Here is a 72,089-nt window from a genome sequence, read left to right on the forward strand (position 1 = left end):
GAGACTCACCATTCCATCTTATTTATATCTCATATAAATAACTTGGGAACAAACATGAATACAATCTTTCTGGATAAGTCATGTCCTTATTATGAAGTATCCTCGATTGTGAACCTATTTATGATACTTTGTGCTAGAAATATTGTCACTCATATTCTTAACAACTGAAGAATAATATTTCTAACAAAATATCAATGGACCTTTTCTATTACACATAAATATATTATGTACACAGAAAAGTAGAAATGCCTTTTATTAATAAAAATATGTACAAGATACATACTAAATGATATGCTCTAGGGCATACTACTAACAAGTCTATCAAACAATCATAATCTTTTATCAGCTCTAACCATCTCCTCTGCCTCAAATTTAACTCCTTTTGTGTGCCCAAGTACTTCAAACTTTTATGATCTGTGTATATATAACATCTCTCCCCATACCAGTAATGTCTCCAGATCTTCAAGGCAAAGACAATGGCTGCCAGCTCCAAGTCATGCGTGGGATAATTCCTCTCATGCGGTTTAAGCTAGCGTGAAGCATAGGCAATGACATTTCTATCTTGCATCAACACACAGCCTAATCCGTTATGAGAAGTATCACTGTATATGGTATACTCCTTACCCAAAGTGGGCAAGGTTAAGACTGGAGCTTTAGTTAGACGCCTCTTTAACTCATCAAAACTTTCCTGGCATCGATCAGTCCACTGAAATTTTAAATTCTTCCTAAGTAGCTTGGTCAGTGGAGATGCTAGCATGGAGAATCCCTTCACAAACCTTCGGTAATACCCCGCTAAACCAAGGAAACTCCTAACTTCCGTGACATTTCTAGGTGGCTTCCAATTAAGAATGGCTTCTACTTTGCTAGGATCCACCTGGATACCCTCTGCAGATACAATATGCCCCAAAAATGTAATCTCCTTTAGCCAAAACTCACATTTCGACAGTTTGGCATACAACTGCTTCTCCTTTAAAGTCTGTAATACTATCCTCAAGTGCTTATCGTGTTCCTCATCATTCTTTGAGTACACTAAAATATCATCAATGAACACCACAAAAACTGGTCCAAATATGGCCTGAAGATAGTGTTCATTAGGCCCATAAAAGCAACTGGAGCATTAGTCAACCCGAATGGCATTACCAAGAACTCATAGTGGCCATACCAAGTCCTAAAGGCAGTTTTAGGAATACTTTGCTCCTGCACCCTCAACTGGTAGTAGTCCGATCTCAAGTCAATTTTAGAGAATACAGTTGCATCTTTCAACTGATCAAACAAATCATCGATTCGTGGCAGAGGATATCTATTCTTTATGGTAACCTTTTTCAACTGTCTGTAGTCTATGCATAGGTGGAGAGTACCATCCTTCTTCTTCACAAATAATACTGGTGCTCCCCAAGGTGACACGCTAGGGCGGATGAAACCCTTATCTAACAATTCCTGCAATTGCACCTTCAACTCTTTCAACTCAGCAGGTGCCATCCTATAAGGAGTGATGGAGATTGGCTCCACACCAGGCATAGTCTCAATTTCAAACTGCACCTCTCTTTTCGGAGGTAATCCCGGTAATTCTTCCAGAAAGACATCTAGAAAATCCCATATTGTAGGAATATCTTTAAGATCTGGACTCCCCACCTGGGTGTCTATCACATGAGCTAGATAAGCTTCACATCCCTTTCTAATCATCTTTCTAGCAAGTACAGCTGAAATGATGTTGGATGGCAATAACTGCCTCTCCCCGTGTATCACTACGTCTGCATACTCAGGAAGACCAAAAGTGACTAGCTTCAGTCTGCAGTCAATCATGGCGTGATGCCTAGCTAACCAATCCATGCCCAAGATGATATCATAATCTCGGAAGGGCATGTTAATTAAGTCTGATAGGAGAATGTATGTCCTTGGATCACCAAAGGACAATCCTCATACAATTTGTTTACCCTAACCTCTTGTCCTAAAGGACTAGTCACTAGCACATCATAATCCAATTTCACATAAGGAATTATACTCCCTGAACAAACAACACAAGGAGATTTCCCTCCAATAGTCCATATTTATGATGTAACGCACTATATGTATCAATAATGACAATTGAGCAGTTGTACCTATCAAAAATTTTCAAACATGCAATTTTAAAACTTGTATAAAAACCAAAGCTCTGATACCACTAAAACATGTCACACCTTATCCCTTGTAAGGCATGACATGTTCCCGTAGCATACCTAATGAATCACCGAACTCCACCTACCGATAACCCATTAGTTATGCTATAAAGGATTTTAAAACAAACCATAGCTTTTTATCTTATCAATTCTTTTAAGGAAAACTGTATGAGAATAGTTAAAATTCCATGTAAACATTCATTGGAAATAATGATAGACTAAATATTACAAAAGTTACATTTTCATAAGTCTCAAAGTAAAATACAAAATAGTTACAAACTCAAAATGTGATAGTAATGCAATGCTTTTAAATACAAACTGCTCAATGTCCGTACATCCATGCATATAGGTGCAAAATACATCAAAAGGAAATTACAGGGGTATAACTACAATATATAACCATAAACAATACCAAAATGTTGCTTCCAAGTCTCTCATTCGGCAGCCTTCTCCTTTCCCTTACCTGCGACAGCATAAAGAAGCTATCGCTGAGTATATCACTCAGTGGTGCACAACTAATAACTTTAAAACTTAAGGTAAAACACAATTTGTCAAAGCATAATAAATCACATTTTTCTTAAGCATGAAAACTTCACAATAGTTCTAAGTTCATGAAAGCCATTTATTGGAATAACATTTCAAATGAGAAATCATACTTCATAAATCACAATTCACAAAGCATTATTGTTACCAACATCAACACACAGTTTAGGCCATGACATAAAATTTTACGATCAGTGCCGTGTTGTACACCACGATAAAACAATCTCAACCTCACTAACCGTTATTAATGAGGGAAGGGCTAGCTAGCTAATGAGTACTCATGTAGTCTTACCCCACTAACCATTATTAATGGAAGACATAATCAATATTGATTATCAACCCCAAGTAGCCGTTACTATTGGGGAGTTCTGAAAGGGACTATCATGCTAACTGTGGTTTCAAAATAGTTTCTAAAAATTTTCCATTCAACAATCACATTTATAAACTAATAAACACATTTAAATTCATCATAATATCCAAATAAAAGTGGCAACATCCAAATTTCTCAAATATAAGAGAAAAACTATATTCCAGTCAAAGTAAACTTGTTCAAAGCAAACTCATTCAAATAAACACATTCCAAACAATTTACAAGTTTAAAAACGAAGAAAATGTTAGTTGTGCATAAACCTTCAATGCTCTCCTTTCTCTTTACTCACTATTCCTTGTCCGTCCCAACCTCTTTTTCTACTGAAAATACACAAATAGAATGTCTCAATATGCATCTCAATTGCTATTAAGAACCATTACATGAATGTCTAATGCATCCCAAATTAGCTTTGCAAATTTTTGAAAATTTTGGTTTTGGACAACTTGGTGCCCCAATCTATGAATCCAAGTTTTACCTAGTTTCGATCATAATTTGATGAGGTGTTCTTCATAAAAATTGTTCACCTAGGTCTTAACTTTATTTTCCTTTTTGAATCGCCTAATTCGGAGCTGTGTAGCTCAAGTTATGCCCAAAACACGATTACTGTTCACGTCACTGTTCATGCTGCAGATTTAGTTCTGCAAGATTTATCAATCCAAATTCGTTCAGCAATTTGATCAAGTTAAGTCCATAATTTAGTCTAATGTTCTTCATAAGAAATGTTCTGCTATGTCTTAGGTTTCCATCGGTTCAAGAATCGCCTAAATTGGAGTTTTCTAGAGAGAGTTATGGCCATGCAAAATTACTGTTCATATGGTAAATCTGCAATTCTGCAGATTCAGTGATTCAACTTTGCTCAGCAATTTGATTGGGTTAAGCCCACAATTTGGCCTCAAGTTCTTCATATGAAATGTTCTACTATGTCTTAGGTTTCGATCGGTTCAAGAATCGCCTAAATTGGAGTTTTCTAGAGAGAGTTATGGCCATGCAAATTTACTGTTCATATGGTTAAATTCTGCAAGTTCCAGATTTCTATCTCCAAGTTCAAGGCTCATTTCGGATAGCTTAAGATCATTTTCAGGGCAAGGTATCTTCATGAAAATTCTAGCCCTATGTCTTAAGTTTCGTTTCCAATTGGTTTCACACCAATTGGAGTTGTGTAGCTAAAGTTATGGGCTTCTAAACACACTGAATTTAGTGTGTAAAATTCTGCCCTAAGTTCAATTTTTCATTTGTTCAATTACTTCCACTAACCAACCTCAATTCACATTTAATTTACCCAAAATGACTATAATTTAATATTGATACATCAATGGCACTTCTTAGCACAAACCCCACAATTTTCAAACATCAAAGTTTGTAATTTTCCCTAATCCTACCATTTCATTACCTCCATTCATCAACCCAATATCAATTCAAACTAAATAAACCTCAAATGACCATAATTTAACACTACACACACCAATTTCACTCTTTAGCACCAAAACCCAATTTTCCCATGAATCCTAATCTTCCATAATTTAATTTATGCAACCCCATGAAATCTTACTACTCCCAATTTCTCATGAAATTTCATCATAAGTTAACTTCATTCAAGGCTTGTACAATTAATCTAACATGAAAAGAAACTTACCTCAAGTGACCACTTTTAATCTTCAATTTCTTCTAACTCTTTTGTTCTCTTAGCTTCTAATCTCTCAATGAAAGATAAATTTAATATTTTCTACCAATTAGATAGAAAACCCATGGAGAAAAAGTGGGGAAAATCAATGGTTGAGAGAGGTTGTAAGTGGAAGAATGAAGAGAGAAGAAAGAAAAGAGAAGGAGAGGAGGTGTGTGGGAGGGCAACTAAATGAGGGAGGGAGGAAGATGACTTCCTTTTATACTTATCCCAATTTTTTATTTATTTAATTAATTTTAATTGAGTTATCCAAAGCCCATTGGTCCTAAAATTTCAATTGGGTCAAAATGGACCTAAAATTCTAGATTTTTGTTTCTTTTATTTTCCTTTCACTTTATACTTGAATTCTTTTCTTTAAAAAAAAAATTATTCCATAATTCAATTCATTAATTTCACTTAAATTAATTAACATTTTGATCAAAAGTCAACTCTTGAGGTGAATTGACCAAAATGCCCCTCATCGGGTCATAATCCCTCTTTTTCAATATACCCAGTGAGTCCTTATATTTTTAGGTCATTTGAATTTTATTATGCCCATCTCAATAAATTTTCATTTTATTTTTGGTCCTCAAGGTGTCTTTGAATAGTACTAGTCACAGACAAAAAATGGTACTATTCATAACTCGGAGGTTCGGGGTGTTACACAGTTCAACATCAATTTTCCAGTATTTCTAAAAGCTGAGATAATATAAATATATCACAATATTTTTACAGGCCAAAATAATTTACAATTTTAGTTTACAACTGCTCAAGACCAAGTACAATATACATACAGAGCACATACATTACAACATAAACTACAAAATATGGTATACTCAATATACGGGCGAAATCTCAAAATGTAGCATAAGTAGCCTACTCTGCTGCTCTATCCGTCTGTCTACCTGCGACAGCAATGAAAAAGCTATCGCTGAGTAAAATTTACTCAGTGGTGCATAATGACAATTTAAAATGCGGTATATAAAACTTTTATTGACAATTTACAATTCAAACAATTCACAATTTTTCAAAGCTCACATAACGCAAATTTGATCAAACAATTGAATAACACAGTGTTGCCAATCAATAATACAACTTAGATCATGACACAAATATTTCCGAATATGCCGTGTGTACATCACGACAAGGCACACTCATCCCACTAATCGAAATCAATGAGGGAGGAAGCTAGCTAGATAATGAGAACTCATCCACACTCGCCTCAGACTGGTAAGTCAAGGAGGGAGGAATATAATCACACTCACCCCATAAATGGAGGAGGAACATAGTAATATTGTCATGCCAAGTGTGAACCAAAACAATTCCAAATCATAATATTTAAATATTTCATATAAACCACAAATCAGATTTTATATCAAAATTTCCATTTGCAAAGTAGGCAACACAATAATTTTCAAATAATATTCTCAAAGCCAAAACAATCAAAAACTATTCATAACTCATTTCTCCAAATAAATTTTCTAATAAAAGCAGTGAATATAAAAAGTATTGTGCACAAACCTCTGATATATGCCTATTGGCCCTGACTCAATGTTCCTTATGCTTATCAATATCCTTTTCAACTGAAACACACAATTTAAAGTGTTTCAATACTCAATGAATTTGTTTCTAACAATAAAATCTAATATTTAAATTTTCTTGGTACTATTCCCTTCAATTCATTTCATTAGTCAACCTATAATGTTGATTCTTGATGCACTCTAAGTGAATTAGGTTTAACGTTACCAATATGTCACATTTTATAGCCTTTTAGTGTTGGTACATGTTACCAAATTCATTTTCAAGTATATTGCATTTTATTGCAATTTGTCAGATTTCGGTATACTAATTTGACCTAGCCGGATGACTTAGTTCCCTCGATTTTCGAGTTTCGGTCCAAACTACAAACTTGTAGGTCTATGTCTTATTGCACGCGGGGCAAAATTTCAGGTCATTCTGAGTTGTATAGACCAAGATATGGTCAATTTACCAATGCTGGACAGAATGCACTAAAATGGTAGGCTTAGGTCACTTTGGTTCCACCAGTTTTGGTACCTGAACTTATGCAAGCTATTTGGCTTCATTCTGGCCATTTCTAGGCTTTGCTATCTTCATAAGTATTGTAGATTTATGTCTAAAATATTCATGGTAAAAATTTCAAGTCATTTGGACCTGTTTTGAGTAAGTTATGGTCAAAACACTAACTGCTGCCCAAATGGTCAATATCCAGGTTTTCAAGTCACTAATCCAGATTTGGTCATTTTTCAAGTTACTTTCTAGGTAGAATTTTGGCAACATTTCTACATAAAAGTTCCCCTATTTGGTATCTATTTTTACTCCCCATTGGCCTCATACCAATTGGGTCTATAATTTTACACTTATAACCTAATTTAGGTACTACCATCAATACACAACCTGCACAAGACACTTACACTTCCAATTTGACATTCCTTCTCCTCCTCCTTACTTCATTATTCATGCATAGCACTTTTACAAATATTAAACATAATTCCAGAAAGTATATTGGGCAGAACACTCAAGTGTTCAATGCACACAATACACTATTCAAGTTCAACATTCACTTCCACCAAAATTCAACATATCTCAATATCAATATCACACATACACTTCCATATACTCATTCCTCAATATCAATTACACATGCTGCTCACAATTTAACACTATCATATTTCATTAATAAACTTCATATTCACGCACCCAAATTCATGATATTATAGGCTGCCAAACATGGCAGTTTGCCAAACCATCAAGGTCCCATTTCAAACCCTTAATTCAAGCACTAACATGCACATCCTTGAATACTAACTTACTACATCTTCCATTAGAGTCAATCAACCTATTTTCCTATCATTTACATGTAAACAACAAGTTAAACAATTTAACTTTCATGGCTGCCAAAATGGTACATCACCAATGGTTTATCAAACCTCAAACTTCTTCCATAATTCAACTCACCACAACACCCACACAAACTTTAATGAAGCAAAAATGGAAAACAAGCACTTACTCAATTTGAAGCTTGTTAAAAACTCATTAAAACCTATCTTTCTTGCTCCCTAATTACTGCCCAAGGTGTGGTGATCACTTTTAGTGAAGGAACTATGGTGAAATGAAGCTTGGAATGGGAGTGCATGTGGCTTGCTCCGTGGACGGCAATGGAGCTTTAATGGTGGTTCATATGGCTGTTTGTTATGAGGTTGAAGATGAAGTGGTTTCTGCCCAAAATATGATATACTATATGTCCACTAATCCATTTAGTGGAGCACTAAGTTTAGTTAATGATTAATTAATCCAAAGTTTCCAATTTTGCAGTTTTGTCACCATTCTTCCACTATTTACATTATGTACCCTAATTTCAATTTTCATGACATTTTCAAAGTTCAATATCATTTATTTTTAATGAAAATTTAGGTCAAAAGACAACTCGGGGTGTCAAATGACCACAATGCCCCTATTTGGGTTGCATTCTCGATTTTTCGGTAACACCGAGTTTTATCGTTTTCTCGATTTCTCATTTTTCTTTGTACTAATTAATTAATTTTTCTTTGATATTTCTAATGACATTTTCACTTCAATAAGTTTTTAATTATGTCTCAAATTTAAATTTCGAGGGTTCCCTACAGTCCAGGGGTCGGCTATTGCCTACGCCGTAACTTCCCCGTGCAGTCACCCATCGCTGCGGTGCTGGCTCGTTTAACTTAGTTTCATTTCATTGCTATTATTTTTCCTTTATTTTTCTTGTATTTTCTTTTCTTGTATTTCATTATTTTATGTCTCCTCACTAACATTTAGATGTAGTTCTAGGCATTCTAACTGTCCGGACCGACACTGGTTATCAGAACAGTAGAACGCACTACCGAACATAAGGGTGTTACAATTCTCCCCCCTTTAAAATAAATTTCGTCTTTGAAATTTTACCCAATGGCCGTCTTACAATATTCACACGTTTATTTTCTCCTTTCTATATGATCATATAATCTTCTTTCCTCTGTATTTGTGTAAAACTTTTAACAATCTAATATAACATTTACTTTGTTTATATAGCACTAATCTTTTCTTACTATCGTTCCATCTAATATTTCGATTCATGTTTGCTTTTTGAATGACCATTATGGTCGTATTAGAATTACTTATTTAATCATGGGCCCTTTGACCATTCTAGTCAACAATCTTACTCACATTTATAACATTTTTGTTATATCTGAACCAACTGTTCAAATTTTTACTTCAACAACTTTTTTTATCTATTAATATTCTATAACTTACTTCCTTTTGTATTGAACTATAACCTTTCGATAATCTAATTTTTGAGTTTTAACTCCATAAGTAGGATTTCCAAACTCATTTCCAACAATAAAATTTTGTCCTGACATAACTATACCAATACAGATGCCATTAGCAACTATTCTCATCTTGGTGTACTATTGGGTAGTACGTAGCTCTATACAATAATCTCAAGTCAGTACTGTAATCTGCAGCTTGTAGTATAAACATCAAGAATATTACATAGTTACTATGATACATTCCAATAGATCAAATTTTCCTATATTTTATCCTTTTCGAATTTACTGATATTCGAATCTTATTCTGATTACAATATCCATTAACAATTACTAACAGTAACATCTCTGCCCTCATCTAGAGCAATTCTATTACCGCAACTTACTTTTACGTCCTCATGCCTTACATTAAGTTGGCTCGCCAATTAGCTTTATAATTTATGGTGTGTTAAAAAATACTTTTCGTCGATAAACTCTTCCAAAACTAATTTCACTTATTATCACAATCCTTATCTTAAAGGACTAATCACTAATGCATCAAAACTTATTCCCCTGTAAAGGAATAACAACAGAACATATAGTTCTAACACTAACATAAGAGTATGTAGACCCCAGGTCAAACAATACATATATATATATCTTAGTTACTAATTGAGAAAGTACCAGCAATAATGTCAAAAGTCTCAGCCTCTTCTCTCTGTCTCATTGCATAGACTCTGACCGGAGCACTGCCTTGCTCTGACTGATTCACTGTGCCTTGGTTGCTTGATGGACTACCTCTACCCTTGCCACTACCTCTGCTAAGTGGTTGTGAACCTCTGGTGACAGGATTTTGAACTGACCCTTTGGCAGTAGTAGGAGGTGGCCCAACTCTAAGGGCACTGGTGCAGTCCTTGGCAAAGTATCCTGTGCCTCCACAGTTATAACAGGCTCCTATGGCCTTGTAGCATACCCCACCATGATTTCTACCACAAGTTTCACATTGGTGGGGAGGGTAGGAAATTCTAGTTGTTTGACGACTGGACCTTGGTGGTCTCTGCCCTGATGATCCACCTCTGTTATATCCCTGAGCTCGGGGCTCCTCAAATTCTTTTCTCTTCCCCAAATTACTGCTCGAGCCCTGACCAATAGGTTTCTCCCTCTTTTCTATTTCACACTGCCCTTGTGGGGGTTGGGTTTGTACTTGAGCTTGAGTTGACAAAGTATCAGCCATTTGTTGAAAGAAAGTGGCCATTTGCTGGGCCATTTGTGCAGTAATTTGTACAAGTGGGGCTGGTAAAGTTGAGCTTCCGACTCTCTAAGGGGCTGGGGCATCCCCTTGTACCTCAGCCTCTATTAATTAATCGACTGAATGACCCCCTTCTTCCATAGTCAAGTAGAGGATATTACACCTCCTGAACAAATAACATAAGGAGATTTCCTCCCGTTAGTGCATATTTATAATGTAATGTACTGTATGTATCAAACAATGACATTGAGCAGTTGTACTATGAAGAAAGAATATTCAAATTATAGGTCAAAATAGAATTTAAAAACTAGCTCTGATACCACTATAATATGTTACACCCTACCCCTTCGTAAGGCATAACATGATCCAGTAGTATACCTAATGAATTACCAACTTCGTCTACTGATAACCCATTAAATACATTATAAGGGATTTTAAACCTTTTCTTATTTCTTTTTACAGTGGTGAGCACTATTGACAGGTGTTAAAATATTTTTAACTGAAGTGAAAACAATTAACAAATCTAAGTATCAGTGATTTCTATAAAAATTTTGGCAGAATACCATCTATACTTTTAATAAAGCAGTTCTTCAAAAACCTGTAAAAAACACTTCTAATAATTTGTTCAATTCCAACTCTAATAGTAGTTCAACACAATAAATTTCTCAACATTTATCAACTCAGTTCAACATCAATTTTCCACCGTTTCTAAAAACTGAGATAATATAAATATATCACAATATTTTTATAGGCTAAAATAATTTACAATTTTAGTTTACAACTGCTCAAGACCAAGTACAATATATACATACAGAGCACATACATTACAACATAAACTACAAAATATGGTATACTCAATATACCGGCAAAATCTCAAAATGTAGCACAAGCAGCCTACTCTGCTGCTCTGTCCGTCTGTCTACCTGCGACAGCAATGAAAAAGCTATCGCTGAGTAAAATTTACTCAGTGGTGTACAATAACAATTTAAAATGTGGTATATAAAACTTTTATTGACAATTTATAATTCAAACAATTCACAATTTTTCAAAGCTCACATAACACAAATTTGATCAAACAATTGAATAAAACAGTGTTGTCAATCAATAACACAACTTAGGTCATGACACAAATATTTCCGAATATGCCGTGTGTACATCACGACAAGGCACACTCACCGCACTAATCGAAATCAATGAGGGAGGAAGCTAGTTAGATAATGAGAACTCATCCACACTCACCTCAGACTGGCAAGTCAAGGAGGGAGGAATATAATCACACTCACTCCATAAATGGAGGAGGAACATAGTAATATTGTCATGCCAAGTGTGAATCAAAATAATTTCAAATTATAATATTTAAATATTTCATATAAACCACAAATCAAATTTTATCTCAAAATTTCCATTTGCAAAGTAGGCAACACAATAATTTTCAAATAATATTCCCAAAGCCAAAACAATAAAAAACTATTCATAACTCATTTTTCCAAATAAATTTTCTAGTAAAAGCAGTGAATATAAAAAGTATTGTGCACAAACCTCTGATATATGCCTCTTGGCCCTGACTCAGTGTTCCTTACGCTTCTCAATATCCTTTTCAACTGAAACACACAATTTAAAGCGTTTCAGTACTCAATGAATTTGTTTCTAACAATAAAATCTAATATTTAAATTTTCTTGATACTATTCCCTTCAATTCATTTCATTAGTCAACCTATAATATTGACCCTTGATGCACTCTAAGTGAATTAGGTTTAATGTTACCAATATGTCACATTTTATAGCCTTTTAGTGTTGGTACATGTTACCAAATTCATTTTCAAGTATATTGCATTTTATTACAATTTGTCGAATTTCGGTATACTAATTTGACCTAGCCGGATGACTTAGTTCCCTCAGTTTTCGGGTTTTAGTCCAAACTACAAACTTGTAGGTCTATGTCTTATTGCATGCGGGGTAAAATTTCAGATCATTCTAAGTTATATAGACCAAGATATGGTCAATTTATCAATGCTGGATAGAATGCACTTAGGTCATTTTTAAGTCACTTTTGGTTCCGCCAGTTTTGGTACCTGAATTTGTGCAAGCTATTTGGTTTCGTTTTGGCCATTTCTAGGCTTTGGTGTCTTCATAAGAATTGTAGATCTATGTCTAAAATATTCATGGTAAAAATTTCAGGTCATTTGGACCAGTTTTGAGTAAGTTATGGTCAAAACACTAACTACTGCCCAAATGATCAATTTCCAGGTTTTCAAGTCACTAATCCGGATTTGGTCATTTTTCAAGTTACTTTCTAGGTAGAATTTTGGCAACATTTCTACATAAAAGTTGCCCTATTTGGTATCTATTTTTACTCCCCATTGGCCTCATACCAATTGGGTCCACAATTTTGCACTTATAACCTAATTTAGGTACTGCCATCAATACACAACCTGCACAAGACACTTACACTTCCAATTTAACATTCCTTCTCCTCCTCATTACTTCATTATTCATGCATAGAACTTCTACAAATATTAAACACAATTCCAGAAAGTATATTAGGTAGAACGCTCAAGTGTTCAATGCACACAATACACCATTCAAGTTCAACATTCACTTCCACCAAAATTCAATATATCTAAATATCAATATCACACATACACTTCCATATACTCATACCTCAATATCAATTACACATGCTGCCCATAATTTAACACTATCATATTTCATTAAAATTTAAATAAAATTAAAATATTAATATTACTAATAAAATAATAAATTTAAAAATTTGGGATGTTACAAAGCGTTAATAATTTTCATATAATTATATTTAATTTAAGATAATTACAAAGGCTTAAAAAATCTCACTGATTAATCTAGGTTGTCCGATGATTATCTTTTTCAAAAGTATCTAATCGGAGTGGGTTAGTACTATTTCAAAGGTTTTGGTGTGTTGAGTTCAACGACGATATTAGAATGCCAATTTGACGACTGGATTATTGGGAAAATGGCCAGGAAGCTTGCTGCTACCCATTTCTCTCTTTTCCTGGTTTCGCGTGAATCAGGTAACCACTAGAGTTGCCATTGGTCAGGATCTCTTCCATTGGTTGAGACATGCTAATTTGGGTCGGTGACATGGCTAGAGAAATCCCAAAGTAGCTAGAATGTCTAAGGAAGCTCAAGAATTCTTTTCTCCTTATCTGTGTTTTCCGTCTACGATCTTGTCATCCAACTGTCGTTTTGGTTGGTGATGGTCCTAGTCTACCAAAAAAGGGGACAAGAGAGAGGGGTCAATGACACGCATAACTGTTAGTTGTTTATTTATTTATTTATTTATTTATTATTATTATTATTATTATTATTATTATTATTATTATTATTATATCTTGTCCTATAGGTACCATATATATTTTGATATATTAAATTTCTTCATCCCCATAAATAAAATCATAATATAACTAAATGTAATTTAATCTAACTTGTAGGCTTTTTTTTTAAAAAAAAAAAAAATCAAACTAGCTAATTTAACTTAACAATGAAACAAAATAAAATTTTATTCTCTTTCATAGGAAAACACGTTCCTCCAATAAATCAATATAATATTCTCCATTAGAATTCAAATGAACACCATATGAAACAAATGGGATAAATGCACTTCCATTGATTATGGCTTTCGTTCACATTATATAACAATTGATTTTATTGATCTTGATTAGAACACCTTGTTAAAAATTTAGATTGTAGAGCTGTAAAAATGGCAAATTCAACCTTTTTTTTTTTTCTCAAATAGATAACCCAATATTGTATTTTTCTTACCAATTTTTATATAATATTCCTGGCCTTTCTCTTTCAATTGCCCTTTGCAGCTACATGACACATGGCAGTGAGTGGCTGTGACGTTCCATTCCCATTAGATTATAAATATAGAACAAAAAATCTCCATCAGATTGCAAAACATCAGGCTAATCAAGGGCAGCTTTGCTCTTCCGTCCAGATATTGGCTTTGGTAAACCATCAAATATAGGTATATTTATTGCTGCAGATGAGAGAGCCTGCAGGTCATGTTTCAAACTCCACTTAGAAGTTGGCCAAACAGAAGAAGTATTATTGTCGTCTTGGTCAAGCAGACTTGGTGTACTTGATGATTTACGAACTCCAGTCAGTAGTCCATCAGAAATAAAAGAATCTCCCAAACCCACTGGTATAGAATTTAACCATCCCGGCTCTGATTCAGCATAGAGCACTGTTCGGCTCGCTGATTTTGGTCTCATAGCTAAACCCTTTCCTGCTACAGTTGAGAAATCACTGCTTCCACCACTGTTCTCTTCCTTCAGCAACCTTTCTGGTTTTCCAGTTCTAAAATCTGCTTCAGATTTCTGGCGTCTCCTGACAGACTTCTCATTGGACTTGTCACCTTCTGCATCTCCAGCATCTGCAAGAGGCATGTAATCTACCACAGTACCATCCTCAGGGGTTAAACCATTAGCAAAATTCTGTGATTTGAGATTGTGGTATGGAGACTCATAGATTGGTGTGGTTCTAGACGATAGCCCCTCAGTTAGGGAATCTGAGCTTCCTGTTCTGTGAACTGCCACTCCTGTGCCTCCAGCTGCACCCATATGATTTGAAGATTTGAGACCATAGTACTTCTGTAAAGTGCTCATAGCTGGAGAAACCTTCTGTTGGGCTGATTTCAATCTTAAGGACTCAAATGATTCCAACCCATTGGAGTAGCAAGGACGTGGTGGTGTTTTATCAAGGTTGTTCCCTCTGCAGAAGTTTAATTTTGACTAATGACTACAAGTTTGGTGCAGAAATCTGTGTCAAAATCTTTCATGCATTTAAATATTTGGGATTTTATGGTATCACCAAATACTTAAAAAATATTAATCTGGAACAGTATGCCATTTATGCTCAATTTTTATTTGTAGATGTCTTACAAAACCAAAGCAACTGAGTGCTAATCAAAGCATCTTCCATTGGACATTTGCAAAAGGAAATAATTAAATGGACTAATACAATTTTAAGGCTGGAAAAAGATATTTTATTAAGAGAGTAAGAACAGAGATCAAACATGGAGGATTAGATATCCTCCTATACAGCAACACACAAGATAGTGAACACAAAACAAAACCAAGAAAGTAGCATTGTCCAATCTAGTTGAATACTCATGCACAATTAGATACTTAAAGTCTGTGAAGCACAAGCCCATAAAGAAACCAATAAAACCACCTTACATCACCCAAAGTTGACTAAAGGAGAAAATATGATCTTTGAAAATATGAGTTCTTCTCCATCCAAATACTCCATAAAACAACAAAAAGCACACAAGATTCAATGAACTAGTACATTTAGCCATTTGTTAAAGGTGTTTGGTTAAGCTGTTGCAAGCAAGGATTAACTCTATAACCTCCTAATAACAGCAAATCTGTTCGGTTAACAAATGGAAGTATTAGCTGTTAATTGTATGAGATTTCAATAGCTGATTCAAAATGCTCAATTTAGATTTTTTTTCCCCATCAAATAATAGTAGCCAATAATTTTTTTAATAGTAGGCTTAAATCATTCCCACAAACTAATTATCAAGTACAAGCTTACCGTTTTATAAACGAAAAAAGAGATACAAATGCTACCTCACACCTCCAATAGAAGAATTAAGCTTTTTGCAACCATACACATCTATAAGGACTTCCACTACACCTACGAAAGCTCAAGATCTCTGTGCTTAAATAATATGACATATTATAATATATCATCAAATTGTTTATAATTGATGTCAATGATAAACCATTATCAAGTCCAATGTAAAATATTTGACTAACCATTATATTTACATTATTAAATATCATATTGAAACAAAATTTCCATTAATAACAAAATAGACCCAAAGTACATATCATGTGTCATGATTGACAAAAGAAAATCATCTAAAGCCTAATTATTGAATTCTGTGGAAAATGTATCAATTAAATGAAGTCTTAATCCTTTTAAGTTTCTAGCATGCAAAATCCATAGAATCTCTATCTTCACCATCGTACAAGCTTGCATCACTAAATTTGTGACCCTCGATTTGAATATCATTGTCGACACCATATTTTGGCCGATCCCTAGAATCAATAAAAAATCTTTTCTTTGAACAGCTAATCACGTTTCCGGTCCCTCCTTGATAGGCGGTCACATTTCCGATCTCTCCTCACAGAGAATTGAATCAATGCTAAGTCCTCACACTCATTAAAGCCTCGCCGATCTCTCAAAATCATTTTACCGACCTCTCAAACCCGATGCCGAATTTCCGGACTTGTCGGGTATATTCCTGATCTCTGTTGATGAATAAAATGAACGGGCACTAGATCTTTTCCTACCAGTTTTATTGCCGACCTCCTTTCCGAAAGTTTAAGAGCTAAAGTTTTGGTTCGATTCCGATCTTAAGTGTTCGAGTTAAATTTTCAGTCAAGTTCTGTTCAGCATTTCTTCCCTACCGATCTCATGTTCAAAGTGCTTTCCGATCTCTCATACTTAGATTAATAATCACATTTAGTTTTTGTTTTGCTGTGCTCATACAATCAAATACTCAGACAAATAATGGTTTAAAATTTTCCGATCACAATCATTCATTGAACAAAAGGCATTTCATTTCATGTCATAATTTGTACAAGTTATTCGGCTGGGGGATCACCCCCAGCCTGATCTACATTTGGATCACTCCCTCTCTCCCTCTCACCCTCGGCTTCATCCTCACTGTCTTCATCATTGTCCTCAGGAGCCACATCGGCCATCCAAGAAAAGTCTTCTTCTGGGTAACGCTCCTGGAGTGCGGCCAAGAGATCCTTGTGAGCCTTCACATAGGCCTCGGCTATTCCCGTCACCATCTCTTCATCCCTCTCCTTAAGCTCCTTATCTTTCTCCTTAAGCTCCTTATCCTTTGCCTCAAGTTCCTCTATAAGTTGAGCGACCTGAGCTAACCGTTGGCATGAAGCACTTGGACTTCCTTAGAGCACGGTCCCTCTCATCCAAAGCACGATTACATTCGCCAACCGGTCTTCATGGAGCTTTGCTCGTCCCTCGACTTGAGATATATAATCCCGAGCGGATGAGAGTTGGGATCGGAGGGAATCCACCTCCTGATTCTTCTTCCCGATCTCCTTACCCAGGCGCTGAATCCTCTCCCGGATCATGGTCTGGTTCACCAGACACTCCACGTTTAAGCTCATGGTCCGAGTCAATATGTCGTCGAGACCATTGCGGGATAGCTTTGTCGATCCTCTGAAAGAAGATGGTAGACCCGGGACTTTGGCGAAATCGAGTTCTCCTTGACGGTCGGTTATTCCTCAAGCGATCGATCGATGCTTGAGCACCCCGAGAAGAGGTCCTCCCAGAAGCTTGAGAAGGCCCCCCTTCCCTGCTTGGAACAACTGCAAGAGTCGGAGGCTGCTCCTCCGACCTAGGAGGAGATCGGGTAGCTTCAGTGGTCGGCGGGCCCGAAGGTTGGGTTGGATCACTTTGTATCTCTCCAGGTTCGTGACCGGGCGTTTGGAGTCGTTCCGAACGCTTTATCTCCTTTATCTTCCGGGAGATCTCTCTCTCCTTCTTCCGTTTCCTTGAACCCTCACCACCCGCCATACCTGCACAAAGAAAAGGTTAGTGAGATCACTAAGGTCGTGAGAATTGAGATATAGAAAATACCGATGCCGAGGTTAGAGAGCGGAAGTTCGCGGTCTTGGCCAGTGAGCAGCTGAACAGTCCAATGGTGCAGCTCGGCAGTCACCGAATCCAGACAAGAATACTTTTTAGTGGCAGCCTCACTCTTCAGATCCATAACTATCAAACTTTCCTCTTCGCTCAGGGTAATATGGTTCGGAAGCAAGGGTCCCTGGTACCACCAGCTGCGGGGGAAGTCCTCAAAGCGGCTCGGATCTTTGCTCCTCACAATGAAAAAACGATTCTTCCAGTTCTTAAGAGACGAGGCGGATCGGAAAAGAGCCGCAATTAGGCTTCGCTGAAAGAACCAATGGTCATCGTCCTTTCGGTGAGTTAGCCGGTGCGGCTTGGCGAACACTTTAGTCAGAGGTCTGATTCCCTTAGCTCGGCATAGACCTCGGAAAGCAACCAAGATCCGCCACGAGTTGGGGTGGATTTGAACAATGGATATTCGGTGAAATTTTAGGACCTCCTTATAGAAATCGGCTAGAGGGAACCTCAGACCGGCCTTTAACTGTTCTTCGTACACCATGACCATGTCATCCTCTTCAAAAGAATGATCGACACGAAGATCGCCATGGCACTTGATCAGCTCATATGAATCAGGACAAATGTTGTATTCTTGAACAAACGATTGCAGATCGGATTCCCGAAGAACCGATGGAAGCTCGTCTATGGGAAGGGTCTCTCTCCTTGAAGAAGGGCGCGTACGCCTTAATGGTACGACCCGACCCCGACCTGGAGCAGAGACCCTAAGGGGTCCAGGTTGCGCGCTTGGCCCGACTGCCTCTTCTTCATCAGACGATGACCAAGAGAACTCAATGGAAGGAGGGCTCGCCGCTCTCTGACCTTCGGCACCGCTCATTTTCAAAAGAAACAAAGAACTTAAACAAAAAAAGAAGATCAAAGTCCTTACCAGAGTCTAATCGGCGTCGGAGAAACTGGAGAAAATGAGAGAACTTCGAAGCTATGAGCAGGAGACTGAAAATGAAATGAGAGAACAACTGGCTAACCCTCCCCTATTTATACTAGTCCGAGCATTTAATGCTCGCGAGGTTCTAGGCGGCGCATCGATTGGTGAGACTCGACAGCTGTTCTGACACTTCTCTCAAATATCCGAATGTTCAGAGATCGATTAATTGGAGATCGGCATAATAAGTTAAATATTTTGAATAAAGGATTAGTCAAGTGTCATTCAAGTAAAGAACCAGATCGGATAACCACCTTAGAGATCGGAAAATAATCAATGCAAAAATAATAAGATGATAACTGCTAAATAAAGTCTTTATTTGCAAAAAGATCGGATTACATCGTTTGGGCGATCTCTAGAGATCGGATTACACTAACATTGGATCACATCATTTCTGTGATCTCTAGAGACCGGTGAAAAATCCTATCTGAAGAGGCTGATCTAAGGATCAGTTTATAACTGATCCCAAGGATACTCCCAGGAGATCCATGGATCAGTTTATAACTAATGCCAAGGATACTCCCAGGTGATCTAAGGATCAGTTTATAACTGATCCCAAGGATATTGCCGACCGGATGCTTCATCCGCTGTCGGAACACCCAATGTGGATCAGAATCGCTGTCGGAACACTCAATGTGATGAGAAGCCGAATGAACTCAGTTGAGCAACTCGAGATCGGTACAACCAAAGCCCGCAATACGGATCGGTCAAATCCAGTTCTCTCACCATCGTCAATTAGGACCATCCAATCACCGGGATCGTAAATTTTCAGTCGAGGAATAGGGAATTCCATCGGAAGAGGATCAAAACCACAGTTGTAGCCGGAACTTTCCCCGGAACAGCTAGAACCAAGAAACAAGGAGAAAGAGAGAAAAATCGAATGAAGGAAATGCCACTATCAACAGGGGTATATATAGGGGAAAATGGGCATTTAATGCTGAGCGGAAAACGAAGCGGACGTTTCGAAAATCGAGATGTAATTAATGCTTGGACCGAATCCAGACTGATCAAGGGATAAAAGAGATCGGGAGATAGGAGATCAGCATGAGAGATCGGAATAGGAGCTAGGGGAGGGATCGGAAGACAAAAAGAATAAGACAAATTCCAATAACCGTCGCCGAGGATCGAGCCGAGGTAGTTAAAGCGTGATGACGAGATCTCCACCGCACGCCTAAGAATCGCCTCGCAATCTTCGACAGTGCGGTGGTATGTCATGACAGTCCTGTACATCCCAATCTCCACCGTTGATCTCACTTGTAAGGATGAATCCGGAACCCTTGGATCAAAAGAGAAGATGACAATACCAGCGTTTTTCACTCTCAGCCCTCAGATCGTTCCGGACAAGAGGATTCAAGACCGTCGGATTAAAAGAGGAAAAGGACAAATACTTTGAGAATCGATCTCAGCCATTCGTTTTGATTCTCTTTAATTCCTGAACATCCGATCATGTACTTCAAAATCCTGACCCTCCATCTCCCTCAAAATGAATCCTGACCCTTCATGGGGAGCACCCGATTCCTATAAATACCTGCATGAAAAAACTGTTCAGGGGACGAAAAAAAACGGACAAAAATATAGACAAGAGGCTGCTATTATCGTGGAGGAACTCTGAAACTTCATTCAGTTTGTTACTCATTGTTTTGTAGTGATCAAAAGACTTTTGAAACTAGTTTTCAGGAGTGTTTTCTTGGAAAAGATTTTGAATACTGAACTCTACATTTCCGGTTTGTTCATTATCCGGTCATACTCTCGTCATCTTTGCTTTCTTTTCTTACATTTCAAGCTCAACTTCCTTCCACCTGGTTCTTACCGGTTAACTTTTAGCTAAAGCATCTCTCGGTTTCACGACAGGACATCAACTCTCAGTGGTTAATCCGCCATCTTCATCATTATTTACCACCTCATAGTTATTTCAATACATTTGGCTCCTCACAGACATCAACTCTCGGTGATCAATCCGCCATCTTCATCACTATTTACCACCTCGATTATTTCAATATATTTGGCTCCTCACGGTAAGAGTTCATATTCTTGTTTTATTAAGTATTTGCGTTTACTTTTCGCACTTTCTTTGTTCTCTCTACGACGCGGTTTACTCTAAGTTTATTCTAAGAAAAATCTCAAAGAACGTTACTCTCGAATTATCTCTTTAGTGATCGGTCCATCATTTCGTCAATTTTCGTCATTTCGAATACGAGCTTTTAGCTCCTAGTAGCGTGTAAGTGGTCGTGCAAAATACAGTATCTGCAACTTAAGGGCCTCTTTTACAAGAGAAAGCTTGAATAACACGTCGGAAAATAGCCAAACTATTAGGTGGCGTGAACGGAATTCGGCAAGATACCATGAAGAGGAATAAAACCAAAATAAACTAGACGAGCAGATCGGACATTAATAGGTATGCGTGAAATGACTACATGAAAGGTCGGTAAATCAAGTTTAGTATTACCCATTTAGTCATAGGGTATCAAGAAACCTAACCTCCAAAGATTTTTGAATGCCGAAACCTTAGTTTTAGGTTCTTGTGACATGTAGCTGAAATTGAAATTCGGAGATCGGCAAAGCCCCTTCCGTGCTCCTCGCTAATCCGAAAGAGATCGGAGGAGAGTTCTTATCCTGGTCTCACTTAAAATTTTAATAAATACTTAAAAGAGGTCGAGGAGAGTTCTTATCCGACCTCAATTCAAAATTTTTAATAAATATTTAAAAGAGATCGGAGGAGAGTTCTTATCAGGTCTCACTTAAAATTTTAATAAATCTTTGAATAGAGATTGGAGGAGAGTTCTTATCCTGGTCTCAAATTTAAAATTTTAATGAATACTTAAAAGAGGTCTGAGGAGAGTTCTTATCCGATCCCAAATTAAAATCTCTAATAAATATTTAATAGGGATCTAAGAGAGTCCTTATCCGATCCCCAACCAAAATTTTAATGAATATCTAAAAGAGGATCGGGGAGAGTTCTTATCCGATCTCCTAAATTAAATTTTAAATAAAACATTCCTTTTTAAGTAAAATTAACATGCAAAAGTAATTCACTAAGGTTGTCTCATTTACTTATGTATCTGGGTGATCCTAATCAGTGAAAAATCAAACATTCCTTTTACCAAAAGGACTAACATTCCCATCCGAGCCCTTCTAACTAATTTATAAAGGACGCAAAATTAAATCTACCTACCCTTATTAAGGGACGAGGTGGGGTGCCTAACACCTTCCCCACCCGCATGCACTCAACCTAGAATCTCTGTCTTGAAGTGGTTTCATTCTTTATTTATCTTCTTAAATGGTTTTCTTTAGTTTCCCTCAAAACTAAGGTGGCGACTCCTCACTCTTTCCCACTTCGGTGAGTGATCGTCCGGGCGACCGCAAAATCCCATTGCGACAGCTTGGCGACTCCGCTGGGGACTTGAGGGGTGGCGACTTAACCCCGGTCTAGTGGTCCAAAATTAGATTTAATTTTTGTCCGATCAAATTATAGTTAGATGGGCTCACTCGGCGATGTCTTATATGTTAATTATTACTGCCGCTAACTATTTTGTTTTGCATGTTCTATTTCTCACAGTGTTCTTCATTTCAAAAAGGAAGAAAAACGAAAAAAATGGAAAATAAAATCCCCCTGAATTGGGAAGAGGTAAAGGTGTCCCTTCACACACTGAACACTTACACAATGTCCTCACACACTATGGTCCTAACCCGGGCTTTCTTACCATTTTAGGAAAGTAGGAGGGGGTCATGTAGCGGTACCCGTGGGTTTTACCCCGTTAGTATCCGTGAAGGCTTCTGCTCAAATTGAAACTCGTTCTATTTACCGTGATACCCGTGGAATTTTCCCGACAATATCATGGGGGTAGAATGGGGCTCTACTGTTTACAGTAGAGGCAATTTGGGAACCTGTGGCTATTAGAAAAATTAGATCCTGAGCTAAACCGTCACGATAGTTGAAAGCCGTAGTAAACTACCTTATAAGATAGAACTAATCCAAATAGGTAGCGCTTACCCGGTATCAGGAGTCTCCCTATTATAGGACAAAAAGGGACATGTTTACTCTTACTTTGCTCTCTTTTGATTTCCTTTCGTTCATTTTGTGAGGGTAATCTTGAATTCTACTGAAACACCTACACATTTTCCTACTTTGATAAATGTGTACGTGTCACCCTGTCAACAGTATGATTCAAAATTACCCTAATTTGTCTTACTAACGAATCTTCTCACAGGCATTACCAAACCAAGAGTTTGTAGAAGGATAGGCATCATTTTTATCATGGCATCCTCGAGTCAGTCGGCAGAAAAGGTTCAGAATGCTAAACTTTGGTCTGAATCGGCTCATAGTCCGGTACCCTCCCAAAATGATGCTTTCGAGGCGCCTGCTAGCTCGCTACCTTCACTGGATTTGGATAAAATAGAGGTCAAAATGAACAACCTCGAGGGTCTGTCTAGTAGATGGAGGTCGCTTCCCGATCAGGTCAAGGTACAGTTTGAAGAAAAGTACGGAAGGATTGCAACCTTAATGCAAGTCAAGGTCCAAATCCCGGCATTAAAAGCCATGTTGTCGGTTTGGAATCCTAAGTACGGAGTATTCTCTTTCAATGATATTGACACGGTCCCCACTATGGAAGAATATCAGGCATTGCTGGGAATCCCATACTCCTTACAGAACAGGATCTACTTACACCTCGAGCATAGACAGACCTGGAAACGGTTGGCACACATGTTGGGTTTTCCCCCAGAAGAAGTGAAGTCCAGAGAAACAGTCAAGGGGAACACGCACGGATGGTATTGGACGTACCTTGAGAAGCGGTTAGATCATTACCTCCAAGAGAAACAGTGGGATCAAGCTTCCATGGCACTCGCCTTGGGAATCTATGGTCTGATCCTGTTCCCGGGGCCATTGAGGATTATCACTAGCAAGCAAGAGAGGTATTTTGGACAGTAGAAAGGCAGGGGATCAACCCGATACCGGCAATCCTTGCCGAAACCTTGTTAACCCTAACTTACTGCAGACAACAGGGGAAAGGGTCCATTAAATGTTGCTCTCAGTTGTTATACCTCTGGACTATCAGTCACATGTGTCCTGTGGAGACAAAAGGATTGACTTGGTACCTTGACCAGCCTCCCATTGAGAAGATGACCCGGTTAGTGATCAGCCCGAAGAATGAAAAACAGTGGCGGGAACGGATTTTGAGTTTCAATAGCCATGGTTACTGTTGGAGGAAGTTGTGGACGTCAAGTCAACCCTTCTTAATCGGTACAGGAGGTATTCAGTCGATGTCCCTAATTGGGATAACCGGGTACACAAGTTACACTCCGGCATTGGTAATGAGGCAGTTCGGCTCAACACAATCTGTGATCAACATTGAAGAATACCACCAAGGTCACTTTTACCATGAGCTCAAGGAAGAAGAAGGGTTGAAAATGGCTCGCAAGTCCTGGGAAAGCATCACTCTGATAGAGAAATCACCCAAAGGCCCAAGTGCCTCGGGCGATTATCTTAAATGGAGAACTGACAGGGACCGAGAACACTCTACTGTAGAATTCAAGGACGACAACCCTCGCCAAGACGCCTTATTAGAGGAAGCTGATAATCGCCTGGTCGACTTGCTACAAAAGGCAAATACCGAGAACTCACAATTGCAGGAACAAATAAAACAGCTGAAGGACCAACAGCAGAAAATTAAGAGGAGGATAAGAAAGCTCAGGGAAGAGGCAAGGGCCGAAAAAATAGGGTTCGAAGAGCAAGAGATACAGTGGGAAAAGGAAAGAGACTCTCTCCAAGCTGAGGTTAAAGAGATGAAAGGGCAGAATAGTAAGCTTCAGGAAAGGATGAAGTACCAAGAGGTACTCGTTGAAGAGTATAAACAGGAAAACAAGAAGAAGAAGCTAGAATTAAAAGAACAGGCACTCCTCATCAACGACATCTTGAAAGAGTGCGCTAAAGAAAGGAAGGAGAAAGAGAAACAAGCTGCCCTCTATCAAGGACTGAAAGAAAATGTGGACCAGTTGGAGAAGATGATAGCACAGGGAAAAAAGGAACTATTACCTGAATCCGAGTATGCTCTGAAAGTGTTCGACCCTGCCAAGCAAGAAGAAAGGTTATATGGGTATCTCAGAAAATGTCATCTTATTATAAAGAATCTTCCAGAGCCTAGGCCAATGTAAAAGAAACGATGTACAAATTACTCAGTTAATGAAGTGATTTTTGGACCATTGTTTAGCAAAAATTGTGAATGAATAGTATGACTCCCGTAAGAACTTCCTCGCTAGGGTTATGTGAAAAATTGAAACGCGCTATATGGACAGGTATCATAAATGCGCATTCAATCCCGTCATTCACGGTCAGACTATCGAGCGATGCCATGATAAAGCTGAGGCAATTATCCTTTTTACAGATTTCAACTTGGCTCTCAAATGCCATCAGATCCTTCGCCCGCATCAGACTTTTAGTTTCTCTGCAAAAATTCAAATTTTATTTAAAATTTTCTTTTTTACTCCTCACAGGAAATCAATATTGATTCAAACAAGGCAAGTCTGACCAAACACACGGTTCAACCCAAGCGAGTGTACTTAACAAGATCTCGAACAAGGAAGATAATGGAAAATCAGGAGCAAGTACAGAACCTACAGGGTCTCCGAGTTGAAAGATCAACTTTCTGAAATTATGAGACTAATGAAGGAAATGTCTCAGAACAAACCTACTTCAGAACCTAGCCCACCATTACCTCCTCCGCCCCCTACAGCAAATGATCCTCAACAAGCTTCAACCTCTTTTACCTTTCAGTCTCCCATTCCGGACCCGACAATCACTGTCAATCCGGTGACCATAAATAATGACCCACCTTTTTCCTATTACCCGGCCGTCTCAAATGCCGAGCCTCACCATTCAATCCCGATCCCTCCAGTTTACTCCACCCCTCAGCTCCCAGTTGGAGGAGCATATCATACAGTGGAAGGAGAACATAGGGCGAGAGATAACGAGAAACTATCTGCCCTAGAAGAAAGACTGAGAGCAATAGAGGGGCTGAACATGTATGGTTCAGTCGATGTGTCGTCACTGAGATTGGTGCCAGATGTGGTGGTACCACCCAAATTCAAGGTTCCGGATTTCGACAAGTACACCGGAAACTCGGATCCCCGCATCCACCTGGCAACCTACATTGCCAAAATGTCTGCCTTAACGGAAGACGATAGACTTCTCATTCACTTCTTTCACGAGAGCCTCTCCGGAGCAGCTCTGAGATGGTGCATACAATTGGACAGGAGCAAGCTGCACTCCTGGAAGGATTTAGCCGATACCTTTACAAGCAATATAAATTCAATTGTGATGCGGCACCCACAAGGAGGGACCTCCGAACAGTGCAGAAAGACCGGGAAGGTTTTAAGCAAGATGCCCAACGATGGAGGGAGAAGGTCGCGAAGTATATCCTCCAGTAACTGACAATGAACTCTGCTCCCTATTCATTGAAACATTGAAGGCTCCCTACTTCAACCTGATGATTGGAAATACCTCCAACAGTTTCTCAGATATCATCCAAGCCGGTGAGAGAATTGAAGCTAATCTGAGAATAGGAAGGCTACAGGAGTTGACTGAGAACCCTGTGAAAAAGCCCGCCAATTTTGGCAAAAAGAAGGAAGGTGATGTACACTCTGTCACCCGTCCAAATAATTACCCCCAATTTCCCCAAAATAACTACCGGCCATATTCCCCCTCTCATGGCCAAACCATCGCCAACATTCCACCTCCTTTCCCTAATTATCCACAACCACGCCCACAATACGCCCCACCCACAAATTTCCAACCAAGACCACCTCCTCCACCAACTCAACCACGACCACCACAAAATAACCCGAGACCTCCAAGGAATCCTGATCCACCCCTTCCCCTCCCTCTCAGTGAAATATACCGATACCTTGTCGGTATAAACCAAATCGTACCAGTCCCTTTGGACCCAATCCAGCCGCCGTATCCCAGGTGGTATGATGCCACTGCCCGGTGTGAGTACCATGGAGGGGCACAAGGGCATTCAACCGATAACTGCGGGGCACTCAGAGGGAGAGTGCACGCTTTAATCCGGAACGGGTGGTTGAAGATTGAGGGGAATGGTTCCCTCCCCAATGTCACTTCAAATCCACTGCCCAACCATAATGCGGGTAGTGGTGTAAATATGATTGAGTCCGAGGGAGAAGGATCGACACCGGAAGTAGACAAGTTGGTCCCTTACTTCAAAGAAATTTTTGCCATATCGGTAAGAGAGGGTCACCTTTGCCCCCAGGCAACGGGATTAGAGGAGAATACGGGGTGTCCTTACCATGGGGGGGCAGCTGATCATGAGCTGCGAGATTGTGAGGGGTTCAGGCAAGAGGTCCGGAACTTATTGTCTTTTAAGGTTCTGAGATGTCAGAAGAGGTCAAAGACGGAAGGGGAAGTGAACACCACAAGATTCAGCCAAACTGCTTCTACCTCCAAGCCCAGAATCACCTTCTCACCCCCAGTAGCCTCACCACCAGTAACAGTTATTCAGACTCCGCCACAGCTCCCCATCACCAACACTCATGCTGTCCCTTGGAACTATAATTTCCAAGTTTTTACTCGTGGAGCGCTACAAAGACATCCGCTCCTAGCCTTGCCTCACCTCCGGCACTACCAAAGCCATGTTTCGCTCCTCACGAGTACTTCAGGATGACTTATGCTGGACCTGCCAGCAACATCACTCCCCAAACAAGTCCCCAGCCTGTTATTGCAATAAAACCCTCTCCACCTGAGCAAGAAGTCGAGTTTATAACCCGAAGTGGGAGGTGTTATGAACGAGGAAAGAGAAAAGAGAAAAGGGAAAGTAAAGATGGGAGAGTCATCAAGAAACACTAAGAGGAGGTTGAGAAAGCAGGGAAGCAGAGCACATTGAGCATAGAGAAGATGAAGAACTGTTGCTCCAAATAATGAAGCAGAGCGAGTATGACGTGGTGGAACAGTTGAGAAAGACACCCGCTCGGATTTCGCTGTTATCGCTGATTTTGAGTTCGGAAGTGCACCGACAAGCCTTACAGAGAATCCTGGATCAGGCCTTTGTCAACCCTGACATTACTCCGGGGCAGTTTGAGAAGTTAGTGGGACAAATCCAGGCATCCAGCTCTGTAGCTTTTTCTGAAGAGGAGGTAGACCCTGCAGGCTTAGGGCATAATAAAGCTCTGCATATAACGGTGAAATGTAAAGGCTGTATAGTGGCCAAGGTCCTCATCGATAACGGATCAGCCCTCAATGTACTGCCTAGCGCTACCTTGGCTAGATTGCCAGTTGACCAATCAGACATACGTCAAAGTGCTATGGTGGTGAGAGCTTTTGACGGAACAAGGAGAGAGGTGCTGGGGGACATTGACTTGCCAATCCAGGTCGGTGCATGTACTTTCAATATCACGTTTCAAGTGATGAACATTGAGCCAGCCTACACCATGCTGTTAGGGAGGCCTTGGATCCATTCTGCGAACGTCGTTCTTCGACTTTGCACCAGAAGATCAAATACATTAAGGACGGCAAAATCATCACGGTGAGGGGCGAAGAGGCCATACTGGTCACCAAGCCGCAATCACTCCCTTATGTGGAAGCAGCCGAGGAGTCATTGGAAAGTTCTTTCCAGGCCCTCGAGTTGCAAGATACTGGGAAGGAGGGGGCCATGGCTATGGTGGCCAAAGTAATGTCAAGAAGTGGGTATGAAGAGGGTAAAGGCCTAGGCGCCACATTACAAGGGATTCTCGAGCCTATACCGGCCATTCAAAAGATAGGCCGTTATGGTTTGGGGTATGAGGAGGATGCTCTCGCGGATGGGCGATTCTGGATGAGAAAAATGCTTCGGGATCAGAGATTTGACCAGAAGATGGGAAAGGTGAAAGTAGTCCCGAGAATCACGGAAATCTTCACTAAACCGGTCATTCAACATCCGGCAAGTACGTAAGAATCACCGATGATCCATCCATAGATGTCATCCAACCGATTCCTTGTATGAGGCCCTAGTTTCGCCAATGGTCAAGAGCAGAGCTTGACAACCGGACAACGGAGGATATCCTGCACTCAATCTCGAGTAAAGTACCTCAGTTATCTACACTGATCACTTTGTCCATGGTGACAAGTGTAATCAGAAATGGATCTTTTCTTATGGCATTAATATTAATGAATTAATAGCGCATTTTTAATCCAATACTCTTTTTCTTTCCTTTTAATTCCATCCTTATAACATGTTCTATTCTTTATTCCTTCAGGACAATTCATCAATTAACACCTAATAATCCAATAGACTCAGAAATTCCTCTGGTTAATTTTGAAATCCCCATAACTGCCATTACTTCAAATGATTCTGAGGAAGACCTTACAGAGGAAAGCAATGAAAAAGATGAACCCTCCCTCGTGCCTTGTGAAGATGAAACGCACACAATAAACTTAGGCACGGAAGAAGTAAAAAGGGAACTTAAGGTAGTGGAGAGTGAGGAATTGGGAGATATGATCGGTCTGCTTAAGGAATTTCTCGACGTATTTTCATGGAGCTATGACGATATGGTCGGTTTGGACCCTCAGATAGTGACGCACAAGATTCCTTTAATTCCGGGAACGATCCCGGTGAAGCAGAAACTGAGGAGAATGAATCCCGATACACTGCTCAAGGTTCGGGATGAAGTCAAGAAACAGTATGACGCCGGGTTCTTAGAAGTGGTCAAATACCCCCAATGGGTGGCTAACGTCGTCCCGGTAATGAAGAAAGACGGGAGAGTCAGGGTGTGCGTTGACTACCGGGATCTTAATAAAGCTAGTTTGAAAGACGATTTCCCTCTCCCCCACATTGATGTGCTAGTTGACAATGCCGCGGGTTTGGGCAGATGTTCGTGTATTGATGGGGCATCAGGGTACAATCAGATTCCGATGGACAAGGAAGACAAGGATAAAACTGCTTTTATCACCCAATGGGGGGTATTCTGCTATCGGGTCATGCCATTCGGGTTGAAGAATGCCGGGGCCACTTACCAAATACGCAATGGTCACATTATTCCTCGATTTGATGCATTAAGATGTGGAGGTGTATGTTGTTGATATGATCATCAAATCCCGGGAGAGGAGAGCCACGCTCAGTGATAAGGAGGGTGTTTGAAAGGCTCAGAAATACCGGTTGAAGTGAACCTGCTAAGTGCATATTCGAGCTAGATCGGAAAACGTTGGGATTCATAGTAGCGAGAAGGGAATAGAAGTGGACCTGCAAAGTTCGAGCTATTCAAGAAATGCCGTCCCCCAAAAAGCGAAAAGGAGGTGCGCAGTTTTTTGGGAAAGCTGAACTACATTACGAGGTTTATTTCTAATCTCACTGCCAAAGCTGAGCCTATTTTCAGATAACTCCGGAAGAACAACCCTAACCAATGGGATTCGGATTGTCAAAAGGCTTTCGAGACAATCAAGCGATTTGTCAAATCCACCAAGATTGGTCCCACTGCGGGCAGAAGGCCTTTAATCCTGCACTGGCGGTCCAACGAATTCTATGGGGTGTGTTTTGGGACAGCATGATGATACCGGCGAAAAGAGAGGGCCATTTATTACCCGAGCAAGAAGTTCAATGATTGTGAGTCGAGGTACTCCTTCTTAGAAAAGACTTGTCGCGTTAGCATGGACAAAGAAATCGCCTCAAGCACTATATGTTGAATCACAAGGCATGGCTTATCTCCAGGATGGATCCTATCAAATATGTATTCGAAAGCCCATTCGTGCCGGGAAGGATAGCCAAGTGGCAGGTTATACTCTCCCAATACGACATAGTCTACATGACCCAAAAAGCGGTGAAAGGTAGCGTGATTGCTGACCTCCTAGCAGAAAACCCTATCCAGGATTATGAAGCTCTGAATTTCGAGTTCCCTGATGAACATATTAATGAGGTAGATTGCTAAGAAGACGAGCCAAACGATGTATGGGAAATGTATTTTGATGGAGCAACAATTTATCGGAAATGGAATCGAGTCGCACTAGTATCCCTGCATGAAAGCACTTCCCAATAGCTGCTAAGTTGGGATTTGACTGTACCAACAATGTCGCAGAGTATGAAGCTTGTGTAATGGGTCTACATGCCACTATAGAGATGAAAATCAGAAAGTTGGAGGTGTACGGAGACTCGGCTCTGATAATCTATCAAGTCAAGGGAGAATGGCAAACTAAGGATCCCAAGTTGATCCCATATCAGAAGTACTTACGGAGTTGATCAAGAAATTCGAAGAAATCTCTTTCACTCACCTGAGTAGAGACAAGAATCAATTTGCTGATGCCTTAGCTACTCTAGCTGTTATGGCTCAAATCGAAGAAGGGCAGATGTTTCAGACGTTGAAGATTAAGGTAAGGGATGAGCCAGCCTATTGCTTCATGATTGAAGAAGAGCCCGACGGAAAGCCTTGGTATCATGACATCCTGGTCTACTATAGAACCAGAGAATTCCCTTCAGGGGCAAGCAAAAATGAAAAGAAGATGATTCGGAGGTTAGCATTAGGGTACTTTCCCAGTGGAGAAACCCTATACAAGAGGAGCCCCAACGGAGAATTGTTGAGATGCGTAGATGCAAAAGAAGCAAAGAGAATCCTCTGTGAAACTCATGAGGGAAATTGTGCCACTCACGCCAATGGACACATGATGACGAAGCAAATCATGCGACGTGGGTATTTTTGGATCACAATGGAAAAGGATTGCATCGAGTATTTCCGGAAGTGCCGCAAGTGTCAGATTTACGCAGATCCGATAAATGTGCCACCTCACAAGCTGTTCAATCTCGTCTCACCGTGGCCTTTTGCAATGTGGGGCATAGATGTGATTGGTCCCATCAATCCCAAGGCATCCAATGGGCACAGATTCATCCTTGTAGCCATCGACTATTTCTCCAAGTGGGTCGAGGCGACATCCTATGCTCACATCACGCAGAACACGTTTCTCAAATTCTTCAGAAGCAATATCATCTGCCGGCATGGTCTTCCGAATGAAATTGTCACTGATAATGCCAAGAACTTGAATGGTCCGAAGATTCAGGAATTATGTGATCAATACAAAATCCGACACCTCAATTCCTCCCCATACCGTCCCCAGATGAATGGAGCGGTGGAAGCTGCAAACAAAAACCTCAAGAGAATAATCCGGAAAATGACGGTCACATATAGGGATTGGCATGATATGCTTCCCTACGCTCTTCACGCATACCGGACTTCCGTAAGAACCTCGACCGGGGCAACTCCATACTCACTGGTCTACGGGATGGAAGCTGTATTGCCTATTGAGGTTGAAATCCCGTCCCTAAGGATTCTGAAGGAATCAGGGATCGATGAGTCAGAATGGATCCAATCAAGGTTGGATCAGTTGAGTTTGCTGGATGAGAAAAGGTTAACAGCAGCATGTCACGGACAATTATACCAGAGAAGAATGGCCAGGGCATTTGATAAAAATGTACGCACACGTGAATTCCAACCCGGGGACCTAGTACTGAAGAAAGTGCTGCTGAACCAAAACGACCCCCGGGGCAAGTGGTCACCAACCTATGAGGGACCCTATGTGGTTAAAAAGACATTTTCCGGAGGAGCCTTGATCTTGACCCACATAGACGGTGAAGAATTCCCGAGACCAGTCAATGCCGACACTGTCAAGAGATACTATGCATAAAAAGGGGAAAGGGTGAAAACCCGAAAGGGCATCCAAAAAAAAAAAAAAAAAAAAAAATCTTGGGGTGAAAACCCAAAAGGGCATCCCAAGAACCAAAGTGGAGAAATAAGGAAGAGGGTATGAAACCACGGATGGAGAGGAAACTGTCGCGACATGAAGCTTCAGAGAACTTGAAATAATGGCAGTTAAAAGACTTCAAAACTAACCATAAGGAATATGTGAGATCTAACCTTATGCCCTTTTCCTTTGAAAGTCTATTCTTTCTAATAAAGTTATACTTCATTCCTTCTGTTGTTATTTTCCCCATGCTATCCTTTCTCTTTATTTAATGCGCTATTAATTAGTTAAAATTTTTGCCATAAGATTTGAATTTAAAAATTGATAACCTCACGTACTTTATTATGAGATTTGCAGGAAATAGCCTTCAAAAAAAAAAAAAAAAAAAAAAATTCTAGAGGTGAAAACCCGAAAGGGCGCTTCTGGTCGAATGGACGAAGAGAAAGTGAAAACCCGCAAGGGCGCTTTCCGAAGAATAAGAAGAAAGTCGGGAATGAAAAAGAGGCATCCGAAAGAACGAGGTCATAGGTCAGGTCTTGCAACTCCTCCTCCATTAATCATCCGCCTTCGTTATCTTGTTAAGTACACTTCTTCAGGGAAAGAACTTCATGTGTCAGGGTTAGACTCGCCTTGTAAGTCGATTTTAATTTCCTGCAATTTACATTTCTGTTATCAACCACTGGATCCTTGATCCAAGTTGATTTTAATTTCATGCAATTCCACCATCAACCTCTGGTTCCTTGATCTAAGTTGATTTTAATTTCATGCAATTTACATTTCTGTTATCAACCACTGGATCCTTGATCCAAGTTGATTTTAATTTCATGCAATTTACATTTCTACCATCAACCTCTGGTTCCTTGATCCAAGTTGATTTTAATTTCATGCAATTTACATTTCTGCTATCAACCTCTGGTTCCTTGATCCAAGTTGATTTTAATTTCATGCAATTTGCAATTCCACCATCAACCTCTGGTTCCTTGATCCAAGTTGATTTTAATTTCATGCAATTTACATTTCTGTTATCAACCACTGGATCCTTGATCCAAGTTGATTTTAATTTCATGCAATTCCACCATCAACCTCTGGTTCCTTGATCTAAGTTGATTTTAATTTCATGCAATTTACATTTCTACCATCAACCTCTGGTTCCTTGATCTAAATTGATTTTAATTTCATGCAATTTACATTTCTGCTATCAACCTCTGGTTCCTTGATCCAAGTTGAATTTAATTTCATGCAATTTACATTTCTGCTATCAACCTCTGGTTCCTTGATCCAAGTTGATTTTAATTTCATGCAATTTACATTTCTGCTATCAACCTCTGGTTCTTAGATCCAAGTTGATTTTAATTTCATGCAATTTACATTTCTACCATCAACCTCTGGTTCCTTGATCCAAGTTGATTTTAATTTCATGCAATTTACATTTCTGCTATCAACCTCTGGTTCCTTGATCCAAGTTGATTTTAATGCAATTTACATTTCTACCATCAACCTCTGGTTCCTTGATCCAAGTTGATTTTAATTTCATGCAATTTACATTTCTGCTATCAACCTCTGGTTCCTTGATCCAAGTTGATTTTAATTTCATGCAATTTACATTTCTGCTATCAACCTCTGGTTCCTTGATCCAAGTTGATTTTAATGTCATGCAATTTACATTCCTGTTATCAACCTCTGGTTTCTAGATCCAAGTTGATTTTAATTCTCTAGGTCATTAATTTAGGTGTGCTTTAGTTCCCTAATTTCAAATACCTAATCGTCCAAAATATGAGTCGGAATCTTTACATAATTCCTATACGGAAATTTTTCCTTTAATTGAAATTATGTAAAGAGGGGCAGCTGTCGACACCATATTTTGGCCGATCCCTAGAATCAATAAAAAATCTTTTCTTTGAACAGCTAATCACGTTTCCGGTCCCTCCTTGATAGGCGGTCACATTTCCGATCTCTCCTCACAGAATTGAATCAATGCTAAGTCCTCACACTCATTAAAGCCTCGCCGATCTCTCAAAATCATTTTACCGACCTCTCAAACCCGATGCCGAATTTCCGGACTTGTCGGGTATATTCCTGATCTCTGTTGATGAATAAAATGAACGGGCACTAGATCTTTTCCTACCAGTTTTATTGCCGACCTCCTTTCCGAAAGTTTAAGAGCTAAAGTTTTGGTTCGATTCCGATCTTAAGTGTTCGAGTTAAATTTTCAGTCAAGTTACATTCAAAGATTTCTTCACTACCGATCTCATGTTCAAAGTGCTTTCCGATCTCTCATACTTAGATTAATAATCACATTTAGTTTTTGTTTTGCTGTGCTCATACAATCAAATACTCAGACAAATAATGGTTTAAAATTTTCCGATCACAATCATTCATTGAACAAAAGGCATTTCATTTCATGTCATAATTTGTACAAGTTATTCGGCTGGGGGTGATCCCCCCAGCCTGATCTACATTTGGATCACTCCCTCTCTCCCTCTCACCCTCGGCTTCATCATCACTGTCTTCATCATTGTCCTCAGGAGCCACATCGGCCATCCAAGAAAAGTCTTCTTCTGGGTAACGCTCCTGGAGTGCGGCCAAGAGATCCTTGTGAGCCTTCACATAGGCCTCGGCTATTCCCGTCACCATCTCTTCATCCCTCTCCTTAAGCTCCTTATCTTTCTCCTTAAGCTCCTTATCCTTTGCCTCAAGTTCCTCTATAAGTTGAGCGACTGAGCGGCCGTTGGAATGAAGCACCTGGACTTCCTTAAGAGCACGGTCCCTCTCATCCAAAGCACGATTCTGTTCGGCCAACCGGTCTTCATGGAGCTTTGCCCGTCCCTCGACTTGAGATATATAATCCCGAGCGGATGAGAGTTGGGATCGGAGGGAATCCACCTCCTGATTCTTCTTCCCGATCTCCTTACCCAGGCGCTGAATCCTCTCCCGGATCATGGTCTGGTTCACCAGACACTCCACGTTTAAGCTCATGGTCCGAGTCAATATGTCGTCGAGACCATTCTGGGATAGCCTGTCCCGATCCTCCTGAAAGAAGATGGTAGACCCCAGGACTTTGGCGAAATCAGAGTTCTCCTTGACAGTCCGGTTATTCCTCAAGCAGTCGATCAGTACTTGAGCACCCCGAGAAGAGGTCCTCCCAGAAGCTTGAGAAGGCCCCCCTTCCCTGCTTGGAACAACTGCAAGAGTCGGAGGCTGCTCCTCCGACCTAGGAGGAGATCGGGTAGCTTCAGTGGTCGGCGGGCCCGAAGGTTGGGTTGGATCACTTTGTATCTCTCCAGGTTCGTGACCGGGCGTTTGGAGTCGTTCCGAACGCTTTATCTCCTTTATCTTCCGGGAGATCTCTCTCTCCTTCTTCCGTTTCCTTGAACCCTCACCACCCGCCATACCTGCACAAAGAAAAGGTTAGTGAGATCACTAAGGTCGTGAGAATTGAGATATAGAAAATACCGATGCCGAGGTTAGAGAGCGGAAGTTCGCGGTCTTGGCCAGTGAGCAGCTGAACAGTCCAATGGTGCAGCTCGGCAGTCACCGAATCCAGACAAGAATACTTTTTAGTGGCAGCCTCACTCTTCAGATCCATAACTATCAAACTTTCCTCTTCGCTCAGGGTAATATGGTTCGGAAGCAAGGGTCCCTGGTACCACCAGTGGGGAAGTCCTCAAAGCGGCTCGGATCTTTGCTCCTCACAATGAAAAACGATTCTTCCGGTTCTTAAGAGACGAGGCAGATCGGAAAAGAGCTCGCAATTAGGCTTCGCCTGAAAGAACCAGTGGTCATCGTCCTTTCGGTGAGTTAGCCGGTGCAGCTTGGCGAACACTTTAGCTGTAGGTCTGATTCCCTTAGCTCGGCATAGACCTCGGAAAGCAACCAAGATCCGCCACGAGTTGGGGTGGATTTGAACAATGGATATTCGGTGAAATTTTAGGACCTCCTTATAGAAATCGGCTAGAGGGAACCTCAGACCGGCCTTTAACTGTTCTTCGTACACCATGACCATGTCATCCTCTTCAAAAGAATGATCGACACGAAGATCGCCATGGCACTTGATCAGCTCATATGAATCAGGACAAATGTTGTATTCTTGAACAAACGATTGCAGATCGGATTCCCGAAGAACCGATGGAAGCTCGTCTATGGGAAGGGTCTCTCTCCTTGAAGAAGGGCGCGTACGCCTTAATGGTACGACCCGACCCCGACCTGGAGCAGAGACCCTAAGGGGTCCAGGTTGCGCGCTTGGCCCGACTGCCTCTTCTTCATCAGACGATGACCAAGAGAACTCAATGGAAGGAGGGCTCGCCGCTCTCTGACCTTCGGCACCGCTCATTTTCAAAAGAAACAAAGAACTTAAACAAAAAAAGAAGATCAAAGTCCTTACCAGAGTCTAATCGGCGTCGGAGAAACCGGAGAAAATGAGAGAACTTGAAGCTATGAGCAGAGATCGAAAATGAAATGAGAGAACAACTGGCTAACCCTCCCCTATTTATACTAGTCCGAGCATTTAATGCTCGCGAGGTTCTAGGCGGCGCATCGATTGGTGAGACTCGACAGCTGTTCTGACACTTCTCTCAAATATCCGAATGTTCAGAGATCGATTAATTGGAGATCGGCATAATAAGTTAAATATTTTGAATAAAGGATTAGTCAAGTGTCATTCAAGTAAAGAACCAGATCGGATAACCACCTTAGAGATCGGAAAATAATCAATGCAAAAATAATAAGATGATAACTGCTAAATAAAGTCTTTATTTGCAAAAAGATCGGATTACATCGTTTGGGCGATCTCTAGAGATCGGATTACACTAACATTGGATCACATCATTTCTGTGATCTCTAGAGACCGGTGAAAAATCCTATCTGAAGAGGCTGATCTAAGGATCAGTTTATAACTGATCCCAAGGATACTCCCAGGAGATCCATGGATCAGTTTATAACTAATGCCAAGGATACTCCCAGGTGATCTAAGGATCAGTTTATAACTTATCCCAAGGATATTACCGACCGGATGCTTCATCCGCTGTCGGAACACCCAATGTGGATCAGAATCGCTGTCGGAACACTCAATGTGATGAGAAGCCGAATGAACTCAGTTGAGCAACTCGAGATCGGTACAACCAAAGCCCGCAATACGGATCGGTCAAATCCAGTTCTCTCACCATCGTCAATTAGGACCATCCAATCACCGGGATCGTAAATTTTCAGTCGAGGAATAGGGAATTCCATCGGAAGAGGATCAAAACCACAGTTGTAGCCGGAACTTTCCCCGGAACAGCTAGAACCAAGAAACAAGGAGAAAGAGAGAAAAATCGAATGAAGGAAATGCCACTATCAACAGGGGTATATATAGGGGAAAATGGGCATTTAATGCTGAGCGGAAAACGAAGCGGACGTTTCGAAAATCGAGATGTAATTAATGCTTGGACCGAATCCAGACTGATCAAGGGATAAAAGAGATCGGGAGATAGGAGATCAGCATGAGAGATCGGAATAGGAGCTAGGGGAGGGATCGGAAGACAAAAAGAATAAGACAAATTCCAATAACCGTCGAGGATCGAGCCGAGGTAGTTAAAGCGTGATGACGACGAGATCTCCACCGCACGCCTAAGAATCGCCCGCATAATCGACAGTGCGTGGTATGTCATGTGATCCTGTACATCCCAATCTCCACCGTTGATCTCACTTGTAAGGATGAATCCGGAACCCTTGGATCAAAAGAGAAGATGACAATACCAGCGTTTTTCACTCTCAGCCCTCAGATCGTTCCGGACAAGAGGATTCAAGACCGTCGGATTAAAAGAGGAAAAGGACAAATACTTTGAGAAGCGATCTCAGCCATTCGTTTTGATTCTCTTTAATTCCTGAACATCCGATCATGTACTTCAAAATCCTGACCCTCCATCTCCCTCAAAATGAATCCTGACCCTTCATGGGGAGCACCCGATTCCTATAAATACCTGCATGAAAAAACTGTTGGGGGACGAAAAAAAACGGACAAAAATATAGACAAGAGGCTGCTATTATCGTGGAGGAACTCTGAAACTTCATTCAGTTTGTTACTCTGCTGTTTTGTAGTGATCAAAAAGACTTTTGAAACTAGTTTTCAGGAGTGTTTTCTTGGAAAAGATTTTGAATACTGGAACTCTACATTTCCAGTTTGTTCATTATCTGGTCATACTCTCGTCATCTTTGCTTTCTTTTCTTCTGTTCAAGCTCAACTTCCTTCCACCTGGTTCTTACCCGGTTAACTTTTAGCTAAAGCATCTCTCGGTTTCACGACAGACATCAACTCTCAGGCTGGTTAATCCGCCATCTTCATCATTATTTACCACCTCATAGTTATTTCAATACATTTGGCTCCTCACAGACATCAACTCTCAGGCTGATCAATCCGCCATCTTCATCACTATTTACCACCTCAGTTATTTCAATATATTTGGCTCCTCACAGGTAAGAGTTCATATTACTGTTTTATTAAGTATTTGCGTTTACTTTTCGCACTTTCTTTGTTCTCTCTACGTACGCGGTTTACTCTAAGTTTATTCTAAGAAAAAAATCTCAAAGAACGTTACTCTCGAATTATCTCTTTAGTGATCGGTCCATCATTTCGTCAATTTTCGTCATTTCTGAATACGAGCTTTTAGCTCCTAGTAGCGTGTAAGTGGTCAGGCAAAATACAGGTATCTGCAACTTAAGGGCCTCTTTTACAAGAGAAAGCTTGAATAACACGTCAGGAAAATAGCCAAACTATTAGGCTGACGTGAACGGAATTCGCAAGATACCATGAAGAGGAATAAAACCAAAATAAACTAGACGAGCAGATCGGACATTAATAGGTATCGTGAAATAACTACATGAAAGGTCGGTAAATCAAGTTTAGTATTACCCATTTAGTCATAGGGTATCAAGAAACCTAACCTCCAGCATTTTTGAATGCCAGAAACCTTAGTTTTAGGTTCTTGTGACATGTAGCTGAAATTGAAATAAGGGAGATCGGCAAAGCCACTTCAAGGCTACTGCTAATCAGAAAGAGATCGGAGGAGAGTTCTTATCAGGTCTCACTTAAAATTTTAATAAATACTTAAAAGAGGTCGGAGGAGAGTTCTTATCCGACCTCAATTCAAAATTTTTAATAAATATTTAAAAGAGATCGGAGGAGAGTTCTTATCAGGTCTCGACTTAAAATTTTAATAAATGCTTTGAATAGAGATTGGAGGAGAGTTCTTATCAGGTCTCGACTTAAAATTTTAATGAATACTTAAAAGAGGTCGGAGGAGAGTTCTTATCCGATCCCAAATTAAAATCTCTAATAAATATTTAATAGGGATCGGAAGAGAGTCCTTATCCGATCCCCAACCAAAATTTTAATGAATATCTAAAAGAGGATCGGGGGAGAGTTCTTATCCGATCTCCTAAATTAAATTTTAAATAAAACATTCCTTTTTAAGTAAAATTAACATGCAAAAGTAATTCACTAAGGTTGTCTCATTTACTTATGTATCTGGGTGATCCTAATCAGTGAAAAATCAAACATTCCTTTTACCAAAAGGACTAACATTCCCATCCGAGCCCTTCTAACTAATTTATAAAGGACGCAAAATTAAATCTACCTACCCTTATTAAGGGACGAGGTGGGGTGCCTAACACCTTCCCCACCCGTTTACGGACCCCGAACCTAGAATCTCTGTCTTGAAGTGGTTTCATTCTTTATTTATCTTCTTAAATGGTTTTCTTTAGTTTCCCTCAAAACTAAGGTGGCGACTCCTCACTCTTTCCCACTTCGGTGAGTGATCGTCCGGGCGACCGCAAAATCCCATTGCGACAATCATCAGCATCTCCCTCTTCAACGTTTAATGCCCAGGACTTTGAAGCCTTTGTTTCCCCTAAAATTTAATTCTTGCAGTTCCTTTTCTTCATTAGCGTCATCTCTAAATCTGAAGTTATCAAAATCACGCAATGAACCACAAGATTTACTCTTTGTCATTTTTTTCCTTCCCCTTAAGTTTTCCTTTTTCTCCTTGTAGTCATAAATGCTAGATCTAATTTCATTTTTATTGAAACTAAGGAAAGGGACTAGTCTGTAGCTACAGTAGTAGGTAGCAAAATAATAATAGAGGAAAATTTTCCCTTTAGGCTTTAGCTTTTAGAACTCCAGCTAAGTAGTTTGCGCTTAGCCGGTCCCAAGCCCGGATAAAGTAGGAGGGTTACGGTAGGTAACAATCAGCGTAAAAATTTCATCACACCTTATGATATGGATTCAAATGATATAAACGTTGAGGCGTCCTCTACTTACGACGCACTACATCGGAGCCCAAGTGTAGTGAGAAATATGTAAAGGTGTAGGGCGTTCACCGAAAGCAACACGCCATGCCGGCGCCCAGGTGTGGTGTTAAGTGAGCAAGGGTTCCCACAGCATGGACGGGTGTGGGTAAAGAAGTTAATCCATAGGACAGATAGTAGAACAGATAATGGAACAAAACACAAGATAGACATAGAAAACAATAGAAGATATCATAGAAGGAAACCAATTAGGAAGGAACAAGATAGGAGGAGGATCAGAGTTGGTACTTGGAATGTCGGATCACTTATGGGAAAATCAATGGAGCTTGTGGATACCTTAGAAAGGAGAAGGGTGAATATTGCTTGCATTCAGGAGACTAAATGGATAGGAGAGAAAAGCAAGAAAGTGGGTAATTCAGGGTACAAACTATGGTTTACCGGAAATGAGAGAAATAAGAACGGAGTGAGTATAATCATAGACAGGATATTGAAAGACGCTGTAACAGCTGTGAAAAGAGTAGGAGATAGAATTATACTAGTAAAGCTAGTACTAGAAGGAGAAACAATAAATATTGTTAGTGCTTATGCCCCACAAACAGGACTAGATAGTGAGAGTAAACAAAGGTTTTGGGAAGATATGGATGATTTAATGCAAAGCATATCGAATGAAGAGAATGTTTTCATTGGTGGATATTTGAATGGACATGTAGAAAGTGATAGGCAAGGTTATGAGAATGTTCATGGACGTTTTGATTTTGGCAGTCGAAATGAGGAAGGAAAAAACATCCTGAATTTTGCTATGACATACGACCTATTACTAGCAAATACCTACTTTATAAAAAGAGTCACATTTAGTGACTTTCAAAAGTGGGCAACATAGAAGCCAAATCGACTTCCTCTTAACCAGGAAGACAAATAGAGCTCTGTGCAAGGATTGCAAGGTCATTCTAGGAGAGGCTTTAACAAGTCAACATCGGTTAGTGATCTTGGATGTCAAATTTAGGAACAATTCAAGTAAGGTTAGAAGAAATAGAGTAGCTCGAACAAAGTGGTGGGAGTTTAAAGAAGTAAAACAAATGAAGTTATAAATTTGAGCTTCTCGAGTCCGAAGCAAGGAAGCTGAATATGGAAGCCAATGATATGTGGATACAGATGGCATCAAAGATTAGAGAAGTAGCTAAAAAAGTACTTGGAGAGTCTAAAGGACATGGACCACCCTCAAAAGAGAGATGGTGGTGGAATGAGGAAGTACAAAAGGCAGTGAAAAGAAAAAGGGAATGGTATAAGAAATTACCTAAATGTAATAATAATGAAGCATATGAACAGTACAAGATAGCAAAGAAAGAGGCAAAATAGGCAGTTAGTCAAGCAAGAGCACAGACCTTTGAAAAGTTATATGAGAAACTTGGAACTAAAGAAGGGGAGAAAGATATTTATAGATTAGCAAGGAGAAGAGAAAGGAAATGTCAAGATCTCAATCAAGTTAGGTGCATTAATGATAAAGAAGGAAAAGTATTGGTGAAAGATGAGGACATTAAAGAAAGATGGAGAAATTATTTTAGTGATCCCATTAATAATAGTCAAAATGATAATAGCGTGAATATAGACTATAGAACAATAGAAAAGAATGTGAATTATACTAGAAGGATTAGATCTTTAGAAGTAAAGGAAGCACTTAAGAGAATGAAAGTGGTTAAAGCTTGTGAATCTGATGGAATACCAATTGAAGTGTGGAAGTCTTTGGGAGATATGGGAGTGGCATGGTTAACTAAATTATTTAATAAGATTCTAAACTCAAAGAAAATGCCCGATTAATGGAGGAGTATTTTAGTACCTATTTTTAAAAATAAGGGAGACATACAGAGTTGCTCAAACTATAGGGGAATTAAACTTATAAGCCATACTATGAAGTTGTGAGAGAGAGTTACTGAGCATCGACAACGTCATGATACTTCTATCTCTCTCAATCAATTTGGCTTCATGCTCGGTCGTTCACTATGGAAGCGATCTTTCTCATGAGAAGCTTAATAGAGAAATATAGAGATATGAAGAAAAATCTACACATGATTTTTATTGATTTGGAGAAGGCTTATCATAGTTTTCCAAGAGATGTCTTATGGAATGTGTTACAGCAAAAGAGGGAATCTATCAGGTACATACAAGTATTGAAAAATATGTATGAAGGAGCAACTACTATTGTGCTCACAGTGGTAGGGGACACGAGATTTCCCGATCTCAATTGAATTACACCAAGGATCAGCTATAAGCCCTTATCTTTTTACATTAGTTTTAGATGAATTGACGAAACATATACAAGAGAATACTCCTTGGTGCATGATGTTTGCGGATGATATTGTTCTGATAGATGAGACGCGAGAATGAGTCAATAGAAAGCTAGAGCTTTGGAAAAGCACTATAGAGTCAAATGGCATTAAGTTAAGTAGAACAAAGACAGAATACATGCATTGCAAGTTCAATGAAGGCTAAACTGGTTATAGGGAAGGAGTTAGTTTGGATGGAGTGGTGCTTGTCCCAAAGTAATCACTTTAAATATCTCGCTCGATCCTTCAAGTATATGGGGGATGTGAGGAGGATGTTAGTCATAGGATTAAAGCCGGATGGTTGAAGTGGAGACGTGCCACGGGAATTTTATGTGATCGCAAGATTCCCAATAAGTTGAAAGGAAAATTTTATCTTACAGCCATACGACCGGCTATGTTATATGGTAATGAGTGTTAGGCACTGAAAGAGTCGCGTGCGTCAAAAATAAGAGTTGCAGAGATGAGAATGTTAAGGTGGATGAGTGGCCATACTAGACTAGATAAAGTCCGTAATGAGAATATTAGAGAAAAGGTAAGAGTGGTGTCAATTGAGGATAAGTTGAGAGAAGGGAGATTGAGGTGATTTGGTCATGTGAAGCGTAGACATACGGAGGCTCGATTAGACAAGTAGAGCACATTAGGTTAGAAGATAGAAAGAAAAAAAGGGGTAGACCTAAATTGACTTGGAGGAGAGTAGTACAACATGACCTAGAAACATTACACATTTCTGAGGATTTAACCTAAAATCGTGTAGAGTGGAGAAAGCGAATCCATATAGCCGACCCCAAATTTTTGGGATAAAGGCTTAGTTGAGTTAAGTTGATGCTCTAGCCTTTAGCCTTAAAAAGGAATAGTGATCCTTATCCTTGCTCAGCCAACTAGGCCTTGCCTTCATTGTTCTTGTCCGAGTACAACCAACTAGACAATGACTTAGGTTGACTCAAACAAAGTTGCCCCAGTGCATCCTTGTCCATGGTAGTCGAAGAAAGCACTCTTTACTTGCTAAGATGCTATCCTTTTTGACAATTGAAATCTCATAAGTAGTCACATGCAACCTTGGATGTATGATTTAGAAGTCATTTCAACAAAAAAAGTATCAAGTAAATGAGGCAAGTGCCTCAATCCAAGGACTCACCTAGGAAATGCCAAGGTGAAGCTGCCATACCTGGACCAAGGATAGGTCCTTATATGAAGTTGTGAGAGAGAGTTACTGAGCATCGACAACGTCATGATACTTCTATCTCTCTCAATCAATTTGGCTTCATGCTCGGTCGTTCACTATGGAAGCGATCTTTCTCATGAGAAGCTTAATAGAGAAATATAGAGATATGAAGAAAAATCTACACATGATTTTTATTGATTTGGAGAAGGCTTATCATAGTTTTCCAAGAGATGTCTTATGGAATGTGTTACAGCAAAAGAGGGAATCTATCAGGTACATACAAGTATTGAAAAATATGTATGAAGGAGCAACTACTATTGTGCTCACAGTGGTAGGGGACACGAGATTTCCCGATCTCAATTGAATTACACCAAGGATCAGCTATAAGCCCTTATCTTTTTACATTAGTTTTAGATGAATTGACGAAACATATACAAGAGAATACTCCTTGGTGCATGATGTTTGCGGATGATATTGTTCTGATAGATGAGACGGGAGAATGAGTCAATAGAAAGCTAGAGCTTTGGAAAAGCACTATAGAGTCAAATGACATTAAGTTAAGTAGAACAAAGACAGAATACATGCATTGCAAGTTCAATGAAGGCTAAACTGGTTATAGGGAAGGAGTTAGTTTGGATGGAGTGGTACTGTCCCAAAGTAATCACTTTAAATATCTCGGCTCAGTCCTTCAAGTATATGGGGGATGTGAGGAGGATGTTAGTCATAGGATTAAAGCCGGATGGTTGAAGTGGAGACGTGCCACGGGAATTTTATGTGATCGCAAGATTCCCAATAAGTTGAAAGGAAAATTTTATCTTACAGCCATACGACCGGCTATGTTATATGGTAATGAGTGTTAGGCACTGAAAGAGTCGCGTGCGTCAAAAATAAGAGTTGCAGAGATGAGAATGTTAAGGTGGATGAGTGGCCATACTAGACTAGATAAAGTCCGTAATGAGAATATTAGAGAAAAGGTAAGAGTGGTGTCAATTAAGGATAAGTTGAGAGAAGGGAGATTGAGGTGATTTGGTCATGTGAAGCGTAGACATACGGAGGCTCCAGTTAGACAAGTAGAGCACATTAGGTTAGAAGATAGAAAGAAAAAAAGGGGTAGACCTAAATTGACTTGGAGGAGAGTAGTACAACATGACCTAGAAACATTACACATTTCTGAGGATTTAACCTAAAATCGTGTAGAGTGGAGAAAGCGAATCCATATAGCCGACCCCAAATTTTTGGAATAAAGGCTTAGTTGAGTTAAGTTGATGCTCTAGCCTTTAGCCTTAAAAAGGAATAGTGATCCTTATCCTTGCTCAGCCAACTAGGCCTTGCCTTCATTGTTCTTGTCCGAGTACAACCAACTAGACAATGACTTAGGTTGACTCAAACAAAGTTGCCCCAGTGCATCCTTGTCCATGGTAGTCGAAGAAAGCACTCTTTACTTGCTAAGATGCTATCCTTTTTGACAATTGAAATCTCATAAGTAGTCACATGCAACCTTGGATGTATGATTTAGAAGTCATTTCAACAAAAAAAGTATCAAGTAAATGAGGCAAGTGCCTCAATCCAAGGACTCACCTAGGAAATGCCAAGGTGAAGCTGCCATACCTGGACCAAGGATAGGTCCTTATATGAAGTTGTGAGAGAGAGTTACTGAGCATCGACAACGTCATGATACTTCTATCTCTCTCAATCAATTTGGCTTCATGCTCGGTCGTTCACTATGGAAGCGATCTTTCTCATGAGAAGCTTAATAGAGAAATATAGAGATATGAAGAAAAATCTACACATGATTTTTATTGATTTGGAGAAGGCTTATCATAGTTTTCCAAGAGATGTCTTATGGAATGTGTTACAGCAAAAGAGGGAATCTATCAGGTACATACAAGTATTGAAAAATATGTATGAAGGAGCAACTACTATTGTGCTCACAGTGGTAGGGGACACGAGATTTCCCGATCTCAATTGAATTACACCAAGGATCAGCTATAAGCCCTTATCTTTTTACATTAGTTTTAGATGAATTGACGAAACATATACAAGAGAATACTCCTTGGTGCATGATGTTTGCGGATGATATTGTTCTGATAGATGAGACGCGAGAATGAGTCAATAGAAAGCTAGAGCTTTGGAAAAGCACTATAGAGTCAAATGACATTAAGTTAAGTAGAACAAAGACAGAATACATGCATTGCAAGTTCAATGAAGGCTAAACTGGTTATAGGGAAGGAGTTAGTTTGGATGGAGTGGTACTGTCCCAAAGTAATCACTTTAAATATCTCGGCTCAGTCCTTCAAGTATATGGGGGATGTGAGGAGGATGTTAGTCATAGGATTAAAGCCGGATGGTTGAAGTGGAGACGTGCCACGGGAATTTTATGTGATCGCAAGATTCCCAATAAGTTGAAAGGAAAATTTTATCTTACAGCCATACGACCGGCTATGTTATATGGTAATGAGTGTTAGGCACTGAAAGAGTCGCGTGCGTCAAAAATAAGAGTTGCAGAGATGAGAATGTTAAGGTGGATGAGTGGCCATACTAGACTAGATAAAGTCCGTAATGAGAATATTAGAGAAAAGGTAAGAGTGGTGTCAATTAAGGATAAGTTGAGAGAAGGGAGATTGAGGTGATTTGGTCATGTGAAGCGTAGACATACGGAGGCTCCAGTTAGACAAGTAGAGCACATTAGGTTAGAAGATAGAAAGAAAAAAAGGGGTAGACCTAAATTGACTTGGAGGAGAGTAGTACAACATGACCTAGAAACATTACACATTTCTGAGGATTTAACCTAAAATCGTGTAGAGTGGAGAAAGCGAATCCATATAGCCGACCCCAAATTTTTGGGATAAAGGCTTAGTTGAGTTAAGTTGATGCTCTAGCCTTTAGCCTTAAAAAGGAATAGTGATCCTTATCCTTGCTCAGCCAACTAGGCCTTGCCTTCATTGTTCTTGTCCGAGTACAACCAACTAGACAATGACTTAGGTTGACTCAAACAAAGTTGCCCCAGTGCATCCTTGTCCATGGTAGTCGAAGAAAGCACTCTTTACTTGCTAAGATGCTATCCTTTTTGACAATTGAAATCTCATAAGTAGTCACATGCAACCTTGGATGTATGATTTAGAAGTCATTTCAACAAAAAAAGTATCAAGTAAATGAGGCAAGTGCCTCAATCCAAGGACTCACCTAGGAAATGCCAAGGTGAAGCTGCCATACCTGGACCAAGGATAGGTCCTTAGACTGTGCCTGACTTGCCTTTGATCACATTGCTCCTAACTTCGTTTGAATAGGCAGGGCTCAAGTGTGTGTCTCACTTTAAGAGTCTTATTTTAATGGGACCTCTATTAATGACTCAGAAGACTTTTAATAGTCTAATCTTTTAAAGTTTTATATTTGAAGTACATCCTAGATAACCCTATATATCCATGTAACCTCTTTTGGTCATTCATGATTATAGGTATAGCTTTTTGAAAAGGAATAAATATGGTTTTTACCATGACTTCGCAATGTATTCGCAATGTCTCTTCAAACTTCAAAAGTATATGACTAAATCCTTCAACTTCATTTTTGTTCAATGGTAGCCTTTATCATTATTCATTAGTGCAATCTAATTACATTAGCACGGCAATTGAGATTCTGCCACGACTCAAATTTAGGGCCCAAGAACAGAATGGATTGAATTAAGTAATATAAGGTTGTAAAACAAAATATTAAATTTTAAGTAATTAATATCATAAATTTTAAATTGAAGGAGACAGTGCAAAAATATTATATTTTGGGCACTAAACTCATTACCCTTCAAAAAATCATTCCAGTATTAGTACACTCTGTGGAAATTTTTGAAGCAGTCCTAATTCGTAGGTCTGATTATAGAGGAATCTTAGCCATGATTTGTGACTTCTACGTTTTTCTTTCTTTCCTTTAGTTACACCACAATAGTCCATCCCCAAAATTCCATCTTCTCAACAAAACTTGTAAATTTCCAACATATGAAACCCTAAAATATACAATTTCCCCAATTTATAATTATGGTTAGTGCTCATCTTATATCAATCATTAGAGTTAGTGCTCATATTATATCATTTGTTAGAGTTAAAGATCAGACAACTTTGTTGCTAGAAAGAACTTTAACCAATGTGACAAAATCTTGATAAGTTACTTAGAATTCTTTACTTTTAATTTCACAAGCAATTAAATATGAATTCAGGAATCACTTAGCTCCATCAAACTATAAAAAATATTCCATTGAAAAACTATTTAACCAGCACATCAACTAGCATCAAATTCCTTCTCCAAACCTCCGTTTAGAACAGATAGCAACTATAAAGCAGCTCAAAACCAAATTTCTTGTCATCTTCTTGTGATTTCTAACGGTCATATCTGCAAGAATCCCGAAGCCCTAAAACATTATCCTTTCAGCACTCACTTTGCAGCTATTAAATCCTTGAGAAGATTTTCTCCTGAAACCTATATCAAGGTTGGGGGGTCTAGATTACCTTTGTTGTTTTACGTATTTTCAATCTTACTTTTGAGTCGTCTATTTTTATTAAGCCTCTATTCATAGTCTAAAGAGTTGTTTAGTAAAACCAGCTCAATTTCGTATTCAAAGCCCATGTTCTTTTTATAATGGAATTTATTCTTTCATTTATTAGTCAATTTGAGAGAATTATTTCTAACAACTTTTCTAGAAAATGTTGTTTATTTGGAACCATGTGCAGCAACCTTATTCTGGAACAATTGCTTAGATTTCCACGATGTAATTGCGAAAGATTGTATTTCTTTCCCTTAATTTTCACACAACCATTAAATCTGAATTCCTGAAACTAATTGTAGCACTTAGAGCACTAATGTTGTGAATTTGGAACTGATTCTTATATCTTTCACAAAATATAGTCAAAAGTGCATCAGGTGCATGGCTAGGTGAAAGATGACATTGACCTAGTGCCTTTATTAAGGCACAGGTACCTCGTGAGAGAAACCAAGTGCTACTGTGTGCACATAGTTAAAAGGACTGATTGCTGAAAAAGAAAAGGGCATTACCAAATTAAAGTTTTATTAAGATGGATGGAACATGGAACTTAATATAGACGTGTTCATAACTGAGTAGAAGCTTCACTCTTGACTAAGTATAGACATGTTCATGACTTAATACAAGTCCATCGTTATGCAGATGTCCTTTTAAGATAAAGATGAGAATACTCAGTAGAGCACTTAGTGCGTCCATGTTCTATCTTGTTCACAGGAGTTTGCCACATAAACAAATAAAAAAACATGCAGACAAGAATCCTTTTCCCAATCTTTTTGGACTTGCTTACCAGTTTAAGGAAAAATGAGCATCCTCTCTAAATGAACATTCTATACTCATAAGAATTTTTACAAAGTAGAAACAGTTCATAATTAAAATAGTATAAAACTGAGTACATAACTTAATTACTGGAACAGAGCATTTGACTATCTTGAAATGCAATACCTAGGAAGAAGCTTGACATGTGAACTAGCACAATTCATAGGTTAGGCACGTTATAAAGGGGCATAACTAGACAAAAGATTCATACGAATTTTCATGATCAACTACAGGCATGGATTGATGAATAAATGCATAATCACATAGACATACAATATTGAAATGCAAAAAAACAAAAACCAAAATGTAACATGTAAAGCATATCTCCATTTATGCATTGTAAATTGCAATAGTGTAAAGAAATTAATAGTTGTATGCTTTTGTCTTATAATGCAGTGATCATACTTCTGGTAAGGTAGTCATAAGACCTCACAGAAAGTAAAGATGGAAACCATAGAATATGGTGTGAAAATAAAAAATCATTGCAACATCATTTTAGATAAGAGAAAGTATAAAGTTTGTACCCTGGAGAAGCAGAAGTAGTGGACAACGTGGGAGATGGGGGATGTCTTCCTGGTAATGGTATCAGCAACGTCTTTAAAGCAAACATTTGAAGGTCGGTGGCCAACCCATTCATCCTTTTGATGTCAGCCACCTAACACAATTTCAAAAACTTACAAAAATTATTGTGCAGCCTTCAAAAGCATAAATAGAAACATTGTGGCTGGACCCATATCATAAAATGAAGTGATGGCAACTAGGTAATAACACTATTGTTGATTTCATAAGACTAGAAAGCATCTCAAATCAAATTAAAAAACTACCCAGATAAAATTTTAAACTAAAAACAAAAATTAAGGGGAAAAAAGTATAGAGATTGAAGAAAAATGAAAATACCTCAACGCCATACTTGATGGCCACACCAGCGAGAGTGTCCATCTTGGAGACCTGATGCTGTATGAAATTCTTACTAGTATTAGCAATTCCTCCTCCTGATGAACTGCCATTTGAAGGAGACATATCTGCTCTGTTATTCAAGCAAATCAGTTCAAACTGCTTCCTTGTTCTTGAAATCGTAGAGAGAGAGAGAGAGAGAGAGAGAGAGGTAACTGGGTCTGAAGTTGAGCAGATCGGCGGATAATTAGATTTCAAACAGTGGAATTACGACTGAGATCATGAAATTTAACAAATAATTATATATATATTTTAGTAGAAAGAGAAGAAATTAGAATTTTTATATATTTTAGTAGAAAGAGAAGAAATTAGAATTTTTATATATTTTAGTAGAAAGAGAAGAAATTAGAATAATCTAGGAATCAAAATCCAATCATCAGATTCTTCCTCCCATCTCCCATTTGCGCTTCAATTGATTCATGTGAAAGAAGAGCCGACAAAATGTCAAATGTTAGGCTTTTACAATTTTTTTAGGGGAAATTAAGAAAAAAAAAATAACACTTGGTTTCACCAAATTCTCAATTGAGGTTCACTTTGTGACACGAAGTAGTAACTCCTTGGCCAAATTAAGGGGGCGTTTGTCATTCCCTGCTGTTTTCTTGTTTTCTAACCTTTAAAAATTAAAAACTAATTTTTGTTTTTTGTTATTTATTTTTTAAAATTATTTTCTAAAAACTGTTTATAATGGTTTTTTCATAAAAATTGTTACATATAAAAAATAAATAAATATTTAATAATATAATAAAAATAAATATATATTTTAAAAAATTAAATTTTTTAATATGCATTACTACACATTTTCTATACTTATTGTATGTATTAATAATTTAATATTTTTAATATATTATTTTTTATTATCTTTTTATATGATGTATTATTATTATTATTATTATTTATTAATTATTATTATGATAATATAATAATTTTTTATTTTTTATGAGATATATATTATATGTGTACCTATAATTTTAAATAAGTTAATAAAAATAAAAAATATTAACGAAAATAAAAATTACAGAGATAAAATTTATTATAAAAAATTTTAATATTATAATATAATATTATAATAGTAAATATTTTATAAATATATAAATTTAATTATTTATTATTTTATTGATTTATATATTTCACGTTAAAATTCTTTAATAATGAAATGTTAAATTTATTAAAACTAATTAGCTTTTAGCATTATATAAATTTTATAAAATATATATAATTAACATGAAAATTGTAAATATGTATAAAAAAATAAGAATTACACTTTGTGTAACACCCCTCACCCGATTGCAGTGTAACCGAGCGAGGTGTGCTACATTCGGTGTCAGAGCACTTTATTCTCATCTTACTTTATTCTTTTAATAATTTGATCTCGTTATATTTTAATATCAATTATTTTTTTAGACGGAGAATGTAACACTCTTCCTGTAGCAACTCCGTACATTCTCATTCGGTGACGATGTCGATCGGACGATAGAACGTCGTAAAAATATTTAAACTAAAGTGATGAACTATAATTAACTCAAATATTAATAAGAAAAATTTTAAAAAAAAATTTAGAAATAAAATACAACCAAGTTAAATGAGCCGGTGTCCAAGCGATGGGTAACCTAGTAGGAAGTTGCGGTTAGCGATGGGTAACCTAGTAGGAAGTTGCGGTTCTCGCAACTAGGAGCCCTAGACCTGGGGAAAAATTCATAAAATAATTTTTGGGACTCCAGAGAAGGGTTATTGAGGTTCCTATGACATTAGAATGCCAAGAAAATATTTAAAAAAATTTTTCAATCAGTACAGACAATTTTGGCCAGTTAAGCCAAACGGAGGGCATTTTAGTCATTTCGTCTTCAGAGATGATTTTTGGCCGACTTGTTCAATTAAGTAAATAATTATTATAACATAAAATATGAATAAATATTGCTAAAAATTAAATTGAAAATGAGTAGAGAAGATAAGAAAAAAAATAGAAGAAAATACCAATTATGACATCATATGCTGTCATTAAACACTTACCCACCAATCATATTTAATCAACACTTAAATTAACTAATAAAATGTGGATAAGAATACAGTAAAAACTCATAAAACCCAGCAGCCATCACCTTCACAAAAATTCAGCCGTAGCTCTCAAACTCCATACCCATTCCACCATAGAAAGCTTACCAAAGCTTTATAACCCACCCAAATCTCACTTAAACCCCTAAGTCCACTTCAATAAAATTTGTCTCTACATCATGAGCAAGTGTTTGGCTGCCAAGAAAGCCAAAGAAAGTGAAGGAATTTTGAGTGGAAAAATTTTGCTCACAAGGTTAGTGTCCAATCTCCTCCTTTTCTTGCTTAATTCATGTTTAAGGGCATGAGTCAAGTGGAAATTGTCATAAAAACATAATATAATTTATGTGTATTTATCTATACAATTTATGCAGCTTAGGGATGTTAATGGTTTCATGAATTTCCTTGAAACAAAATAGTATGTGAGCTGCCTTGACATGAGATGAGTGTTTAAACATTTAAGTGCAAGTGAAATGTATATATGGAACTAGAAAAATTGGACACTTGAACAATTATAGGGTTTGCTCATGTGATGGTTTATTAACCTTGTAATGGTCAATTAGTGACCATTTGAATGTGTGGGAGGAGGAAATGAAGTGAGTTGTAGCTTGGGATTTGAGTTTGGGTGGGCTGCCTTGTGTGACCTGCAGGTTTGGATGTGAGTCCAGCCTGTTTGGGCGGCCATAACTTGGGTTGTGTAGGTTCAATTGGTGTTTGGCCAATTAGATATGAAACTAAACACATAATGGCACAACTTTGGTGAAGAAACCATGCCCATAAGACCAAACCAAGTGGACCAAAAGCTTGCCCCAATTAGGTGACTGCGATGCATTTCTGCAGAATGACCAAATGAATAGTATTTGGTCATTTGGCCATAACTCAGTGTAGAATGTCCAATTGACCTGAAATTTTACCTACAACAAGCTGAGATATAGACCAACAACTTTCATGAAGAAACCTAACCCAAATTATGACCAGAACCTATCCAATAAGTGAGTTGAAGTCACTGTTCACTGCACTGTAGATATGGTCAGTCCAGAAAAATTTCAATCCGGCCAGTTGTGGTTTTTGGACCATAACTTGAGCTACAAAACTCCAAATTGAGTGATTCAAAAAATGAAATTCAACTAGACAAAATAAGGAACAACTTTCATGTTGATCATTTTGCCAAATTCCCACTGCAAAATTGACCAATAGAACAGCAAAGACAAGGCATAAAAACTGAAAATTCTGCCCAACTAACATTAAGCTTAGAAATGGTATTGGCAACCAATACCAACAAATTTTGAATGCAAAATGTGGTATGTTGATGATATTAAAACCAATGTACCTATTGCCTATTCAAAAGTCAACATTTTTGTTGACCAATGAATAGAATAGTAACACTAAAACTTAAATTCCAAAAATTGTGAAACATAAAAATGTGAAATGCCCTAGTATACCTAACAAGATTGGTTTGGATAGCTTGGCATGCCAATAGGGTTCAGTTAGCAGTACTGCACATGGCATTATGCCATTCTGTGATTTCATGGCTTTTAGCCATTCTGACATTGTGTTGATATTTGGCCTTGTGCCTATTATTATCTGACTTATTAGGTACATTTGCCTGCACACCGGGAGATGCTTATGTGACCGTTGGTGTGACGGCCCGAGGTACTAGATACCCAGTGCCAGTTTACCCGTTTATCTAGTCCAGTCATCCAGTATAGGTTACTTGGGCACCCAAAAATGAAAGTGAACAAATTTAATGAAATAATGAATAGAACAAGTACATAATAAATAAGATTACCAATAATGATAAAAAAAAATTATCTGCATAAGACATCAAAATATGCACTACATATTTACTTCCTGTTATTTCTTTTTATTTTATTATTGGCACCACTAAGCATTATTGCTTAGCGCGTTGCTTTTGCCACGCGTAGGTTCCGAGATATCTTGTGAGAGCCCAATAGACCACAGACTGGGTGAGACCTCCTGCAGCTCTGCATAGTGTCCGTGTCACCTCACCATCTTCAGTGTATTGGTAGGACACTAGGTTTCATTTTGGTATTTTGTAACTAACTTTTATTTTCTCCTGTGTAATTGAGACTTATGTAATGTATTTTGATGTTAATGTAAATAATGGAAATTGTGTTTATGAATGGAAAATTGAGTATTTATTTATTGCTTATATATATGAATACCATGAGAAATGAATAATTGAGAAATAGAAATGTTATTGAAAAATATTGAGATTTTGATGATTATTGGAGTTTGAGAATGATTGGAAGTGATTAGTGGAAGTGTGTTTCACAGGTTCCGAAAAATTATTTTCTCCATTTTTAGCCGATACTCTGCCGGATTTTCTATAAAATTTTCGGAACCTCAAATAAATTATAATTTCAATAAATGACTTAAATGAATTATATTTCATAAATTATATACAAAACTATGATAAAAATAAATTAAGGAAGAATAAAAATGATTGAGATAAAATAGAGCGTTCCGGTACACTGTGTGACATATTTTACTCGGATATACTATAGACGGGTAAGGGGTGTCACAGAGAAACCAGTAGAGTTTCCCCTATTTTATTATTAGTTGACGTATTTTCACTATTCACCTGTTTGAAAATTTCAATAATATTTTACAATAAAAATCTCATCAATTATTTTCATTATTCACATCTCATTCATATATCTCAATTTCATATTCATTTTTATGCATTTCCATTCATGCACAATTTATATATATATATAAGTTCTCAAGTTTCATTAATTTACATGATTTACAGACTGATTACATAAATTCATAATTTACATGATCTACAAATTAATTACAATTTCATAATCTATATTTCAACATACAATTCATAGTTTATATTATAAATAATAACTAATTATAATGTACAAAATACATAATATAATCTATATGGGTCCTATCTACATGCATTGCTGAGGAGGTGACAACCATGAACACTCTGCAGATCAAAACTCCAAAATCTCTGTTTGGTATTCACTGGGCTTTAACTTCAGTACCTGTGCGAGGAAACAAATCCATCGCGCTAAGCATTGCTGCTTAGTGGTGCAATAATATAACAAGGAAATAATATAACCAGTAAAAATAATTGGAGCATATTTTCTATACTCAAGAATTTTACTAGGTTCATATGAAATTTTCCATACAATATATCTTTCGTCATTTATGTTGCTCTCTATAATCACTTCTTTCATAAGTTTACAATAATCATTTATATCATGTATAAATAAATCTAAAATTTATACTTATACTTATATTCTTTATTAAAGTCACATTTGTAATGTTATATTAAGTTATAATTCTTCTACTAATCTTTTTATCACTTCCTTGATACTTTCTAAGTTATTTACAATCATTTCGTAATATTTAAAATTTTTAGAACTAGTTTAATTTACTTCAGATCATTCTAAGGAACAAATTTTTGGAGCTAATCTAATTTATTTCAGAACTTTTTCTCATTTATTTACTTTCTAGCATTTTTAATTGCTAATATTCATAACTTATTTTAATAAATTAGACTGCCAAAGTAACCTACGACAAGCTGATTAAACTAGATAACGGGTCATTGGCACTAGACACTGCAGTACCTCGGGCCGTCATACCTTGGGACGCAGAACGTCAACCACGTATGCAGTCAGTATGGCTAAAAAGCCATGATAACACATAATCGAACATTAAGCCATGAGTGCGGGCATAAAGCCATGAGTGCGGGCATAAAGCCATGAATACGGGCATAAAGCCTTTCGCAGTACTACTAAAATAATACCCTATTGGCATACCAAACTATCCAATCTGACACACATGTCTAGGCAATAGAAGGACACATAATATCATTAAATATTAATATATTGTGTTTTATGACTTCATTATTTCATGATAAATTTCAATTATAATTTATACATTCATTTGATCATTTACATGATCACAATTCTAAACAATGGTGTCACATGTACCATTGTATTCAAAACATTTTTCCTTTCTGTCACATCCTACTCCTTGTAAGTTGTAACATGCTCCCGTAGTAAACCTAATGAATTACCGTACTTCGTCTACCGGTAACCCATTAAATATACTACAAGAAATTTTGAAATAATTTTCTTACTATTGATAAGTGGTGAGCATTTTCTAATAGGTATTAAAATCATTTATTCGAAGTTGAAACTAGATAAAATTTTTGGCCCATTTTATTTTTCTACAAATTTTATAAAAATTTCGGCAGAGTACTGTTTGTATTTTGAGAAAACAGTTCCTCAAATTCTTGTAAAAAGCACTTTCAATAATTTTTTTCTCAACAACTTCTTCAAAAGTCACAATCATCTCAATCAATTTCAACACATTTATCAACTTCCAAAATTCAAATTCACCATTTCCAATATCCTACAATTATCAAAATACCATTAATGAATTTCATTCAATTTAAAATAAAATACGACCAATCATATTTCATTAATGACAAAATAATTTATATATACATCATACTAGAAATTTACATTAAGAAAATCCAAACTAAAATTTATTACAACTTTATACAAACTTTGTACAGGCTGTTCAAGACCGATTTTACATGTCCATACAATTACATGCAATACATATATCAAAATGAATATTTATAGTCGGGGTATAAATTATACCCGATAACTTCAAGCAGGTAGCTCCCCTGTACTCAGCAGCTCAATTATGCTGCTCCTCTAGTCTCTATATCTGCAACAGCATACAAAGCTATCGTTGAGTGATGAACTCAGTGGTGCACAAACTAATAATTTAAAACTTAATACAAGTTATTCTTAACAATTCATAATGAATAAAAATTTAAAATTTCTAAATTCTTCAAAATCCATGACATACGAAAATCATTATTTTCATTCATGCAATTTATTCATTTGAATAACATTTTGATCAATTAATAACTATTTATTTACATTTCTTTTAAATTTCAAAACAATACAAAAATATTTTGAATCACTAACAAATTATTTTTTTTTAATCACAATTTATCAAGTTATGCATAATTTAAAGGGCGATGCCAACAATTCACACAGTTTATCTCATGGCTCAAAATTCAAATAGATGTCGTGTTGTACACCACAACATTTCACATTCTCCCAATAATCGAGGCTAAAAGGGAGAAACAAAGACTAGCTAGTATATATGAGTATTCATTCAAATTCTTCCTCAATTGGCAAGCTAAAGAAGAAGTAACTCGCCCCATCTAGTGGAGGAGATATCTCACTAGACAAGCTAATGAGAATTCACAACAAATTTTGCCATGTCAACTATGGTTTCAAATCATATTCAAAACAATTTCTAATCACAAAGTGTTCACAAATCAACATATTTAATCATCATAAATTCATGCTCAAGGTTGGCAACACATCAAATTTAAAATTTACAATCGTTAAAACAATGCAATAAATCCTTAAATACATAAGAAAATTTATATTCAAATTGTACAATTTCATTTGATAAGTTAAAATTCTCAACACAATAAAAATCATAAATCATACAATAAATTTATTTCAAATCAATTTGGAATTGAAAAATAACAAAAGAGTTAGTTGTGCACAAACCTTAAACGAGTCGCCTCTTGGCCTTGACTCGATTCCTCGGGTTCTTTTCCGATGTTCTTTTCAACTGAAACACACAGTTTCATAGTGTTTCAGTATCATAACTCATTGTAAATCCAAAAATAAATTCAAATTCACTTTTACCTAGCTCTAATGTGCTAATCTTGACGTTCTTTAAATTTTGTGTTTTGGGATTACTATTCACTATACTATTCAAGTCAATTTATTGACTTTCTAAGACTTATTAGGTATAGAAACTCCAACTTCACCCACATACCACATTTTGGTCACTAAATTTGTTGGTTTTGGTGGTTTACTCAAATTCTAAGTCTTTTAGGCAAAATTGCAAATTTTCAGTTTTGGTGTCTTAAGTTGCACTTTTCCATTGGTCATTTTACTGTTAGAATTTGGCAAAACTTCCATCATAGAAAATGTTCCCTATTGTCTTAAGTTTATTCTCCTTTTTGAATCACTCCAATTGGAGTTTTGTAGCTGAAGTTATAGCTATTTGAACTATGGTTGCCGGATTAGACTTAACCCAGATTTCTGGGCAATTTTTGGTTTTGACAGTTTTAGGTCACCAACTTTGGGTGGCCAAATGACTTGGTTAATGGCATAATTTGGGTTGGTGTTCTTCATGAAAGTTTTAGGCCTATACCTCAACTGTCCACTGGTAAAATTTCAGGTCATTTAGGCCTGCCTAGCTCGAGTTATAGCGAAATGAACAAATACTGTTTATTTAGTCAGTTTGTACAGGGCAGACTGAGATTTTCCAAGTTTGGTCAATTTGTTCACTAGGTTTTGGTCACTTTTTGGGCATGCTTCCTAAATGAAAATTGTGTCATTTAGTGTTTATTTTCATTCCCAATTGGTCTCATATCAATTGGACTTGTAAACTCAAAGGGACTTTGGTCATACTGCCAGCAGCATGACCACATTGAATCCGAATTTGGTTTCAACTCCAACACTTTCAACACACTTCATTTGGTCACCATTGACCATTTCCCACTTTAAATTAGGTCCAAGACATCTTTTACCAATTTTTCACATTTTTGTCTCTAACCCTAAGTGTCCCAAAACCCTAACTTATTAAATTATTGCATTTAACCACATCTAAGCATACCAATCTCATTAGCACATCCATACAAGCTTGCCTACCACATTAAATTCAATCAAAACTCAAACATATGCATTTTAACCCTAGCTGGCCGAACTTCAGCTTGGTCCCTCAACAATGTTTTTATTTCATTTTAAGTTTATTTCTTAGTTAATTAGGCTATAAACACAACTAATAAATCTCAAAATTTCAAATTAGGGTGTTTACCTCCACTAGGACTTGAATTCTCTAATTTCCTTCTTCTTTTCTTCTTTCTTTGTTGATCAATCCTCTTCTCAAGTGACTAAAACAAGTTTTTATGGAATAATTATGGAAGAAATTTGGGTTTAGTAGGGATTTAAAAGCTTGAACTCAAGCTTTAATGGAGGTTTAACAATGGAGAGGGAGAGAGAAATGGGAGACGGCAACTAGGGAAAAAAAGAAGACTTTGGATTTTTTTTTTCTTTCTTTCTTTATGTCTTTTGTCTTATGGAAGACCCAAAAATCAATTTAATTAAATTTATTAATTATAATCTTTATAGCATCATGCATGATGTCATGCATGATGTCATCTCCCTACACCTTTTTCATTTTCTCTTTTTTTTTTTCTTTTAGTTCTTTAATTTAATTCCTGACTTCAAAATTTTCTTTTCTCCGATTTTATTTGATAGTTAGGTCAGGAGTTAGCTCTCAGAGTCAATTGACCAAATTGCCCCTCGTCGGTTCAACCCAGTTTGCAAATAATTTAATATTTCTTCCGGATCCCTGACCTAATTATTTGACTAACTTAACAATTCTTTTTCGTGATTTTCTCTTTTCCACTGTGTTTGTAATGGTCCTAAGGACCGCAGCGTCACATTTTACGGTTCGAAATTTGAGTTTAAATTGACTTCGCAACCCTTCCCGAGAAGGTCACCCATCTCTGTGACTCTCGGCTCGTTTAACTTCTTATGTTCTGTTTTTTTTTTTTATTTATACTTAACTAATTGACAATTACTAATTATTTGTGTTTATGGCTTATCTAGTTGTCTTAACTGTGGTTCTAATCCCTTTAATTGTCCGGACCGACTTCGGTCACCGGAACAGTGAAATATACCAGGCTATACAAATAGGGGTGTTACAATTCTCCCCCCCCCCCCCCTAAAATAATTTCGTCCTCAAAAGTTTATCTGGTATCAGTCTTTGAACAATTGTGGGTGTTGTCTCCTCATGTCCTATTCACGCTTCTAAGTAGCTTCCTGGCCTGAATGATGGTTTCTTAGCACTTTAACCAATACTATTTACTCATCGATTGCTCACCTCGTGTGCCAAGTTTCTTCTGAGCTTCTGTCATAAGTTAGATTCAAATTCATTTCAATTTTAAAGGTAAGCAAATCTGTGTGCTAGTGGATCCACTCTTTCTAGGACCTTGTATGATCCTAAAGGTGAGAACTTAGTTTTACTCTTTTCTTATCAAATCTCTTGATCATTTGATGCAACCTTCAGTTTAGTTTAACATATTTTAGTCTTTTCTTGCTGTTGTTTTAGCAATTATTTTCCTTTGTAGTCTCTTTTTTTTTTTAAGTGACCTTGTTGGTCATATATGAACTGCTTATCTCTTTCTTGGCCATAGGTTCATAACCATTATCTTACCATCTCCATTTATGACCAAGGCCTATGTGCCATTTTGCATTATCTTGTTTGCTTTTGTTTAACTTATTTCCTTCTTGATAAATTAGTTTAGGATATCGTTACGCGTCTTAAGTAAGTTGTTTGCCTTGGTGGCAATTCCTCATCTAGTGTTTTTCTCATTTCTTAATGTTCTGTTTGTTTCCTTCTTTCATTCCATAACTTAACTTTAATTATTTTATTTCTTAATCTAATCTTCTTCCTTAACTTGACTGTCGAGTAATGATTTAGCACCTCTTATTATCCCTAATAAATCCTCTATACTTCAATATTACTTTGATTTGGTCCTCTGACCATTCTAGTCAACACTTTAACTAATATTCATAACGTTTCTTTATTACATTCGCACTAACTATTCAAATTTTTACTTCCATAACTCTTTTATCTATCAATATTCTATAGTTTATTTTCCACTGGTTTGCGATCATTACCCTTTTTTTTTTTCAACCATAAATAATTCTTAAATCTTAAGAAGGGAGTCTACCGGACTCTCCTGTTTCCCATGCTATTCAAAAGTTTCGCTTTAATTCTAATCTAATCTTTATGATCCGCACAATAAAATTGTGCTCTTCCTAAAGAATACCTAACCAACTAGTTCCTATCGAATTACTGTTATCAGTAGAATATCTTTTCTTAACGGTTTTATAAGTTATAATTATCATCCATAGCATCCTGTCTCTTCTAAGGGAACAAAATTATATTCTGTGTCTTACTGCTACACAAATAGAATACTGTTCCTTACTAAACTTTGAGCAAAAGATCCATTGCAATATCAAAACAACTACAAACCCCATATCGGAGACTGGATGACTTAGCCCTATAGGTGTTATTTTTAAATTTTTACCATGCTAAAATCTCTAGTCCCATAACAATTCCTGATGTACTGTAATTCATGTTAGGGTAACGGAGTCTTTAACTCTCACTACCTTGCAACCATGATGTTTTGATATTCTAGTTATAGAGTTTTAAATCACGAATTAGGATTTTAAAACTCAGTTCTAGTAATAAAACTCTATTCTGGTATCTTTGTACCAGAGCGAAAGTCATTTATAACTATTCTTATCCTTATGTACTATTGGGTAGTACGTAGCTTTACACAATAAATCTCAAGTTAGTACTGTAATCTGCAACTTACAGCACAAACATCAAGAATATTGCATAGTTACTACGATACATCCCAATAGATCAAACTTCCCTATGTCTTATTTCTTTCAAATCCACTAATGTCTTAAACTTATTTTGATTATGGTACTTACTGACATTTATCAACAATAATACCTTTACTTCCATCTAGGGCAGATATATTGCTATAACTTACTTTTTGGTCCTCTTGTCTTACCTAATTAGGCTTACTAATTAACTTTATAATTTATCGTAGTCTAGGAGATGTCTCTCACTAGAAACTTTTCCAAAATTAATTCCATTCACGCTTATTATCGTAATTCTTATCCTAAAAGACTAATTACTAACACATCAAAATTTATCTCCATGCAAGGGAATAACAGTAAAACATATAATTTTGCATTAGCATATAATTAAGTAGAGCCGGAATCAAATAGTACATAATTATTCCTTTCACAAGTTAAGAACATACCGGCAACTACATCTGAAGTCTCTGCTTCTTTCCCTTGATGCATGGCGTTCCCTCTTTCTAATGTATTCCTCTGCTCGGGTTGGTCCATTGTGCAAGGATTACCCGAAGTGTTGTCTCTACTTCTGCCTCTGCCCCTACTGACTATTAATGAGCCTCTAAAATCAGAACCTTGGACTGATTCCTTTGGTGTAGTATGTGGCATAACTCGACGTGCGCTAGTACAATCTGGGGCAAAATGTCCAATTCCACTACAATTGAAGCAGGCTCCAGTGACCCTATGGCAAATACCCCCATGAAATTTTCCACAAACGTCACAGAGACGGGTAGGGTAGGAACTTCTGGTTCTTTGATGAATGGTTCTTTATTGCTTCCGCCCTGAAGATTCGCCTTTGTCATACTTAGGAGCTCGGGGTCCTTCAAAATCTTTTCTCTTTCCCAAATTACTACTCGAACTTTGACCGATGGGTTTCCCACTTTTCTCTTTTTCATGCTGCTCTTGAGGCGATTGGGTTTGTACTTGGGCCTGGGCTGACAGATTATTAGCCATTTGCTTAAAGAACATGGCCATCTGCTGGGCCGTTTGTGCAGTAATTTGCATAGGAGGGACTGGTTCAGTTGGACCTCCAACGCTCCGTGAAACTGGGGCCTCTCTTTATACGTTAACTGTATCAGACTGCTCTACCATTTTATCCCCCTTGTCCATATCTATTCAAAGGATTTTTTTTTTCTATTTCCTGTACAACCAACATAAGGAGATTTCTCCTCGTTACTTCATATTTATGATGTAAATGTACTGTATGTAACAAATATGGACTTTAAGCAGTTGTACTTAACAAGGAAAGATACAAATTCTCAAGTTAAAACATACTTCAAAATTTTTGCTCTAATACCACTAAAACATGTCACACCCTACTCCTCGTAAGTTGTAACATGCTCCCGTAGTATACCTAATGAATTGCCGTACTTCGTCTACCGGTAACCCATTAAATATACTACAAGAGATTTTGAAACAATTTTCTTACTATTGATAAGTGGTGAGCATTTTCTAATAGGTATTAAAATCATTTATTCGAAGTTGAAACTAGTTAAAATTTTTGGCCCATTTTATTTTTCCGCAATTTTATAAAAATTTCGGCAGAGTACCGTTTGTATTTTGAGAAAACAGTTCTTCAAATTCCTGTAAAAAGCACTTCCAATAATTTTTTTCTCAACAACTTCTTCAAAAGTCACAATCATCCCAATCAATTTCAACACATTTATCAACTTCCAAAATTCAAATTCACCATTTCCAATATCCAACAATTATCAAAATATCATTAATGAATTTCATTCAATTTAAAATAAAATACTACCAATCATATTTCCTTAATGACAAAATAATTTATATATAAATCATACTAGAAATTTACATTAAGAAAATCCAAACTAAAATTTATTACAACTTTATACAAACTTTGTACAAAGCTGCTCAAGACCGATTTTACATGTCCATACAATTATGTGCAATACATACATCAAAATGAATATTTATAGTTAGGGTATAAATTATACCCGATAACTTCAAGCAGGTTGCTCCCCTGTCCTCAGCAGCTCAATTTGCTGCTCCTCTAGTCTCTATATCTGCGACAGCATACAAAGCTATCGTTGAGTGATGAACTCAGTGGTGCACAAACTAATAATTTAAAACTTAATACAAATTATTCTTAACAATTCATAATGAATAAAAATTTAAAATTTCTAAATTCTTCAAAATCCATGACATACGAAAATCATTATTTTCATTCATGTAATTTATTCATTTGAATAACATTTTGATCAATTAATAACTATTTATTTACATTTCTTTTAAATTCCGAAACAATACAAAAATATTTTGAATCACTAACAAATTATTTTTTTTTTAATCACAATTTATCAAGTTATGCATAATTTAAAGGGCGATGCCAACAATTCACACAGTTTATCTCATGGCCCAAAATTCAAATAGATGCCGTGTTGTACACCACGACATTTCACATTCTCCCAATAATCGAGGCTAAAAGGGAGAAACAAAGACTAGCTAGTATATATGAGTACTCATTCAAATTCTTCCTCAATTGGCAAGCTAGAGAGGAAGTAACTCGCCCCATCTAGTGGAGGAGATATCTCACTAGACAAGCTAATGAGAATTCACAACAAATTTTGCCATGTCAACTATGGTTTCAAATCATATTCAAAACAATTTCTAATCACAAAGTGTTCACAAATCAACATATTTAATCATCATAAATTCATGTTCAAGGTTGGCAACACATCAAACTTAAAATTTACAATCCTCAAAACAATGCAATAAATCCTTAAATGCATAAGAAAATTTATATTCAAATTGTACAATTTCATTTGATAAGTTAAAATTCTCAACACAACAAAAATCATAAATCATACAATAAATTTATTTCAAATCAATTTGGATTGAAAAATAACAAAAGAGTTAGTTGTGCACAAATCTTAAACGAGTAGCCTCTTGGCCTTGACTTGATTCCTCGGGTTCTTTCCCGATGTTCTTTTCAACTGAAACACACAGTTTCATAGTGTTTCAGTATCATAACTCATTGTAAATCCAAAAATAAATTCAAATTCACTTTTACCTAGCTCTAATGTGCTAATTTTGACGTTATTTAAATTTTGTGTTTTGGGGTTACTATTCACTACACTATTCAAGTCAATTTGTTGACTTTCTAAGACTTAATAGGTATGGGAACTCCAACTTCACCCACATACCACTTTTTGGTCACTAAATTTGTTGGTTTTGGTGGTTTACTCAAATTCTAAGTCTTTTAGGCAAAATTGCAAATTTTCAGTTTTGGTGTCTTAAGTTGCACTATTCCATTGGTCATTTTACTGTTAGAATTTGGCAAAACTTCCATCATAGAAAATGTTCCATATTATCTTAAGTTTATTCTCCTTTTTGAATCACTTCAATTGGAGTTTTGTAGCTCAAGTTATAGCCATTTGAACTATGGCTGCTGGATTGGACTTAACCCAGATTTCTGGGAAATTTTTGGTTCTGGCAGTTTTAGGTCACCAACTTTGGGTGGCCAAATGACTTGGTTAATGGCATAATTTGGGTTGGTGTTCTTCATGAAAGTTTTAGGTCTATACCTCAAATGTCCACTGGTAAAATTTTAGGTCATTTAGACCTGCCTAGCTCGAGTTATAGCGAAATGAACAAACACTATTTATTTGGTCAGTTTGTACAGGGCAGACTGAGATTTTCCAAGTTTGGTTAATTTGTTCACTAGGTTTTGGTCACTTTTTGGGCATGCTTCCTAAATAAAAATTATGTCATTTAGTGTCTATTTTCATTTCCAATTGGTCTCATATCAATTGGACTTCTAAATTTTCATTTTTGATCCCTCAAAGGGACTTTGGTCATGCTGCCAGCAGCATGACCACATTGAATCCGAATTTGGTTTCAACTCCAACATTTTCAACATACTTCATTTGGTCACCATTGACCATTTCCCTCTTTAAATTAGGTCCAAGACATCTTTTACTAATTTTTCACATTTTTGTCTCTAACCCTAAGTGTCCCAAAACCCTAACTTATTAAATTATTGCATTTAACCACATCTAAGCATACCAATCTCATTAGCACATCCATACAAGCTTGCCTACCATATTAAATTCAATCAAAACTCAAACATATGCATAGTAACCCTAGCTAGCCGAAATTCAGCTTGGTCCCTCAATAATGTTTTTATTTCATTTTAAGTTTATTTTTTAGTTAATTAGGCTATAAACACAACTAATAAATCTCAAAATTTCAAATTAGGGTGTTTACCTCCACTAGGACTTGAATTCTCTAATTTCCTTCTTCTTTTCTTCTTTCTTTGGTGATTAATCCTCTTCTCAAGTGACTAAAATAAGTTTTTATGGAATAATTATGGAAGAAATTGGGGTTTAGTAGGGGTTTAAAAGCTTGAACTCAAGCTTTAATGGAGGTTTAACAATGGAGAGGGAGAGAGAAATGGGAGACGACAACTATGGAAAAAAAGAAGACTTTGGATATATTTTTTTTTTCTTTATGTCTTTTGTCTTATGGAAGACCCAAAAATCAATTTAATTAAATTTATTAATTATAATCTTTATGGCATTATGCATGATGTCATGCATGATGTCATCTCCCTACACCTTTTTCATTTTCTCTTTTTTTTTTTTTTTATTTTTCTTTTAGTTCTTTAATTTAATTCCTGACTCCAAAATTTTCTTTTCTCCGATTTTATTTGATAGTTAAGTCAGGAGTCAGCTCTCGGGATCAATTGACCAAATTGCCCCTCGCCGGTTCAACCCGGTTTGCAAATAATTCAATATTTCTTCTGGATCTCTGACCTAATTATTTGACTGACTTAACAATTCTTTTTCATGATTTTCTCTTTTCCACTGTGTTCGTAATGGTCCTAAGGACCGCAGCGTCACATTTTATGGTTCGAAATTTGAGTTTAAATTGACTTCGCAACCCTTCCCGAGAAGGTCACCCATCGCTGTGACTCTCGGCTCGTTTAACTTCTTATGTTCTGTTTTTCTTATTTATACTTAACTAATTGACAATTACTAATTATTTGTGTTTATGGCTTATCTAGTTGTCTTAACTGTGGTTCTAATCCCCTTAATTGTCCGGACCAACTTCGGTCACTGGAACAATGAAATATACCAGGCTATATAAATAGGGGTGTTACACTTTCTCTCTTGATGGGAACTTAAATCCCAAATGGCACTTTTATCTCATCTATACATTCAACAATCCATTCATGTAAAGAACATTTCATACTTCAAGTTGTTTTGCGAATACATTATGAATTCCAGTGGTGTTGGGAGTATAAATCTCAATTACCTATTCCAAGTAATCCATGAACATTTTATGGATTCCAAATTTCATGCCGTAATTTCCTCTACCAATTTAGTTCTTACACTTTGTGTCTTTGTATTACTATTCACCTTACTATTTATTCAAATTGTTGACTTTTTAGTACACAATAAATTTATTGAAACTAAATTCACCAAGATACCACATTTTGCATTCTAAAGTTGTTGGTATTGATTGCCAATACCATTTTCAAAGCTTAGTGTTAGTTATTCACAATTTTCAGATTTCAAGTACTAAGTTTACTGTTCTATTGGTCATTTGTATAGTAGGAATTTGGCAAAATTATCTTCATGAAAGTTGTTCCTTATTGTGTTTAGATACATTTAATTTTTTGAATCACTCCATTTGGAGTTTGCTAACTCAAGTTATGGTCATTTTACCATAACTGGCGGATTGACCTGTATCCAGAATTTCTGGGCAATTTGGTTCTGCCAAATTTGGTGACCTAAGTTTGGTTGGCAATTTGACTAGGTTATGGTCAGAATTTAGATTTGTGTTCTGCATAATAGTTATAGGTCTATGTCTCATATATTTTCTGGTAAAATTTCAGGTCAATTGGACCTTTCTACACTGATTTATGACCAAATGAATAAACACTGTTCATTTGGTCATTTTGCCTAGGCAGAATGCAAGTCACCTGGATTAGGGCAATATTTAGGTTAACTTGCTTTGGTTTTCTAGGTAGGGTTTCTTCACCAAAGTTGTGCTATTATGTGTCTAGTTTCATGTCCAATTAGCCTTGCACCAATTAAACCTATGCAACTCCATTTATGGCTACCCAAACCTGCTGGACTCACAACCAGTCCTGCAGGTCACCAAGGGCAGCATGCCTAAGCTCAACTCCAACATCCTTACTCACTTCAATTCCTCCTCACACATATTCAAATGGTCACTAATTGACCATTACAAGGTTAATATACTATTTCATGAGCAAACCCTAATTTTTTTCACTAACTCTAATTTTCAAGTGTCCATTTCATGCTATCATGCCATCTAACACATCCAACACATATAATCCAACATCTAACTCAAGTTTTCTTATCGCAAACCACTTCTAAACAATTCAAGTCATACAAATCAAAAAATCTCATCCTTCTCCCATGGCTGCAAATTTTCATACACACTTCAATATAATTGTTTTGTTCAATTTTTCAATGAACTCTCATTTAATTAGTCTTCCTAATAAGGATTAAAAAGAGAGGGAAGTAAGTATAGGCACTAACCTTTTTGAGCTTCACTTAACCTTGATTAAACCTCCCTAATCTCTTCTTCTTTGGCTACCAATAGCTTTTTCTAGGTGAAAGATCAAATTTTTGTGAAGGGACTTGGCAATTTTGGTGAACAAATGGAGAGGAAATTCAAGCTTTTAAGCTTGAAAATGGTGGAACCTCTTCTCTCTCTCTCTCAACATTTTTGGCTGCCTAAAGGTTGAAGATGCAGATTGTTTGTCAATTTTTGCTCTCTTTTATCTCTTTTAATGAGTTTAATAAATTGTGATTGGTGGAGGAAATTTAAATGACATCATATGATGTCATAATTAACATTTTCTTTCATTTTCTTTTCTTCTCTTCTCTACTCATTTCCAATTTAATTTTTAGCAATATTTATTCATATTTTAGATCATAATAATTATTTACTTAACTGGAAAAGTCGGCTAAAAATCATCTCTGAAGACGAAATGACCAAAATGCCATCCGTTTGGCTTAACAGACTAAAATTGTCTGTACTAATTGAGAAATTTTTCTAAACCTTTTCTTAGCATTCTAATGCCATAGAAACCTCAATGACTCTTCTCTGAAGTTTCAAAAATTATTTCATTAATTTTCTCTTGGGTTTAGGGCTCCTAGCTGCGAGTACCGCAACTTCCCACTGGCTTACCCATCGCTAGGGCACCGGTTCATTTAACTTGGTTGTATTTTATTTCTAAAATTTTTTCAAAATTTTTCTTATTAATATTTGAGTTTTTTATGACTCCTCACTTTAGTTTAAATATTTTTCCAGACGTTCTAGCTGTCCGGACCGACACCGGTCACCGGAACAATAGAATGTGCGGAATTGTTACAGTGAGAGTATTACAATTCTTCCCCTCTAACAAAAATTTCGTCCTTGAAATTTACCCGGTGTAAATAGTTGAGGAGCTGCTACTTCCTTATTTCTTCACCTTACCAGAGAAAATGAATCTGCATTAGTGTCACCTCGACTCATATGAACGCAATGCATGTTATGTACACTGTTCCTTTCCATCTATCTATGCCTATGAACGCCTAAACCAGGCTCTGATACCAATAAATGTAACACCCCTCACCCAACTACAGTGTAACCGAGCGAAGTGTGCTACATTCGGTGCCAGAGAACCTTATTCTCATCTTACTTTATTCTTTTAATAATTTGATCTTGTTATATTTTAATATCAATTATTTTTTTAGACGGAGAAACTAGTGGAGTTTCCCCTATTTTATTATCAGTTGACGTATTTCACTATTTACCTGTTTGAAAATTTCAATAATATTTTACAATAAAAATCTCATCAATTATTCTCATTATTCACATCTCATTCATATATCTCAATTTCATATTCATTTCCATGCATTTCCATTCATGCACAATTTATGTATATATAAGTTCTCAAGTTTCATTAATTTACATGATTTACATATTGATTACATAAATTCATAATTTACATGATTTACAAATTAATTACAGTTTCATAATCTATATTTCAACATACAATTCATAGTTTACATTACAAATAATAACTAATTATAATGTACAAAATACATAATATTATCTATATGGGCCCTATCTACATGCATTGCTGAGGAGGTGACAACCTTGAACACTCTGCAGATCAGAACTCCAAAATCTCTGTTTGGTATTCGCTGGGCTTTAACTTCAGTACCTGCGCGAGGAAACAAATCCATCGCTCTAAGCATTGCTGCTTAGTGGTGCAATAATATAACAAGTAAAAATAATTGGAGCATATTTTCTATACTCAAGAATTTTACTGGGTTCATATGAAATTTTCCATATAATATATCTTTCGTCATTTATGTTGCTCTCTAGAATCACTTCTTTCATAAGTTTACAATAATCATTTCTATCATGCATAAATAAATATAAAATTTATACTTATACTTATATTCTTATGAAAGTCACATTTGTAATGTTATATTAAGTGATAATTCTTCTCCTAGTCTTTTTATCACTTCTTTGATACTTTCTAAGTTGTTTACAATCATTTCGTAATATTTAAAATTATTAGAACTAGTTTAATTTACTTCAGATCATTCTAAGGAACAAATTTTTGGAGCTAATATAATTTATTTCAGAACTTTTTCTCATTTATTTACTTTCTAGCATTTTTAATTGCTAATATTCATAACTTATTTTAATAAATTAGACTCTCAAGTAACCTACGACAGGCTGACTAAACTAGATAACGGGTTATTGGCACTGGACACTGCGGTGCCTCGGGCTGTCATACCATGGGACGCAGAATGTCAACCACGTATGCAGTCAATATGGCTAAAAAGCCATGATAACACATAATCAGGTATTAAGCCATGAGTGCGGGCATAAAGCCATGAATACAGGCATAAAGCCTTTCGCAGTACTGCTAAAATAATACCGTATTGGCATGCCAAACTATCCAATCTGACACACATGTCTAGGCAATACAAGGGCACATAATATCATTAAATATTAATATATTGTGTTTTATGACTTCATTATGTCATGATAAATTTCAATTATAATTTATACATTTATTTGATCATTTATATGATCACAATTCTAAACAATAGTTCACATGTACCATTGTATTCAAAACATTTTTCTTTTCTTTCTTGATTGGAACTTAAATTTCAAATGGCACTTTTATCTCATTTATACATTCAACAATCCATTCATGTAAAGAACATTTCATACTTCAAGTTGTTTTGCTAATATATTATGAATTCCACTGGTGTTGGGAGTATAAATCTCAATTACCTATTTCAAGTAATCCATGAACATTTCATGGATTCCAAATTTCATGCCGTAATTTCCTCTACTAATTTAGTTCTTACACTTTGTGTCTTTGTATTACTGTTCACCTTACTATTCACTCAAATTGTTGACTTTTTTATATATAATAAATTTATTGAATCTAAATTCACCAAGATACCGCATTTTGCATTCTAAAGTTGTTGGTGTTGGTTGCCAATACCATTTCAAAGCTTAGTGTTAGTTATTCACAATTTTCAGATTTCAAGCACTAAGATTACTGTTTCATTGGTCATTTGTACAGTAGGAATTTGGTAAAATTGTCTTCATAAAAGTTGTTCCTTAATGTGTCTAGATACATTTCGTTTTCTGAATCACTCCATTTGGAGTTTTGTAGCTCAAGTTATGATCATTTTACCATAACTGGCCAGATTGACCTGTACCCAGAATTTCTGGGCAATTTGGTTCTGCCAAATTTGGTGATCTAAGTTTGGTTGGCAATTTGACTAGGTTATGATCAGAATTTGGATTTGTGTTCT

At 37.2% G+C, this 72,089-nt stretch overlaps 1 protein-coding gene across 2 annotated transcripts; it reads right to left on the reverse strand.

Moving 5' to 3' along the window:
- Window positions 1-5,340: 5,340 nt before the first annotated feature.
- Window positions 5,341-51,217, reverse strand: LOC110654918 (uncharacterized). Of its 2 annotated transcripts, XR_009144661.1 has the most exons (5): window positions 50,615-51,217; window positions 50,242-50,372; window positions 14,057-15,010; window positions 11,798-11,859; window positions 5,341-5,634 (listed from the first exon to the last, which is right to left on the reverse strand). XR_009144661.1 is itself a non-coding variant. In XM_021811049.2 (3 exons), the coding sequence occupies exons 1-3, from the start codon at window positions 50,735-50,737 to the stop codon at window positions 14,203-14,205; spliced, it is 1,062 nt and encodes a 353-aa protein (XP_021666741.1). In that variant the 5' UTR covers window positions 50,738-51,217; the 3' UTR covers window positions 13,873-14,202. The 2 variants fall into 2 exon arrangements, 1 of the variants encoding a protein (XP_021666741.1); XM_021811049.2 differs by lacking the exons at window positions 5,341-5,634; window positions 11,798-11,859 and having other exon boundaries at window positions 13,873-15,010.
- Window positions 51,218-72,089: the final 20,872 nt, after the last annotated feature.

Source organism: Hevea brasiliensis, chromosome 16 (genome assembly GCF_030052815.1).
Source record: "Hevea brasiliensis isolate MT/VB/25A 57/8 chromosome 16, ASM3005281v1, whole genome shotgun sequence".
Lineage (NCBI taxonomy): Eukaryota > Viridiplantae > Streptophyta > Magnoliopsida > Malpighiales > Euphorbiaceae > Hevea > Hevea brasiliensis.

Coding starts and splice junctions, on each gene's coding strand:
- LOC110654918 (XM_021811049.2), bottom strand. CDS start 50,737: ATGTCTCCTTCAAATGGCAGTTCATCAGGAGGAGGAATTGCTAATACT. Junction 50,373..50,614: donor CCATCAAGTATGGCGTTGAG/GTATTTTCATTT, acceptor AAATTGTGTTAG/GTGGCTGACATCAAAAGGAT. Junction 15,011..50,241: donor ACTACTTCTGCTTCTCCAGG/GTACAAACTTTA, acceptor AAACTTCTGCAG/AGGGAACAACCTTGATAAAA.